The sequence below is a fragment of the Phalacrocorax aristotelis genome, chromosome 23, assembly GCF_949628215.1.
Source record: "Phalacrocorax aristotelis chromosome 23, bGulAri2.1, whole genome shotgun sequence".
NCBI lineage: Eukaryota > Metazoa > Chordata > Aves > Suliformes > Phalacrocoracidae > Phalacrocorax > Phalacrocorax aristotelis.
Window position 1 is genome coordinate 3,624,021 of NC_134298.1, and position 55,825 is coordinate 3,679,845.

A 55,825-nucleotide genomic window follows, 5' to 3' on the forward strand; every position below is an offset into this window, starting at 1 on the left:
CTTGACGGGGTGTGTGCTTGGCACCCATCTTTTTGTACAGTGTCCATCAGGTTCTGATTCTAACAGTGATGTCATATATGTTTTCAGGGCAAGATAGAAATCACTAGAAAAGTGAGGAGGGAGGAATGTTTTTGGAGGACTCTTCTGCGAAGGAAGGTGCTCTAGAGGGAAAGGAATTGTCAGCTCTGTGCTTAATCAGCAAAGCTCTGGAGTTTGTGCTTAGCTCTTGCTGAAGGCAGGAAGTTCCCATGTGTAAACGCCTTGCTGAGCGGGAGCTTGTATTGCCGAGAAAGTGGGGCACAGGGCAGGAAACTACCCATGCAGGCAACAGCGAGTACTAATCTGAACAAAGTAGGATACAGTTACCTTTGGGATGGAGAGAGCAAGCCAGACCTGGCAACTTGGCTGGAACACAGGCAGGGAGAAGGAAAAGAATCTTAGCCGTGTGTGCCTCTGCTTTTACCTCCTGCCAAAAGGCTGTACGGTATGGCAGGTGAAGGCTTTTGACTCTTGAAAACATAGTCTTTGACCCACAGTTGGATGAGTGGGAACCAGCTGTGGTTGGAAAGCATTGATGGCAAAGATCACTGGCAAGTCTAATGTGTCAGGACCTGCCTGGAGATCCCAGCCTGTTGGTCCATGGCTGTTTCCAGGAAGGAGGAACATCCTGGTGAGGTTTGCACCCCGCTGCTCTAAACTGTGCTCCCTGGTATTGAATAACCCCGAAGAGTTCACTGCAAGCGCCAACACCGCGTGGGAACGGCAACTGGGTTTTGCAGTGAAGTGGGAGCATGACTGCTGTATCAGCTTGTTTTAATGTTTTGTAGTCTAAAGGGCCCTTGTAGCTCTTGCATTTTCATGTTATCTGGGGGCTGGGGAGTTCTGGGGATTGTGGCCAATCCTTTGGCCTATGAAACTTCCAGCTCATGTGAAGTGGGAAGTTGCTGTTTGCAGTCCTGGGTCGCAGAGGCCAGGCTCACACCTCTGTGGTGTGTGTGGGGAACACCAGGGGACCTGCTCTACAGCTGTAAGTGGAGAGGTACCCTGCCACCCTTCTCTGGGGGCTCTGGGTGTGTCTTTCCCCATTTAGAGAGAAAATCAGCTGGTCTCCCCTTGGACTATTTCTTCATCCATGGGGCCAAGCACGAGGCACGGTGCTGGGTCCCCCTCCTTTGGGGAGCACCACCTAGGCAGGTATGCTACACTACAGCCTTTAATTACACAGCCACCTGGTTTTCCACATACAGTGCCAAGGGTGGATGTGAAAAGGTCGATCAAAGTTGCACGGAAAACTAAATGTGGCTTTTCCTCAACTTCAAGTGACTTCTTCCCCACTGAGACAAGCCTTGTTACGAAGGTTGGTGTGTATTTACAGACATTCACACAGAGGCTGAATATACTTACAGAAATATGCATGCAGTAACTCTAGCTCTACAATAGGATGTTGATTTAATTTTCCTCTTACACAAATCTCAGAGCAGTTTGTTTAATTGAAGCTTTCAAAAGCCCTGTAAGGTAGGGTGTTATTATGCCCGTTTTATGCAGGAGGAAGAGAAGCAGGGAGCAAATCCTGCTGAGAATAATACCCTCCTGTATTCTAGGAAGCTGGTAGCGAGTGAGGACAGGGAAGGATTTGCTGGCTCATGAAGGAGAATCGCATCATTTCAGGTGCGTGCAGAAGGAAAAACAGTGGGTTTTGGTTCCCCTCGGCAGGGCCGTGGCGGTCGCACAGGTCCGCATTCCCACGCGCGGCAGGCTTCCTCCTGCGGCAGGCAGGACACGCGCTCCCCGGGTCAAGGCGCCGCTCTGCGGTTGCACCTGGCTCGCTGCGTGTGTGGAGGTTGAGCGACCTGGATGCTTTCCTACTGGGTTCAGGTATCAAAGCCTCCCTGCTGGGATACCCAAAGGTGTAGACGGAGGGAGAGGCAGGAGAAACCTCCAAGATAAACTCCATTGTGTGGGAGGGAGGAGGCTCTCCGAATGGCCTGGGGAAGGAGTCAGGTGATGGCATGTTATCTTTGAGAGGCTGAGATACCAACTTTCTTCCAGCCTAATGAAAATGAGGAGAGACCTTTTTAATGTTCCCGGTGAGGGAAAGGCTGTGCCGGGAGCCCTACCCTGATTAAATTCTCAATCCACACAAGGGCGAGGTGTTTTGAACGCTCCTTCGCTTGCGACTCATCCCTCCTTAGGTACAACAGCATCTGCTCTGCAGACAAGGATTGGCTGCTTCTGGATGTGGTGCCTAGAGGTGAGATCATCCCCCAGTGCTAAAGCCTTAGGAAAGCTGTTGAGTGCCAAAGGCTTTTGTGGGGGTTTGTTTTTTTCCCAATGGCTGTAAAATCTTCGGATTTGAGATCGCTGATGCTAGCTTTTACATTTTAGAGACTCAGACTATTTGATGCTGTTCTCAAGCCCCCAGCTCCTGGCATCCTGCTATCACTGAGGAATCTCAGCTCTCTTTTTTCGTGCATGTGTTACGTTATGTCGATACATTTCTAGACCTCATGGCAGTACAGAAGTGCTAGGAAAAATGTAGTCAGAGGTTTTCACAAGCCTGGAAAGCAGAGGCAAAGGAAAGTCACCAAAATCACCTCAAAAAGGTCAGGAGCTTGACTTCTGGTATTTTATCTTTTCAAAATCCAAGACGAAGAACTTGCTACATGCCATGTTAAAATATCTATAAAATCTTATCAAATTTTGTTCAAATCTAGCATGGATTAACAGCAAAGCTGCGATGCAAAGGTAGGGGCTGGCCCTTGTTCTGCTAAGCACGCCATGCTGGCTGGAGGGGAGCTCTCGGAGACCGCTCAAGTCGAAATCCGTGACAAAGAAAATGGCTGCGGCAGCCGAGGAGTTCTTCAAGACACGATACAAGCGCAGTGTGCCAAGGATATTGCTGACATCCAAGGAGACCAATGCAAGAAGATGAGAGCTGCCACAGGGTATGTGGTAGGAAGCATTAACGCTGGCTGATGGCAGACCTGATGGCAGGATGCTGTACGGGAGGAATCTGGCAGAGGCGGTGGTGTAGGAGGGCTGGCTTGCCCCCATGAATGAGAGAATATTTGGTCAGCCGTGTACGTACCGCGTGGCTCATAACCACCCCGCCGCTGGCTCTCAAACCAGCTCCGCTAAGAGGACCAGAGCTGAGGGGCTGTTAGGAAGTCAACAAAAAAGGGGGGAAATAACAGTTTGTATGTGTCACTCAGGTGTGGGCTGGAAGGAGGAGTTTTCCTGCATGAGAATTCTTGGAGATCCAAGTAGTCTCTTCTCTTGCTGGGCCAGAAAGTCGATCATACTGAAACTGTGCACAAACTGAAATACTATCGGGAAAATCAAGTTGAGATCAACAGAATTTTGGTTTCCTAACCTTAAGCATTGTTTTAGTTTTGATGCTTTATAGGCTTTTGGAAGTAGTATCTTAAAAGTTGACATTAGAATTTTTAATTTAATGCAAAATTTTCCGATATGAAATGATGAGATATTTACATATTCCAGCCACTTCGAATTAGAAAACCTTCCCCTGTAAAAACTGGTCACAAACTGACCTTTCCTTGCCAGGAGCACATTCTAATAACTTGGCTTTTCTTGTTTAGGAAACAGGATTAAAACAAAACAGTCCCAACACTTCTCTGCTGAGTCCAAACCTGGGGGGATTTGCTCCCGCAGGAGATAACACCATAACAAAGAGTCCAAGTGTCTTCTCACCAATAAATATATTTTTACCTTAGAGATCATTGCTGCTCCAGGGAGGCCAGTCTCGGATGCACTGGCGCAGCACGATAAGAAGTGAAGTACCAGGCTGGGGTGGATGGTGCATCCCTGCTCAAAGCGGGGTCCTGATGGAGTTTGGGAGGAAAACCTCTGCGATCACCAACCTACAGGCTCTGTCTGCACTGGGAAATCTATCCCATAACTTACTCCCTACTGAGGCTGTCGGATGAACTTGTCTAAAATCCCCTTGTACCTACCTGGCACTGGGCAGGCGGCAAGCAGTACCCTTAAAGGCTACTCCAAAACTTCTGCCTACGGCCAGAAATACAGTTGCGACTTGTTGATTCCTTTCCCCACACCCCACGCCACAGAAATACGAGGTGCCGCGTCCTGCGTGAGCTGCTATTTTGGCATCTTGGAAAGGAAACTGCAGCTGAAGGTGTTGCTCTGAGCTGCTCTTCGGAGGGCGAATGTCGAGAGGACGGTATTTGCGTTTGCAGCAGCGGAGTGGGGAAGGATGCGATTGTATGGCTAACCAAGGGAAGGGGTTTGTGAGAGAGCGCTCACAGCTTGCTGAAAATCCAGGAGCAGAGCTGAGCCAGCAGAGCCCTTGGACAGCAAGCCACAAGGGCTGCGTCTTCCCAAAGCTCCCCCAAAACATACTGAAGGCGGCGTGCTTGAAGGGGACGTGCTCCATCCCTGAAATCGCAAGTGAGAAGAGAGAAACCCCAACCATTTTGCGGGGCGTGGAGGAGCACGGGGCAGGGAGAGGGGCAGGTCACAAGTGCAGGATGGTGCAATCCCGGCTTCGATAGCAGAAGTCACCACCCGCTGCTGCAGGAGGCTCTTACCTCCCTGGGCATCTGGTTCTGCTGGAGGGAAGAAGAGCAGGGTCGTGGATCTGCCTGACTTCAGTGAAAACCAATTCAAGCAAAACGCCAATAGGAAATGGTAATGGGGTAGCCCCGTGGGCTTTTTGGTAGCCTGCGTGAAAAGCTTGATGGCGGTGTGGTCCCTGGCGATGCAGTCGCCGGCAGTGCGATCCCCAGCAGCGCGTGGGGGAGGCGGAAGAGCCTCAGCAAGCTCCCTCCGAAAAGCAGGAGAAAAATGAGGTCAAAGTGACCCCCATCACCCCTAAACCATGAAGACGGGGGGACGGTGCCATAGATTTGGTGTTATTGGTGTCCGATTCCTGGCTGGTTCCCTGAGAGGGTGAACTGCTCCCATTAAAGTTGGAGGTGTTTCTAGAGGTCCGGGGTCCAGAAGAGCCGGGGGCGGGGGGGTGGGACGGGAAGTCGGTCCCTTTATTGGGTGTAATGGCTCCCTGGTTTTCTCCTCCCTCCACCCAAAATCAAACAGAAACACACAAATAAAAGGTACCCCTCCCCGAACAGCAACTGTGCAAACGGTACTAATTGGCGCTCCCCTAAATGGCAGTGATTAGTTTAGCATCTGATGGAATATTTACTCCAGAATTATTTAAAAAAAAAACTAAAAACCACAACACACACAAAAAATGCTATTTATTTATTTATTTTACAAATTCCTGCCGCTGGTCGTGCTGAAAATGTGACTCACACAGCAGGAGCTGAAACTGGAGTGGCTCTTCTACCAAAAAAAACAGATTAAAGCACAGGAAACACAGCTTGCGAGAACAGGCAGGCGCTTCGAAAGCCATTTGCAACACCAAGTTAACAAATAACGCCGGGCTCGAAGTACGATAAATTAACAATTTTAAAATAATCCAACTTCCCCCCGTCGCCTTGCGAGAGCGGATTTTCCGTGATGCTCCGCCAGCTCTTCTCCACATCATCGCTTTTGCCAAACTGGTAGGTTCCAGTTCGGTCATAAATTGCTCCGTGTCAGACACGGCGGTGGCGGCGTCCCTCGGCTTCCCCGGCCCCGGTGTCCTGGGAGGCGAATCCTTTATGGAGCTCGGGGAACCTCCGCTCCCATCGCTAATCCACGCCTGCCTCCCCTTGGACAGGCCTGGCCACTTCCTTTCCCCAACAAACCTCTTTCTTCCCCCCCCCTTCCCAGCTTGTTTGCTTTTCAGAAAGCTGATTCAGCCTTAAAGCCGAGAGGGTTGCGACGCCCGGCAGCTTTGCGTTCTGCCCCCGCCGCCCCGGAGAAGGGCGAATCAACTGCGATGCAATTGCTCATTTGCAGCCAGGGCGAGCCCTTATTTTTATTATTTTAATATTTTTTTTGTCATCTTTTTTCCTTGCGCGGCCTGGCCTTGGAAAGGCGAGGGGGAACAACGGTGAACGGGGAGCTGCCGGGGTTGTGTTTCACCGGCGATATCCATATTTGATCAGCCCCCCCAAGGAGGGGGCTTGCGGTGCCGGGCCCGTTCCTGGGGGGTTTTGCAGGGGTCTGCACCGTGAGGGGGTGGGCAGGGATGGGGTGCTGGGGTGCCCTTGCACCCTCCCTTGGGGGGGGGGGGGGATGAGGGTGGCTGTGGGAGCGAGGTCGCTCCCGGCTGGGGAAGATGGAGACCGGAGAGGGGGTGAGGAGGCGGGGGGGGCTGCATGGATGCCCTGACTGCACGCCCTCTCCGGGGTCACCCTGCTGGGGGTGGGGGGCAGGTCAACCTCTGCTCCCCTGAAGGGGGGGAAAATGCCCCCAGGGCTGCCCTGACCCCCTCCTTCTGCTTGCAGCCTCCCCACACCCGCCCTGACCCCCAGACCTGCCCGCACCCCAAGGCTGCATCTGACCCTGCCCTGTGCCTGCTGCCCCCCCCAGACCCCCATAGGCATCCCGACCCTCTGCTGCCCCCCAGGCCTGTGTGCCCCCCCCAAGGGCCGACTGACCCACCCTTGTACCTGATGTCCCCCCGAGACCCCCCAAGTCTGTGTGCTCCCCCCAGGGCTGAGTGACCCCCCCTTTTACCTCCTGCCCCGCCACTGCCCCCCAGACATCCTGACCCCCTCCCATTCCATCCCGACCCTGTGCAGCCCCCCAGGCCTATGTGCCCCCCCCAGGGCCGACTGACCCCCCCCTTGTACCTGCTGACCCCCCCACCTCGGCCCCTCCCCCTGCCCCTCCGAGCAGGCCCCGCCCCTCCCCAGGCCCCGCCCCCCCGCTGACCTGCCTCCACCCCCACCCCCCCCGCGCTGACCTGCCCTCCCCGCCCCTCCCCCGCCCTCTCGCCGCCGTGCAAATCTCGCGAGACGCCGCGCGCTTTCACTAGTGTGTGTGCACCAATCGATCCGGGCCGGGCCGGGCCCAGCGCCGCGGGGCGGGGAGGGACGGGACGGGAGGGGGCGAGCACCGGCCCCGGCACCTGCCCGCGCCCCGCCGCCCCCCCGGGAGCCTAAGGGGTCCCCGTGCCCTCCCCCCGCCCCCAACGGCTCTCCCCCACCTGCCCGGGCCCCGCCGCCGCCCGCCGAGCCCTCCCTCGGGCCTTTGTCCTGCCGCGAGGCCTTGCGCCCGCCGCCGGCCTTGCCCGCACCCCGGCCGCGCCAGGTTTCATACGCGAGGCCGGGGATCCGCGGCCTATCCGTCCCTTCTCGCTTCCCCCACACCCGCCCCGTCTCCCTTCCCCCCGCCCCGGAGCCGGCGAGGGGCGAGCCCCCACCTTCCCCCCCCCCCCCGCCGTCCTTCAACTGCCGCCGCCCCCCTCCCCTCCGCCCTTCTCCCCCGCGTGGAGCCCGGGTGCCCGCAGCGGCGGCGGCGGCTGGCTCACCAGAGGCCGCGGAGCCGCCCCTGGCCTCCCCCCTCCCGCCCGTGCCGCCGCCGCTGCCGCCGCCGCAGCAGGTTCCCTCCCTCCCTCCTCCTCCTCTTCCTCCTGCTCCTGCCCCCGGCGGCGGCGGGATCCGAGCGGTGCCCGGGGAGCGCTGGGCCCGGGCGGGAAGGGAGAGGAGCGGCGGGGCGGCGGCAGGAGCAGCAGCGGCGGCAGCGCCAGGTGAGAGAGCCCGGGGGCGGCGGGGGAAGCGCGGGGACCCCCCCTCGCCTCCCTTCCACGGCGCCGGGCCCGAGGCCGCCCTCGGGGGCGGCCTCGGGCCCGGCGCCGTGGAAGGGAGGCGGGTGGTGGTGGTAGAAGCCGAGCAGCGACCCCCGGGCCGCGGTGGAGGCGAGGGGCGGAGGCTGCGGCCGGGCCGGGGTCACGGTGGAAGGGCCGGAGGCCTGTGCCCCGAGGCGGCGGGAGCGAGGCCTTGGGCCGCGGGTACCCGCCTCGCCGGGGCACGGCGCAGCGCAGGCCCCGCGGGCTCGCAGCGCGGCCCGGCCCGGCCCGGCCCGGCGGGCGGGGGGTAAGAGCGGGGCGAGGGGGACCCCGGGCCCGCGGGGGAGGCGAAGGGGGTGGGCACGGCCTGCGGATCCCCGGCCTGGGAGTTGAGGTGGTGCTGCCTGGGGTGCCGGGGAGGAGGAGGAGGAGGAGGAGGAGGAGGCAGGCCGAGGCGGTGCAGCAGCTGGCAGCGGGGCAAGGCTGCTCACTCACCGGCTTATTTTCAAACGCGTGCCTCTGTTTCCCGAGTGGGGAGGGAGAATGGGAGAGAGGTGCTGAAAATCACCCCGCAAAGGAGTCGAGGAGGGCAGGGAGAGAATGCCATCCCCTGCCGGGATGGATGGAGGGGGTCCAGGGCAGGCCCCGGGAGGGAGCTCGGCCCCGCGGAGGTGGCGGGGTAGGGGGGGAAAGGCTCGGGAACTCGGGGCAGTCCCTTCCCCAGACCAGCATCCCGGCGGGGGGACGCGATTCCCTCCCGGATGGTCGCCCCGTAATGGGGGAGAGACCCGGGAGTACTTTAACATCTTTGCGTTCATGGCTTGTCTGTCATTTTCCTCGGTGCACAGATTTCCTGTTTTGAAAACTAGGCTGATAGCTTCGTCGGGGGTTTTAAAGCCCATAGTAGAAATAGGGTTCTCTAATAACCACATTTAGTATCCCATTAGTTTTTGAGGCCTGTTACTGATTTGGGAGAGTGGTTGCAAATGCCCCCGGATGGATTCACTTTGCCCCCTGGAACTTGGATCTGCAGCGTTTGGAGGAAATGGCAGGGACAAAATGGACAGTTAATAAAAGGAACAATTGTATACTGCCTATTCTAGAGGGCACTTGCTGCCCTTCAAGAACTTTCCTCATCGCATATGCTCTTTATACAGCAAATCTTTATCTTCTGTCTCTATTTTTTTTCCTACCTTAGTCCAGAAAATGAAACTGGAACAGACATTTCTGGAAATGAACTTGATTGGTGCAGTTGGGAAGATGTGATTCACAGTTATAATGAACACTGAAATTTGTCCCATTTTTTTTGCAGTTCAGTATTCAAATTGTGTATTTCCTGGTTTTTAACCTGTTTACACAGCTATGCTGGGTTTTTGGAGGGTTTTTTAACCCTTCAAATAGTGGCATCTGCTGTGTCAGGTTGCCAAGAGGTACCCCAGGTTCATCCAGTATATAGAAGCAGCTGTTATGTTAGAGGTATCTGATGCTTTAAGCTATAAAGTAAACGGTTTAAACGAGCGTTATTTTCTTCTTATAATCCTTTTTTGCGCTTGGAAGAGCCAAAGCTGTTGTCAGTGAAATCTGGAGTTCGGGGAGATCTAGTATTTCCAGGATTAGCCAAAAATAAATTATGGGGTAAAGAGTGTTGCCTTTTTTTTTTCCCCTCCTAGTCATGCAGCACAGATGAAAAGCTCTGAAGCTTTTAGTCATAACACTCTGGTCCCATGTTTTCCTTTTAATAAAGCATCCAGTGGGAGAATGTGACATAATTGGTTTCTTGGATTTAGAGATCTTGAAATGGCTGGTACAACAGATAGAAGAGGAAACTCTCCAGCAGGGTTATGGTTTAAATACAGTAATATGGTGGCAAAGTCATGTCTTTATTGCATGGTAATCTTGAACTTCTCTTGCAAGAAAATGCTTTCTGCATGGTTATGCTGCAGAACAGGCACTCTGAGTCTCGTCAGTGGCACGGAATATTAAATCTCTCTCCTTTCCTTGCATTGCATAATCTGGGTGTTGTTCTCCCATAGCAGCAGAAATGATGGAAGAATTGCATAGCCTGGACCCACGAAGGCAGGAACTACTGGAGGCCAGGTTCACTGGAGTTGGGGTTGCTAAGGTGAGTAGCAGTACCTTTGGCAGCAGGCATGACTGTTTATCCATCCTGCACTGCATTTCGGTTTTTTAATTTCTAAATTGATAATTTTGCTTTGCGAGTAGAACGTTTTGTATCAGTAGTTGCGTTTTGACAGCTAATTTGCTTGAAGTGTGTTTAAGAGGAATGAAAATGGGATCTCTATGAGCAGATGTTTTGCTGTACAGAAGATTTGGGGTTCTAATTAAGTTCTCAGGAGTTGCTCCTCCATCTTAAGGCAGCTTGTACGCCCCAAAGAAACCCATGACAGCTTTGTCTTTGGAAGTGGGAATCTCGTCTGTCTTTTCCTTTCTCCAAGAATGCATTTGAGAACTGAATTTGGCCACTTGTTAGATACAGTTTCACGTTTACTATGTTTGATGCAACATGTAAGCAGACTTAATATATTTGGGAATTTATTCAGTTATTTGTGGGTGCAGCGTGCTAAAATTGTGTACTTGGTCACATAGGACACACACAAAAAGTATTTGAAGGTAAGCTCTCCTATATCCGTGATCCACAACCTGCTAGTAAAATCCCATCTTTGTCCTCATGTACAGCTTCATAACTTCTCAGTAGCTGCCTTTCTTGAGTAAGGCACGTAAATAACAACATTGTGTGGTTGCTTGATATACTAGCATTAAGCTGTTAGTTCTCCAGATGTTGTTGGCAGTGTTAATTGATAGTCTGTCTGAGCAATGAAATGGTGGCAGAACTCATCTTAAACTAGGTCAGTGATAAGGAGTTTATTTTTGAGGAAGATACGAGTTTTGGACAAGGTCAAGGCAGATGGTAAACCAGCATATCATTGCTAGATAATTTTCAGAAACGTCATAGAATTATTTAGGGAAGAAACTTTGTATAGATGCTGTATGTGTTTGAAAAATTCAAAACAGATCAGAACTTGAAAAAGGGTTTCATTTGAGTTCATACTTTTCTTTCTGATCTGTACTTCAGTCGGGACTCAAACAAGGTTAAGTCTTGGGAGCATGAGTAAGTAAAATGTTCAGCTGTAAGGCAGCGTAGTAAGGAAGATTAACACTAGAAGCTGTTAAGGGGTAACAGTTTCAGTTACTGAAGTAAGACTGGGGTTATTTTGGTCTTTTCCCTCACTCTTAAGACTTTTTTTAATCTTAAGGCTTTTACTAGCATAAAAGTTTATGCTACATAATGTATTCATGATCTTGAAAGACTTTTTTTATACAACACTACAACTTTTTATGTCCTTTTTCATCTGTTTCTTATCTCTTCCCCCCACATATGTCACTTTAACATCTTTCACCATAGCAGTATAGGTAAAGCCAAACAACTTTCTAGAACAGCTCAGACTTAGAAGCACAGGCACTATCAGTGCTTTAAAACGGTGCCAGCATAGTCAATGCTCACAAAGAATGTTAGGAACTATTCCTTTTAAAGGAATAACCTTTGAAAGATACCAGAAGGCAAGTCTTAATTATGTTTTCAATATGTTTGGGGCAGAAGGTACATGCCCTTTCTCTAAGGTGAATATTGAAAACTCATTTTTGTTTCTAAAGCATATCCAAGTAACAAAGACTCATTTCTTGGGGCTTCACTTTGAGCAAAGCTCTTCTGTTACCAAGTTTTATTTTTACCTGTTATACGCTATAGTGTTCTACTTTGTATTAGTAAACTGTTAAAGTGCACTACACTTATTTCAAACAATATCTATTTATTTACCTGCATACTTGCTAATTTGCAATAGATCAGCCAACCATTGATATGAATTAGCATGACTCTACTATGTTGCAGCAAATCTCGGTTGCAATATTAATCTCAGATACTACATTCCCTCCCAGGTTGGTGCTTCAAATTCCCTCCCTACCCCCCCAAGTCTCCGTCCGTCATGCTCCGCACTGGCATTGGTAGGTCATTGTCTTAAAGGGAATATATTGGGAAAGCTGTGATACGATTTGTATGATTCAACTAAGATTTTTAGTTCTCTCCAATTAAATGTGGAAGGAAGGCTACGTAGGGTAAGTTAGTGCCATCTAGTGGGACTGGGACTGGCACATCCTCCTGGGATGGAAGGTATTCTGTTGCTATTTATTGCATAAAAGGAAGAAATGTCATCTTAGATGCTCTCCTATTGGGCGAGGGCAGCAGGCAGTTGTAACTGAGCTTCCTGCCTTCCACTGACTTGGAGTGTCCCTTAGAGTGTTTGGTTAGGTTTCTTTAATGTTTAAAAATACAGGGTATATTTTGGACCTGTGTAAAACTAATGTACTAGTTTACATCCTGCAGCTTTAAAGCCCTCTTTCCCTGCATGTTTGCAAGTAAAGAACAACTACACGTATTTCTGAGAATGAATAAGACTACACTCATCTAGAATAAATTTTTAGGCTTGAAACTAGAAAAAAACTTCCGGCCATCAGAATCATGGGCTTCTGGAAGAGCTTTCCAGTAACAGTAGTAGAGGACAGAAATCCTAAACTGTTTTGGAAACAGCTGTGTGCCGTCACCTCCTGTGGTAGCTGAAGGCACAACCCAATGACCAAGGTCATCTGCAGTCCCAAATGTGTCAAAATTCTGTTGCAAGTCTGCGATTAATTACCTCACTTAGTAGCTGGAGAATATTTCTTTAGGAGCTTGGAGTTAATACATGGAATCAAATCTATGAGCAAGGAATGTTTCTAGGCAACTGTTATACTCATGTGGCTCATCCAGGTCACTAGATAGCTTCAAAAAGCCAGTGATGATTTAGATGTCTATTCTTGCCATATGGTAAAGTGCCGTTCTTCCCCAAATTCACAAAGCAAGTCCTTGAATTAACACATGACTATCTGACACCTACCGCTATTCTTGCTTATTTAGCTCCCATCTATGTTTACTTACTAGGGGGAATCTAAGCGTATTCACTTGAGGCATTATTCTGACCAGACATCTCTGACATCTTCCTTGGGTCAGTAGGCACAGAAAACAAAATGTAGTTTGTTTCTCTAGATAACATTGTTTAATTTGGTCTGTTCTCATCTTCTGCCTCCCTTCCCCCTGTCTGGATGCTGCCTTTAAGATATCAGGCGGGTTAACTCCAAAGGATGTGTATCATTTCCACAGACTTTCCTGGATAAGAATGGGAATAGGTAATTGTGATGGGTGAATCTGTGTTTGCACACAGCTTGTCTCAGGTCGTCACAGCAGCACGCATGTCTTCTACAAGTCTGGTCTTTAAAAGATCTTCGGAGTTGTGTGTGCCACTTCATTATAGACAAACTATAAAGGCCAGAGTATTTCTAGAGAGAGTAACCTTCTCTGTCGTGCTGTAGGAATCTTGTAGATCCAGATGACTGCCAGAATTGAAGAAGTATTGGTCTTGGTGGTAGCTGCTGCTCCCTTTTCTCCATCCTTGAGGTATTTTAAAGAGGGAAGTGAAAATAACCTGAAGACTGTCACTTACGTTGCAGAACATCTGCTTCCAAAAAGAGAATTGCTCATAAAAAAGAACAGCATTTACTTGTCTTATTTTGGCTTTTACCCTTTCTTTCTCACTCCAGCAGTCTCGATCAGCTCAGTAACTACCAGTTGTGTGGTCTACTATAGCAACATTTTTAGCAGCAAAGATAGGAAGTTGAGGATTAATGTATGAGAATAATCATGTCTTCCTTGGAGGAAAGCAGTGCTGCCCAGTGATGGTCCTTAATAGGTGTCGCATCCTACCAAATCTAGTTAATAAGAGTTTTGAAACTTAGAATTTAATTTATCAGCAACCACAGGCAGTGTCAGGACTTTATGCCAGATACTTGAAAATTGCTTGGATACTTCTCTGTGCAACGTTACTTATGTCAAATGTGTTGTCTGGCTACTAGGGCCCAGAAATAGTTGTCAGATTTCAGTTCTGTTTCTGCTTCTGAACTGAGGGTTAGGGTGAGTTGTGTGACCCTTCTGTCCAGTTTGTCATCAGTAAAATAAAAATACCATTTTTTCACCCCGAGGGAACTGTCAAGGGGGTGTAATGGAAACCAAAACATCCTATGGCAAATCTGCTTACTCATCAGATACAGCAGAGGTTACCTGTGAACATCTAATGGTAAATTAAGTTCTCATGGCAAAAAGACACAGGTGATTTGGGGATTTCATTATTGGCTATAATACCGAGCTTTTCTAAATGCATAATTCAGAAGCAGGCTGTAATTCTCATATTTATATGATTCTAGAAATAAGATAAGAGTATGTTAATTAAACCTGGCTTATACAGTAGCAGCAGACCAAAGTAACTGGAAAACCATTCAACCATTTCACTTTGGAGTAAGCCTGCGCAGAGTCAGCACTAACTTCTAGCAGAACTAAGGATTGACTTTTTGCTTCTGAAATCTCTTGATTTGCTACAGAACTCAGAAGAATTCGGGTACCTTGGCTTGAGACAGTGAAGTACGTCTCCACCACTGAGTTAGCAAGAGAGTTTTGCAATGCATGTTGCTGTTAAGTCCACATTGGAGACTCTGGTTAGGCAGCTTGAATTCCTAGAGCTCTCTTTCAATACTAGGAGTTGGAGAGCACAAAATGGAGACTGCCCAACAGAAGAGTTGTGGACAGGCCTGAAGGATCATTTTTGGGAGCTTGGAGGGGCTGAGAAAAACATACGAGTCACGGGAGGCGGTTGATAGGCTTGAAGAGGCAATAGGTAGGGGCCCCTGAGTCAGGCTAGCTTTGTTATGGAAGATCCGATGGGAGCTATTATCAGGCTGTTATTTCTATAGAAACTTCAGCCATTGTGCCTCATTTGTGGCCTTTTCAGGGCTCTTGCAAAGGGAGAAATGACTAACCAGCTCGTGTGAGTGGACAGATTTTAAATTCTTGCCTTTGAGTAGGAGTCTTGAAAGCGCCTGCTACTGTTGCATCCACCTCTCAACATGGAGGTTTTGTTGTTCATAGGTAGGTCACGGACTTAGAAGCAGCAGTTGATAGGTGAATCACACGGGAAAAGAGCATGCCAGCTTATCTCAGAAAGAAATTCCGTGTGGAGGAGGAAGTGTGTGCTGTTCTTGTGCTTGTCATTTAGGTAAACACTATAGAAACTATTAGCTTATTTCAGATGACCCACGTATTTTAAATTTTTGCTGAGCCCCATCACCGATTCTCTTGACAGGGTACAGTGGATGAGTGGGCTGTAAGTGATATCAGATAAGTGCAGTATTATCCCAAAGTAGCCTATGCTGGAAAAGCCAGATGCCAGTGCAGATGAATTCTTCAGGAACAACATTTATAAGTCCTTCCTGTGTAAAATATTGCATGTTTGTTATTCCCTGCTACTGCTTCTCCAGCAATATTCTGATGTTAGTATTCTTTGCCATTTCTCCCTTGTTTGTTTTTTTTTTTCCAAAATTCAGGTTTGTTCCTTTAATTCCTTTTGTGTCATGACCACTTATAATGGTATGCTAAATTAAGTACTGAACATTTATCCAATGTCAGTTGCCAAGTTAAATATAAACAGTCGGGAATGATAAAACATAAATTTGAAGGGTTTTTTTATACACACGCTCACTGACTGATAGTTGAGGGGGAGATGCTCAGATGTATAGTTTCTCATATCCACTGTCTAAACCTGTTGCTACAAGCACTTGATAACGTGAGGTTATGTATGGAACTAGATATCTAGCAGGTTGATCAGGGAAACTTGCTTTTTCTTTCTCTTGCATAAGTACATGAGAAGAGGTGCAGCTGAGGACTAGGCCACATTCCTTAAACATCCTAGGTATTGCATCTTCATTGCCTCAAGTACAGCACGTTCTAATGAACAATTTGTGTTTCCATAGCTGGAATACCTCAAAACAATACTTTTTTGCCAACTTTGACATGAACAAGATGCTTCAGCTCCTTGCCTGTAAGATAGGCCTAGTCCTTTACTGTAAGGCAAGTGTCAGTGGAAGGCCCTCTGGAAGGTCATCAAGGGAGAGGAAAGCTCATGCAGTGGAAGTGGTCAGAACTTGCCTACAAAGATTTAATTCTGCATTTGTTCACAGTATCGATACACTTGACAGTGGACTTGCTGGATGCTCATAGACATCGGACAAGTTATCCTTTCTGGTTCCATAAGCAAGCAGCTAGGTCCTTTTCGACCTTTCTACTACTGTGTTGCGTTCAGTTTTACAATTTTGTCAGTGTAGTTTCTAGAGGAAGTTTTAAAGTAAAGGGAAAATGGGGTTTTTTTGCTCTTCAAGAATATGTGATCAGAACTGAACTGCTCTTTCGCTGATGAAAAAAAAGGGTTTGTTTCCAACTGCTAGAGCTGTAAATTCCCACACAGAATAGTCAGTGCAGGTAGTTGTGGTACTGGAAGTAAGAAAAATATTGTGGATTTTGCATTAGGCGTTTTTCCAGCTGCTTGCATTCCAGAACTTTACATTCAAGTGCAAACTGAGTGGATTTTCTTGTACTAGAGAGGATGAACTTCTGTTTCTGGAAAAATGTTAGGATCATTTCTAACTATAGACTGCCTCATCAGTTTATTTCTCCAGGTTACCCTGGAATACAGGTCACTGCCGAAACATTGGCCCTTCGTAAGCCACTGACGCACCCGTTCAACCACAGTGTTCCTGAAAAGCTCAAATGTGGCATTTTGGGAGCAGCTGTTCCTGTCATTTGCTATCTGTGTGCCAAAATGGAGGCAGCAAGATTCAAGCAAATATGGGAACAACTTTCACTTTCATCTCCCCCATGTCAGAACCCCAGCCTGTCCCCCGAGACCAAATGCAAATTAGCAAACACTAATTCGTTGAGATGCTCCTGCACCTAATAAAGCTTTGACGCTTGCACAGAAGGTTGATGTCTTGGACGTGCTGCTGGGGTTTGAGTTTGTGAGAGGAAGTGAAGGATTTTAGAGGACAGCATTTGCGCATTTTATAAACGTGCTTTTCACAAGGGTGAAAAGATTAACTTTCTGTTGCCACTTGCCGTAAGATATTACATTTTATTTATCAGTGAGGCCTTCATGTGGATAACTGTGGATAGTGTTGGTGCTTCTGTTAGGTCTTGTTGGTCAAGGAATAAATCCCTGCGATACCCAAGAGTTGTACCTGTAGGATCTGTAAGCCATCGTGTTGGATGGTGGGGAGCTTGCTTCTTTGATCTAAAAACAACTATTGCTGAAGAGTTGAGGTAAAATGTCTTTCTAGCCCTGAACTATTTGTGTGAGTTGAAGGGGTAATGATATGGCTTAAAGAGTATAAATCTGCAATTTTTCTTCAAGTAATTTGCTTTTAAAGGGGAATCCTAAATGTGTAGTTTCTTGAGCTATTCAAGTGTTGGGTTTTTTGTTGTTGAAGCAACTAAGCACGTCCTTCTAGGAGAAACAAATGTGGTTAACATTCACAGTGTTATACAGAAGGTAAATGGAACTTTTACTTTCTGTGGATGCCCATTTGGAAATTGGGGTTAGTAATCACTAAGTTGTGTCACAAGTTTATTTGATGGTGGTATTTGTCTTATAAATGGAGAAGGGAGAACTGCTCTCCTCAAAAATAACCTACTGTGGGATTTCTCTGTGGCGTTAAGGCTTGTTCCCCACCCCTCCCATAAGTCTTCTGCTCAAGTGTGTAACGAGAAGTGGCTTTGCCTTGAGGAAAGATTGGTTGGTGGGAAGTGGTTACTGCAAAAATAAGCATGCTAAAATAGAATGAACCTTTGGGAAAAGGTGCTCACAAGTTCATTAATGGAGGGGTGGTTTATCATGTCATTCTTCCTGTTAATACATTCCATCAGTAATTGTGATCTTGTTTTTATATCTTTGTCAAATTCGTCTAGATTTCTTAACTTAGATCTGTGGGAGGACACTTTTGTGTCAGAGCACTAGGCTAAAACACAGTGACTTTGCATGATTCACTTTTCTTTCCTTTTAAAATCAGTTTTGCTACAGATTTTAGAAAGTAATTTTCAAAAATGCTTGGATACGTAAAAATGCAGATGTGTATCCAGTAAGGCCTGTGAAGATGCAGGCAGACTCTCGTAGGTACCTGGATACTATTTTGGTAAATCTATTCCAGTCTCTTGAATTTGTTCTTTAGCCTGGTAGGAGCAACTGCTCTGTTGGCAGGTCAGCCATGGGTCCATAGGCTAGTGGGAGGGAATGCCTTATGGGTGCCAGTTGTACTGCAATTAACACAACTTTCACTTGTTCGCTTCCTTAGTGTTAAAAAAAGCATTAAAAATATGCATTTAAAGAAAAATCAGTGGTACTGCCAGCATCTGATAACAGTAATAGCTGCCTTGCCAGATGCAAGATTTCTCTAAATTCTTAGCCTAGGGTCAAGCAGATGCTTGTCTGAAGAGCTGAGCTTGGAACTACTGCTACTTAACAAATCAGAAGTTTTGTTTTTCAGGCCAGTTGTCTTAGACTTTTATGAATACTGCCTTAGCTGTTTTGTGGATGTGGTTAAATAGGGCTGTTAGGATATAAATTGATACAGAAATATCATTGCAAAGGCTGGATCACTGCGCTGAGAAGAGGCTGTCCAACTGGCAGTCCAGCTTCCGTCTTGCTCCAAATGACTCTGAAGCTCTTTAGTGTCCCATGATGTGTCTAGGTATTTGACCCATCTTGCTGCTGTATCCAAGTGGCTTAGAGCAGCCTAGTTAGCCTAGAGATGCAATGTTTGATAGGATGTATCTGCTTGTATGGAAATTGTTTCTAACAGTCTCTGCTTGTTTTTCACTAGGGTCCATTAAATAGTGAGTCTTCCAACCAGAGCTTGTGCAGCGTGGGTTCTCTGAGTGATAAAGAATTGGAGGTAAGCAGGCACAAATCCTCATGGTAATCGGGCTTAAGGTGGACACGACTGAACTCAAAACATAAAAGGAATTGTGTGAGAATGAGTGACAGTGTTCTTTGTCTGGGGTGTCCAAACCCTACAGCCTTTGGACCATGCTGTGAAACAGTCCTCCTTGCAGCTTGCTACTGTAGCAGGCAGATTTTACCCAACCCCAAACCCACAGCATTCATAAAGCTCAGCTTATGACATTGTTTTCAGCTGCACTGTGATATTTTATTTTTGCTGGTTTTGGAAACAGTTTTGGCCAAATAAAAAGCCAGAGATCATTAATGGAAGAGTTTACCTTACCTATCAAATATGTGACTTTGTAGAAGTCTGTAGGGAGCAGAGCATTTTTGTGAATTGCTCTGTGGAAGTGCGGGGAGGTGAAAATCGATGCTTTGTCCCTGTTCAATCTCACTGCTTTAGGATTAACTATTTCAAAACACTTACTAAAGCAGCAAAATTAATTGTAGAGTTGTATTTTTACTTTAAAATTCCATGTTAATAAAGCAAAATCTCAAATTTAAATTCATTTTCTTATGCATTTAAAGTACTTCCAACACAGTTATGAGGAAAGTTTTGGATCATATTTCCCTCTATTATATGGCAGTACTGATATGAGGTGTTTGGTGAAGCTAAGTCTTTTGAGAACACAGTATCTTAAACTCCATACAAGTAAGTGTAGTTAATAATAGTGGAAAACTGAGTATTCATTCTTGTTTTATTTGGGGTTTTTTATGAACTTCTGTGGAGTGATGTAAATTGACCAAGCTGACATAATCACATCTACCATTCCTTGCTTTTTTAGTCTGTAACAGATAATGTGTAATTTTTGTTATGTAAGTACTTGAATGGAAAAACAACTTAAACTGAATCTCATTAATATGCTTACAGTTCCACAGAGGCTTTAATGGAGCCTGTGGTGTTACAGTCATGCCAACGCTGTTCATGAGTTGCTCTTCACTCTGCAGTGAGGAGGCCAAGTCATTGACTTTTACACATACAGGGGCTGGTCTCTAGATAGTTATGGAGTTTTCAGTCCCCCCCATTCTAAAAAGTACTTTGCAGACACAATAGCCACGTTTGTCTTAACATCCCTTCCATCCTCTTACCAAAACAATAACACATCAGTGATTGCCCAGCTGGTAACATGGGACGGTAGGTGTCCAGCATCCAGTGGGGGCACAGCAAGGTTTAGATTCTGGCTGCGTCAGCTTTATCCTTTTTATCCTATTGAGGGAGGTAGATTGATTTCTATGCTTACTGCGTGCAAGTCTTTTGGCAGAGATCTTTAGACAGGGTACTTTGGACTTTGGTTTCCAAAGAGCATGAAACTTAGGTTTACCACAAGCTTTCTGGCCACGGCTTTTCTTGCCCCAGAACTGTGTTTTGCACACTGTGGTTTTCTTCCTGCCCCCAGGCTATAGTTTAGTGGTGGCTGCAGTGATTGTAAAGCATATAGCTCAGAAATTATTTGGGACCCTTTGGGATAAGAGATGTTTTCAGAATGACGTTGGTGATGGCAATGACAAGATGTCTGTCTTTCCAGTAACCTCAGTAAGCCGCTTCTAGTGCGGTGCTTCCTAATGTTTTCAGCAGGTTTGGCCACATAAATGACCCTGACGATGGGGAAGGCACCATGCCAGGGGCTGCTCCACTCTCGCACATCTAGGCTTGCTAGCCTTGTGCAGACAGATAGGCATGACACTGTGGGAGCCTGCAGGTCTCCCACCTGTGCATAAATATATTGCTGTCAGCTGGTAAGCTGCCCCTCAGGCCTCTGGTTGCTCACAGAAATGGCTGATGCAGCTGACCCTTGACTTAAGTTTAATGAGAGAGAAGTCTGGCTGAATATCCGCATCTGTGGCAGCTTTCTCCTGGCTGCCACCTTGGGGAGCTCTGCCTTGTTTTGTGTAAGGTTGTAGCTGTGCACCAGTAGACAGGATAGTTCTTGCAGCAACCTGCAAAGGGCTTTGGGAAGAAGCGTGAGCTGCAGGCAAGGTGTGAGTAGCCACTGGACTGCAGATTTGGATGTTTGTACTCAAACCTCTTGTCATTACTCCTCTTGTACCAGTATAGTGATCACTGCGAAATGGTTTATACAGGGTTTTTATAAGTGTATGAACTTGTTCTTCTAACAACATGAGGTAACTGGGCAGTAGAGGCTGGCTTGCTGCAGCTGAAATGAAAAAAAAAAAAAAGAAATTAACCTCATTCCTAACCATGTTCTCTCCCTCCCGCAGCACGTATATCAGAAGGTAGTAGCTATTTGAGAGCAGTTGTTTCTTTAAGTACCAGCAGTAGAAACAAATGCACCAGAGGCGTGAAATGGCCACTGGGGATATGGAGCAGATTATTGTGTTTAGGTGTTTTCTTTAAATCTTGGAATAACTGCAGAAATGTTAATTTTGAAGTATTCTTTAACAGACTCCTGAGAAAAAACAGAATGACCAGCGGAACAGAAAAAGGAAAGCAGAAGCATATGAGACCAGTCAAGGTAATTCATTCTCCTGACCCTGCTACAGGATTTCTGAACGGTTGGTAATTTGTGCACGTTTTGCACAGTCAGTGTCCTAGGAAACTAATGGCCCTTCTCAAGGGTGTGTCAGGCAGCTTGTTATAAACTACTCCATGATGGTGTAGTGCTCTTCGGAGAGCCTTGTTATCCTCATTGGCAGGAAAATACTCATCTTCGGCTTATTCACGCAAGCTATTGCATTCTTATGGGACAGACCGCCCAAAAGCTTAGTATGGCTTCTCTGAAGTGTTGTTTTGGTCCCACATCACTACTTACAAATACAGGCTGTACTCTGTTCCTTGCTTTTTGAGACGTACGCTTGCCTTGTTAGAGTAAGTTCTCACCACAACAAACAGAGAACAAACTGTGCTCAAGTATAAAGCAGGCAGTGCTCTCTCGGAGTACTAAGAAAAACGCAGTGTGTTCAAGTCCAAGTTCAGATGTTCTAGCAAATGGGCACGGGGGCAGATTTCTATTTCTTTTATTCTTCAACAAGAAAGTAACGAGGATTGTGTTGACAACTGCTTTGATAATATTATAATAAGAGAAAAGGGCTAAGTTTTAATGAGCTGGTATTAAGCCATCGCTAATTATCTCTCTAACTCTTATAGGAATGCTTTTGAGAGATCTAATATGCAGTAATTTACCTGAAGGTGGAGGAGCAAAAGTACCCTTTGCTCTGTCCTTATCTTGAAGGAAATTATGGAGAACCTATGCCACTTTCAGTGACCAGTGATGTTTAGTGTTCTCTGAGTAGTTTAGCAAGTGCAAATGCTGTTTGATTGGATTGGACATGTTTGGAATTAAGAGTTAATTGAATTGTCAGCTGTAAACCCTCCCAACAACAGCACAAGAGCTGTGACCCTGGGGCAGTCTTTTGTTGTGCAGAAGCTTTTGTTGTGATAGGTGTTGCACCTTTCTACAGGGAAAGGAGGGTCAAAATACAGGAGTAGTTTTTTAGAATGGCGTTGTGACTTCTGTTCTAAAAAATATCAACTCTTATTTTCATCCTTTATTTTCCTTTTTAGGAAAAGGCACTCCTAGAGGACATAAAATTAGTGATTATTTTGAGGTAAGCGTTTTTACGTTGTTTGAGAAATCTTGAACTCGCAATATGCAGAATCTGTAGGTGGAAGTCTGTAAAGTGACTTCTGTTGCTCCATCATTGGAGTCATGGATTGACGACATCAACTTGGTTTACTCAAATCTGATTAGGTAGAGGATATGAGATTTTTTGGAAGCTGTTTTTTAAATAAACATTTCTTTGAACAGTTGATAAAGCAGTTTTTTTAAAAGAGCAGCCATATAAGTATAGGTTCGAGGTTGATTTCCATTGGAACCTGGATCTCAGATGAGTATGCAAACCTTTTTTGATACAGGTCCAGTGCTGCAAAGCCCTGCTGATTTGAGTAGGAAGTTGTTTACAGGGTTCCCTCTTTAGGAAAGCTTGCCATGGGAGGCTGGCGCCACATGGGAGATGGAGTCCCCTCCCCAAAACAGCGATGGGCATTCTGAAAATCAATATTCTATTTTATTGCATAGTTTCTGAAGTTATTCTAGGTCTGCACAATCCAGAGCTCTAGATTTTCTCTTAAGTTTGTTCTTTATTTTACTGAGTAACTTGGAGTCAGAAATTAAGTGCTTGTTAGTGCTTACTCCACTCCTGGCTAACGTTTTTTAGAAGTGTGGTACACTGTGCGGTGCAGGAACATAGGAATTTCTGCACCAATTAGACCAGTTGCCCAGCTGCTTACGTATGCTGTCATTAACGGCGACTGCACAGGTGCTTCAGTGGCGGTGTGCAGTTCTTAGGCTCTGTGGCGCACAGTTAGACACGTCTCCTCACAGGGAATGGGCTTCCTAATTCTATCTATACAGTAAATAAATGATCTATATCCAAGTGTGCAGGCTTATATTTTTCTGCGTTAAGAAAAATATACGCAGTGAAAATGTGAATGTTTGTCTGAAGTACTTACTTTTGCTGTTACTTTTGAAAACAGTGTATGAAATTTTAAGGTTTTCCTCTCAGCTTATATTCTGTTTGCTTAAATGTGTCCCTAGAGCCTATAAGGCTTCATTTTTAAGATTGTGTTTCTTCTGTCTGTTAGACTTGCTTAATTATAGTATCTCTGTGCATTTATTGATGAATCAAATCTGTTATTTTGGCCAGTTTGCTGGGGGAAGTGGCCCAGGAACCAGTCCTGGTAGAAGTGTGCCGCCTGTCGCCAGATCATCACCGCAGCATTCCTTATCCAACCCCTTGCCGGTAAGTGTTCTCCCTGGCGGCAGAGCTGGTGGCGTGGCATTGATTAGGTTGGTGGTCGTGCTTCAGACAGGTAATAAGAGGTTCTGAACAGGAAAGAAGGGTCTCTTGGTGAGTGATTTGGCTTATTCTCTATTCTCTTTTTTTTTAAAAAAAATCTGAAACTGAGCTCTGGCAGCGAAGCCAGATATCTAGGACTCTGTGACAGTGGCTAGTGCAGTTGTAACTGCTATGAATATCTGAACTTAAAGCGTGCAAGGTGAATGTTTTTGGCATGCTGTGTGGTTACAGATGGATCACTGTCCTTAATAAAAGGTGGAACTGCCATATTAGTTATCTTGTATTCCATTGTAGCTCATTGAGCTCTCCATTGAGTTGGGAGGATGCATTACGTTTGTATAGCACGAGTACAATGACATTCCGATCTCGCTTGGATCCTTTGAGTATACTGAAGGATGTGCATACCATCATGATATTGGGAAGGTCTTTTACTTCTCTTTATGTCCATGTGACTTGTAAGGAGCATTAGCAAACGCAAAGAAACGTGTATACGTGCACATCTGCTGCTATTTTTTGTTACGTAATTCTCCTTTGCAGTCGCAGTGTTTCTGCAAGATCTGAATGTAAGGAAATAACCAGTATTTTTAAGCCATTTTAGCACAGAGCAGCTAAAGAAATATCTTTCAACTAGCAAAGCAGTATTCAGAGGCTCTGGTGTCTGATCTCTATTCTTGAGCATTGCCTGGACCCCTACATAAAAATTGTCAGCATTTGTTGAGTGTCACAAAAGTACGGAGCATTGTGGGAAAGGTTAGTATTCCAAAAACCAAATGCAAAGTCTTTACTGGTTACGTTATTCTGCAGAGACCTTTGCACAGTTTACGAATGTGTGCTGAACTAAATCCCAACATGAACGCTCTGCTCAGAATTCAGTATATGTTGCTAGATTTCAGAAGCTTTATAACGCTGCTTTAAGGAAGAGCTTCAGGTATGCTTCTAGCTATTTTTTATGTTTATACAAATTAAAATATATCAGTTAATTGAATGGCCCTTCCTCCTGTCTTACACTAATTCACTAATACACCTCTTTAAAGTGAAGTTAATGAAATACCATCTCTGAATGTTGCTGATGTGATGTATTGGGGACAGTTCTTTATTCCAGCAGATGACACCCTACAGGTATTTATAATGGGACAAGTTGATCCTCCCTTTGGTTTTTCTTCTACACTTGTATGTATTGAATAAGTAAAAGTTTGAACAGAGTATTCATCCTGTGGTGAAGACTGATATTACAGTCGGTTTCAGCTAGGCCAGTTTGTGTCTCTCCTTACGCAGGTGCTCTTTGTGCTTCTTATCTTCTGTTCCTTACTCTTGCAGCTAAACCTGTAATGTTTGCTTATTCGTAACAAACGACTGTGTGCATTTTGCAAGATCTGTCCTCTTCTTACATACTGAGTATCAATGGTTTGAGCTAAGCCCAAAAAATGGGGGGATGAGTGAAAATTGGAGAAGATGGAGTATCTCACCATTACGGATGTCAGCGTGGTCTAGGAAGAGAGCAGAGCATTAAAATGTCTTTCACAATGAGACAAACCTCTGAGTTAATCTATATTGTGCTGGAAATTTTCTGGAATCAGAAATTGTGGCGGAATTGTAATGGCTTCAGGATGTTGCTTCTTGTCTTCAAATCTCTTGACTGCTTTGAATTGCCTTGCTTCTCCTTTGATCAGAAGAATGATCTGCAGGTCTTCAGACTCTTGCAAGGTCGCTCCCATGTACAAGTATTCTTTTGGGGCAGAAAGCAGACTCTTGGTATTTGTAGTGTTAGCCAGAAAATATGCTTCAGGTAGCAGTTTAGGTTTTGAAGAAAAACCGAAGGCTGACCTGAGTGTTTACTTTCTGTGTGGTACACGCTTGGCCCGGAGTTACAGCTTGGAAGGACTTTAGATGATTATTACCCAGACTGCCAAGTTTTAGCACTGATGGGCTGGCTTTTAAAGTGAGGGTAATGAGATGCTGAGTGCTGTAATCAATGTAGCTCAGATGATTATTCTTATTGAACCCAATTCCTGTATCGCAGCTGGAAAATGAGGCTACTGCAAGGGAAAGGAGCTGGCCTTTAAGAGACGCAATGTGTCTCTTAAAGATTTTGGAAACACATTAGTACTTTGTTTATCTTGCAGGAGATTGGTCCCAACTATAATGACAGAAATGAGGTTACTGTGAAGTCTGGGTCCTAGGCACGCTTAGGTTGCTGACATTTAGCAGTTCTGACTCAGTTTAATTCTCCAGAATAACAAATGTATCATGACATTGGCCTGTTAAAATGAGTCCTTAAAAAAAAAAATCAAAAACATCAAGTAGTGCATTTTGAGTGCATTGACCAAAGTCAAAATGCACTGAATTTTGCATCTACAACCCATTTTGCCCCACTGGCTCTGAAACACATGTAATTGCAAAGGAAGGAGGTGTGTTAACTGACAAGAAATTCTGTCCTGTGTGTTCATTTGCTACTTTTTTTTTCAATTGTTAACTTTACCTACTTTTTGGTGTCTGCCATTGGAACAATCACTCCAGGAGTCTTGTTTGAGTTATCAGATCCTCAACACGCTGCCTGCCCATTCCTGAGCTGCTGCTTCGCTGACAACAGTTTTGGCAGAGTCAGAGTATCGCTTTTTTTTAAAAAAAAAAAGCTCATTGTATTTTTTTTGACTGTGTTACAGCGGCGAGTGGAGCAGCCGCTGTATGGGGTAGACGGCAGCACAGCAAAGGAACCGCAGGAGGAACACTCTGCTCTGCCAACGCTGATGTCGGTGATGCTGGCGAAGCAGCGGCTAGAGAATGAGCAGCTGGCACAGAGGGGAGGTGGCCTCTGTTTTACTTTTGTCTCGGTGAGCAGCTCTGAAAAGATTTGAATCCCAAGGGGTGTTTCTAGTTAAGGGATGGGGAATTTGAACCTTTTCTGCTCAAAGGCAGTGGTTCAAGTGCAGCCTGGTTTGTTGATGACCAAGTCTACCACCTTCTGGTAAGTTCATCTTCCTTGCGAAGAGTTCTAGGTCCCAGGCTTTGCTTGTTTAATAAAATGTCATGAGTTTTAAGTTAATGACACAATCTTACGTAGATCAAAATAATAGCATCTGAGAGGCTAGTCTGATAGATGCAAAAAAGCAAAAGAATGAAGTATAGTCTTGCTGTGAGACGTGTTTGTTTTGGCCTCGCTTAATCTCAGCTGACATGAATTATGTTAGGCTTTTAAAAGCTTTGCCTTTTAGCAGGTTGGGCCAGGCTTCCTGAAAGAAACTGACTCTCTTGTTTTAATTAAATAACTCTTTAGAGCATTCTTCACCCTTAACATGCAAGTATGGTACCCAGGCCAGGCTGCACCTCCCATGTAAAGATAAGTGTATCTGCATGGGCGCTAGCGATCGTGCTGAGGAGCATATAACAATACACTAACTTTCTTTTGCAGGCCCAGCAAGGCAGCCCATCTTCTACCGGATCAGGGAACACTGAGCATTCCTGCACTTCCCAAAAACAGATTTCCATCCAGCACAAACAGTCACAGGTATAGCTCACTAGATGATACATCTCTTGGGTATGAGATTGAAACTTGATGCAGCTTGTCTTCCACACCGAGAGGATGCCACTTGTAGCAGACATAATGTTTCCAGTGAAAAAAGCCAGTAGTCCCAACTCAGTTTGTAACTGCTGATTGAAGTGAATCACCCTGAGCTTTGTTCCTTATCCTGTAAAGGATGCTTTTCAGTTGCTGCTACTGGAGTTTGCCTAATCTGTTACCGAGGCTTTTCTGTGTCAATGCTGAGGGCAGTTCTCTGGCTGTGTGCAAATGTGGTCAGGGGAGGAACACCTTAGCTCTGTCTGTTTCAGTTCTGTTGTATCCTGAATGTTGTTTCTCTCTTTGTAAGTGAAGACGTGAAGGAAACCTGAGTGATAGTTATGAATGCCTCTATTCAAGCGCTGGCTCGTGGGTGTGTCCACACTACTTACAGTACAAATATCCACAGTCTAGCTGGAAGTTCTTTGGCCTCTGCAGAGTACACCTATGGCATAGTTTGTCCTGTCAAGGTGGAATGTGATGTGTTCCTGACGGTGCTCCTCAGCAACTTCACTGACCTGGACTCAAGAAGAGGAGTAGCTCTTTGGACTGTGCTGCTGTCTTTTTGGTGCCTTTTAAATTGTTACAGTTCTTCTTGTGGCTTTGTGGCAAGATTTACTTTTAGCTGTGTCATCTTCCTCTGTTGCTTATAAGGATGTTCAGCTTTATCTGCAAGGCACCTTGCTTATTCTACTCCAAGCCTGATTTTAATCTTCTTTTGATTTTCGTCTCTGATTTCTCTGTGACTGACCCTTCCCTTGAGTGATTTTTAAACAGTCAGTTCTGTGTCAATCATTTTTGCACATCAGTTTTGTGTCAGAGATGATTTTATTGCTGGGGGAAGTTCGTTCTCCATTTCCCCAGCAGGTGGTACAAGTTCTTTGTGCATGAACGGCAGTTCTGCCTCTGGGAATACTTAGGTAGCTTAAGTCTCTGAGCTCTGTTGTGTCACTAGGGTCACATTTGTTGTCTGTATTGTTAAAATGCTGGTCTGTGAAGATCTCTGTTTCTTACTAGTACACAGATAATTCATGTGTGAAAATGATGCCATAACTCGAGAACCTGCCAGAGATAACTTCCAGGTTTCAGTCTTTGCTGTCCCAACACCAATGCTTAAAATAGTGGTCCCTCCTGGAGCAAGCAAGACGTTTTTATCCTCTCCTGTGCTTAGCATGCCCACAGGGTTCCATCTTCCTTGGAAAGGGTGACGTGTTACCTGAGCGTGCTTTCTGCCCATGCTCAGCTTCATGGTATTCTCCAGAGGTCTAGATGAAGCATACACTTAAGGCAAAGAATCCAGGAAGACACTTGACTGCGTGATGAGGACATGTATGCATTCTCGGTTTTCCTTCCAAACCTGTTTGGAGTTGATAGGGTTAAAAAAAAATAAACCCTCTTCAGTGACTTCCAGTTTGAACCACTTCTGGCAATGACAGAAGCATGATTTTTGTAGCATTTTCAGGCAGTGCTAGGGCCCTCCAAGTGCTCTGAGGCAAGGTGAGTTGTGATGAAGTCACATGTAAGAGCATGCATCCTGAAGCATGACTTCATCTGACACAGTGCAAGCATGTCTGTGCATTTGGCAAAATGACATAACAGTCACTGACTAAAGAAACTCGCTGCTTGGCTGAGTGGATGCAGCCTAGGTTTTCAACAGACAGCCTTCTCGTTGCCTTCAGTGGCAAAAGCTTTTGTCGCATGTGCTTCCTGCACGCTGTCAGGAAGTATAAACCATGTTAAGGCAGAAGTGGGGTGACCTGCCCAGGCCTCCTCTCTGTCTTTTGGGATTTAGGCTCATCTTGCTTCATGCACAGTGCTGGCAGGTGGTCTTTTTGATCTTTCCCATACTGGGCATATGTAGACAAGCGACAGTCTGCCAAGTTTGTCTCTCACTTCATGGTGTTAGCTTCCAGGCAAGCCTGAAATCTGGAGAACAGTTATATAACAACTCCACAGGTAAGTCCCTGCTAACTCTTCTCAGAACCAGGATAGCTGCTTGCTAGCCATAAACGTGAAATCCGTGTATGCAGTCAGGGAGCAAGATTCCCTTACGTGGACTTGGGTTTTTTTAAGATGTTGTGTTCATGTACATACTGACTTCTTCCCCTTTTCTTCCCCCTCCATTAGAGTACTGTGTTTGAAATATGTGATGTTCTCTAGCAATAAGAATGTGTCTTTGGTCTTCTGTTCCTGGGTGTAACTCTCAGTTCACTGGTGGAGGTATTTGAGATGTGCTGCACCCCATAAAACTTTCCAGATAGGTTTCACTCAAGAACTGGAAAGCACCTGTCTGTAGTGGGCACTAATACTTCTGTTTGTCAGAAATAAAGACTTGTGCCTAATATTCCTGCCGTCAGTATGTTATAGGATTTTAAAATTAAGACCTGTGTTTTCTGTCTATACCAACTTAGAACCCACAGGTATTGTCTTCTGTCTAGCAGGTCGTTGTCTGCCCATAAAATATCTCATAATTTGATATTCCAGCCGATGGGTTGGGATTTGGTGGATATATTTTTTTTTTCTTGAGCCTTTTTCCCTTACAAGCTATATTGCACTGCAGGAAAGGACAGTGAGTGTCAGAGACCACCAAGGAGTGGGCAAAACTCAACTATAAAAACAAAATTTGTAGGACATGGAGGATGATGTAGCTTGTTATGTATTATCAGTTTGCATTCTCCAGAGCAGCTTTGTGCTAGCTGACTGAACCTCCTATGCCGGAGGAGCCCACCATGTAATATGAAAATGCAGAATGGAGAAACCTCTTTCCCAGACCACTAGGATGTAGCGGTTCCTTCTTGACCTGACTGTTCAGATTAGAGAAGGTTACATAGTGATGTTACGTGCTGACTATCTGAAACATCTGTTTTTCTTATGTAGTTTATGGTGATTTTTCCCTACAGTCTGACCTCACAATGGAAAAAATATCTGCACTAGAAAACAGTAAGAACTCTGACTTGGAGAAGAAGGAGGGGAGGATAGATGACTTATTAAGAGTAAGTATTTAAAGTGGGACAACTCTTCTAAAAGTTGCTATTTAAAGACACCTAGAATGCATGTGCCAGCTAGGCTGCAGAGCAGGGTCTTGTGTACCATTTGTAGAACCAGCACTCGCAAGGTAAAACAAATCCAGTCATCCCTTACGTGCAAGGTAATTGTCTGACTTGTACTTTGTTTGGGCCTGCCTGAATCCCCAAGCAGCATAGCAGTGACTGTGGCTGTAGTGCAGTTACTGTCGGTAAGCACTAGCTCAGGTGTTTGTGCCCTCAGCAGTGTTGTTCGCCTTTCTCTGGTCAGTTGCACGCTTTTTGTGTATTTTGCGAGCTAACCTAACATGTTTCTTTTCAGAATTATTCCCCTCTTGTAAGGAACCGACTGCTTTTTGTTCAGTAGCCTCTCAGTAGGCTGTGAAGTTGTATTCTGAAATGCTCACTCATCAGGGTCAGTAACATGTATAGAGATGTTGACGCCTTTTGGTCAAATGAAAATACTAAAGCTTATCTTTTACTGAAGAACACTATGGGTTAAGACAAATAGCTTTAAATCAAGGATCTTGGCTTCATGGAGGAGTTCTAATTGATTTAGCTTTCGTCAGCTGGAGAGGCATCTCTTGTGAAATGTTGAAAAGGATTAGAAAACACATTAAAGGGAGAAGAGGGAAGGCTCTCTGTGTGTGTCTGGCCTCAGCACCTAAAACAGCAAAGACAAGCTGGTGGAGACATACACAGAGGCACATGTGGGTTTGTGGAAAATAATCCATGAAGCAGGAAATAAGTTTATTTTTTTTTAACCATCACTGTTTCATCAGAAGGCAGACTATTGGCTGGGAGGGGATCGTTACATTTAACTTTTTATCAGTGTAAATGGTTGCACATAAAATCCTGCTGTACTCTTTGGTGGTGTTAAAAACAACAGCTGTTACTGGGAGCAGTGTGTATAGCAGTGCGTAACTTGAACAAGAATTTAACTGAAAGTGCAAAGGGAGTTACCCCATCCTTTTCCTCTGCCAGTATTGTGGCTAAAGAGCGAGGATAGTCCAGGGATGACTAAGCTACTTTGAGACTTGGTAGCTGTGGCAAGGTCTTAAATATTTAAAAAAATAAAAAGAAAAAAAATTCCTTGTGCTTGTGTTCAGCCTCTTTATACCTTAGTCCCTTATGTGTAAACCAGGATGATAGCACTTCCCTGTTCTAGAGCGGTATTCAGATTTGAGTGGGTTAAAAAAAGAAGAGCTTGGCTTGGATGTTTTGTTAAGAGGAACCTAGTTTTTTTTCTTATCCTGCTGGTTTGCTTACTTTAATCTGATGCCTAGAGCTAGCTGGAGAAACTTCTTCCTAGGTGATGCTTAGTTTGGCTCGTTGGTTTGAAGTCGAATGCTTTTCTTCTCTGTTCACTTTTAGGCCAACTGCGATTTGAGACGGCAGATAGATGAACAGCAAAAGATGCTGGAGAAGTACAAGGAGCGGTTGAATAGATGTGTAACGATGAGCAAGAAGCTTCTTATAGAAAAGGTGAGCAGGGGACTTTCCACACCTGTGCAAGTCACAGTTTGCATCCTTGGGAACTTCTCAATCTTTTGAGCAGTGAAAACCTGCTCCTGCTGCTATAGTGATAAAAGACAACTGGAATTCTGTCTTGAAATCTTTCTCTGCAAATAGGAATGTAATCATAAGACTGAAATAGTTCAGAATGTTTTGGTTTGGTTACTCTTCAGTTTCAAAGCGTGATCTCCCTTGCTTAAGTGAAATAGTCTGAGCTCTAAGTGCAGCAGGTATTACTTGATCTGGAAACTCATACACCTGAGAATCAACATTGTCCAGCTCTGGCAATACAAGAGCAGTATCAGATTGTGCAGTGAAATTGCTAGATATGCTCTGTGACATGGGCAAGTGATTTAGACCTTTCCTTCTTTCAAATGGCAAAGTTGGAGGTCGTTGCTTTTGTATAACACTCAAAACAACACACTAAAGACACTGGGGAAAGTGCCAGGCTGTTGTTTACCAGCGTCCAACCTGCTTCAGTGTTGAAAGATTTCCAGATTTCCTGTTGATTAAACAATGTGGGGGTTTGATTGCTCTTTCACCTGTTGGCCAATTACATCTATTGTTTGTGGGCACTGGATGGGCAGAACTACCAGGGTGCTGGCCAGTACGTGCAGTCTGTTTGAGGTGATTTTGTCGCAGAGCTGATTGTTCTTGGCCGAATGTGACACCCCTTTCTGGGAGGATTTGTAACTCTGGGCTAGGTGTTATGTAGACCTGGCGTTCAGATAGGTGGTGTATAGCTCCAGTGAGCAGCTCTGCTGGTTCACCTTTAATCCTAACTGACCGAAACTTTGCTGCTCTCATCTCAGGCATTGGAAGTTTCCTCTCACTTACCGGAAACACTCTGTGACAGACACCACCAGCAGTATTTATGCATGTTGGTGACCTAACTGGGATTGTGTCAACTCTGGGAGTGGTGCGAGTCTAGGGCTGAGCTGGCAGATCGCTGTATCTTAGTCTTAACAGTGATTCAAGGTGTATTTGCTTCATCTCCTGTTTGAGCGAATAAGGGCCTGATCAGAGCCACGTCTGGAGTCTAGCTAAGCTACTGAAGTGAAGGAGTAGTTCTAATCCTACTGCTAGGCTGATTTCAACTGATGATAGAATGGGTGAGCTGCCCAAGCAGTAATGGGGAAGGGAAGGTGAGGCTGAAATATCAGGAGGCAGGCAAACAAGTACCTGTTAGACCAGTGTGAAGCACCAGCAATGGTTTGGTCAATAATTTTCAGCTGGGTTTCAGATGAACAGTACTGAAACAATGAAAAGCTGTAAGAATTGGTAGTGATTTAAAACACAGCATAGCTCTTCGTTGATTATTTATGGCTTATATTTTAACATGTGTGTTATTTTGTTTTCAGTCAAAACAGGAGAAGATGGCGTGCAGAGATAAGAGCATGCAGGATCGGTTGAGGCTAGGTCACTTCACTACGGTGCGGCACGGGGCGTCTTTCACCGAGCAGTGGACAGATGGTTATGCCTTCCAGAACCTCATCAAGTGAGGACAAACAGAGTTGCTTTAACTTCAGAGGCAGAGATGGAAAAACTAAGCAGTTTTGTGTGATGTCTTGCATGTCAAAATGTGAGAATGGTGGGGCTGCTGCATGAAAGGATCAGGTAGCAACTCGGCTACTGACAATGGGGACCGTTTTTGCATTGAAATGAGAAATAAGTTTCCATTTAAACCTCCAGAGACTTGAAACTGCAATCAGATCATCTGAGTTGGCTGCTGGGTTGGAAGGTGGTAGGCTGCCCTCTTGGGTATTCTCAGTGCACCTACCTGGCTGTGCAGTGCTTCGGGTGGAGAGGTGGACCTAATTCCCACGCCTATCTTGAGTCAATCAATTTGATTTGCAGAGTTGCAAATCCTTAGTCAAGGAAGGCTAATTAGCTCCTTTTCTTTTTAAAGTAGAAAGTAGAGAAGCTTAAAAGAGAAAATCCATACTATTTAACTTTTTTTGCCTCCTGGTAACAGTGATCAAAGGGGCTGCAGAAACCTGGAAATGAAGATCAGAGACCCTTTTATGCAGGATGTTAATGGAAATATCCAGTAAATTCCCACCTGGCCTAGACCTTTAAGTAGGACTTGGCAAATTAATTGCATTAGAGCGGTTATGTGTGATCCTTTAAAATCATATCACTTCGCTGTAGTCTGATAGGGAGGTGCTGCTCTTGTTAGGCGCAGATTAAGGACTTCATAATTCTTCCTTGGTTTGTGCTGTAAGGCATGGAAGAAATACTTCTGGAATATTTACCTGCAGTCTTGGCTCTCTTAAAAAGTGAATTAAGTATGGAAATGCTCGAGTCGTTTAGACTTGAAATTTCAAGAGTGCTTTTATTACTGTAAAAGGTTTTGAGATAGTCTTTTTATCTTGGAGGAGAGACTGTTTTCTTAGTGAAATTAGGAATGGTATTGGTTATATTTCAGAGAACTAAGGATCGTTTAACTGTACCCTTGAAATATAAGGGTGCTTTCTCAGACAGTGCCAGACTTCAGGAATAGTTTTAACAGGAAAGTCTGAGACTTAGAACACAGTCTTCTAGGAAAAAGTGTGTGGAAAGTTAGTGACTTACCATGGATCCCTGGGTTTTCCGTGAGGTTAGCAACTCCTTGTTTTTGGATATCCTCTGCATGAATAAAACCTTTCACTTACTGAAAGGTTTCCGTGGGCCAGGAAAAGAATCCCCTTTTATGTAAAATACCTTTAAAAAATCTGAGTCATAATGTTTGGCACATCCTCCTTTTCTGTACAAAAATATTTTGTTACAAGTACAACTGATTTGAAATTCATTGCTCCAATCTGTTGAGAGCAGATGCTGAAGACAACCAAGTACATACCATTAGTTATCTGCTTCATGTTTTTTCTACTCTTTTATTTCCAGGCAACAGGAAAGGATAAATTCCCAGCGGGAAGAAATAGAAAGGCAACGAAAAATGTTAGCAAAACGGAAGCCACCTGCAATGGGACAGACCCCTCCAGCAAGCAACGAGCAGAAGCAGCGCAAGAACAAGACCAACGGAGCAGAAAACGAAACGTAGGTTACGTGGCCTTCTCGGTGCATTGCAAAGCTGAATGCTTTGATAAGAGCACAAAATATCTACTGGGAAATGGAACCTTGCCCTTGCCTCTAGGCTTCACTCCGTGCACAAATGCATATTGTGGAATTAGCCTGGCATTCGGCAACATCTGGCTGCGGTTCTAAATAGCTCTCATTGGAGTAAAACAAGGACTCAGCAATAATCCAGACTTTGTATGAGCTGAGGTTTTTTGAATGCAGTAACTTTTTCAGTATTACTGTTGTGTCAAGTTTGAAAAGTGGTGTCTGTCTTAAGTGTTGCAACTTCAGAATTTTTTTTGGTATCGCTGTATGATACGTGGTGCTTTTTTTAAGGGAAAAAAAGTTGTGCACTTTTAGAAGCCTTTATTCCCATGTACTTTCTGGTGAGGCTTTTCAAACAATTAATTTGGTACACTGAAGAAAAAAGATGCTCTCTATAAAGCCAGTGCATTAAGCATTGAGCTGTCTCTCCAAAGCAGGCCTTTGCAGATAGTCAGGGAATGGAAAGGTGGTTGAAGTGCTACTCATCTTACAGAAGATTCACCACCACCACCTCATTTGAAGTTACTGATGCTCTAAGTGTCCTGATATTCTGAGAGAAGAAAGCTGTCTCTCACATGAAATTTAGAACATAAATTTTTGGGAAGTTTTTGTGAGTTGGAAGTACATTAACTCAGAGACTTTCTGCCACCTTCTACCAGTTTCCTTTACAGTCTTCGTTTTATTGCTGTTGGCTAATACCATAACTCTCAATGACACTTTTCTTTTTGCGCTATTAAATCTGCTGGGCATGGCTTGACCTCAGAGGTCCTGGAGCCCTTTGAATTCTTGGTCTTGATCTTTTAAAAGTACACATGAACCAAAAGCTCCCGCTGCCTCTTGCAGTCACAGCAGAGATGGCACAAGACTGGGTGAATTGTGGTGTTCAGGGTGCTCTGGGCAACCAGGGCGGTGCCCCCAGATAGGATGCTGGTGCCTGCTGATCACGTGTGTTGTATTGGAGGACACTGTGTGCTTTCTGCAAATAAGTAGCATGAATGCATACATTTACGCCTTGTTCTGGCCAAGTGAGCTTAAAAACAACTAAATAAAGTTTTAAAGATGTCCTTTTGCATTGCAGCCTTTGAGTTTGGAGAATTAAACCGAATGGGTGGATATTTTGAAGTATTGCTGTTCATTGTGGTAACCTTTGACTTCTAAGGACAGGATGAGGCTTTCCCCATTTCTGTAGGGATCCTTTTCCCCAGCAGACTGGCGCAGCTGTAGCGTGGCTTATTGTGCAGACATGGCAGCACAGGTCTTGATGTGCCTGGAGATCATGATAATCTCTGTGATACCTAGTGAGCTTCTGCCTACGTTGTGAACGTGCCTTGACGTACTCTAGCTTTACCTGGGTTTGCTAGTAAGCCCGTTTGTGCTACCCAGTCTTTTTTTCTCTTTCTTGCTGGTTTATTGTTTTTTGCTGATATATTTCAGAGTTTTATCTCTGTGGTTTACAGAGCTTCTTGTGGCATTCTTGATAAAAAAGTGCTTGCCGGTGTATGGATGTGGTTCATGTGGAGTGTTTTAGCTTTTGAAAACACTGTTTTTGAAAGTCTGCTGAAACAACTGAACTGACTGACTGCTTGCTTAATCATTACTTATCCTGTAAATGCATTTGTTGGACCAATGTGCATCAGGTACAAAATTTTCTGAGTTTTGGAGGGAGGATTTTTTTGGTGGAATTCTTACAGAGGCTGTCTTTTAGGCAAGTCGGATATAAATGTTTCTGAAAGTTGAATGAGAAGCAGACAGCCAAATTCCTTCATTTGATTTTTTGGTTCCTCTTTGGTTCATGGTTGTTGCTGTGTTGTCTTAAAAAGGAGAGGAAGGTCCCATGATGCAAAATTAAACATGTGCTCTCCTGAAACTAGTTTCTAGCCTGTGAATGGGAAAAAGATTTTCATTCAGGAATATTAATCTGCTGGGGCGCTTTGAGGTTTGTTAGGGCAGCTTGGACAACCTTAAGAGTCTTCAGCTGCACTGGAAGTAGTGTATTTCAAGCATGCTTACGTGAACCAGGGCAGCGTCTGTCTTAGAGCCCCCTTGATTTTTGTAATGCTTGCTGCTGACAGGCAGCCGTTTTGGGCAACGTTAGCCTGGTGGTACTCATTACATCTGCTGCTTAATGAGTAGACTGTTGGTGTTTAGCCCTGTATTTCATTTGTGAACAAGAATATGTGGAAAGCTTGTTGCTGGTTTATTCAATTGTCTTTTTATTCCTTATACAGCAACACCAATTAAAGACCTAAACTTTTGGGACGGTCTTTTAGATTAGCTGAATGTGATTAAAATTCAGGCTGTTGGGGGCGTGTGAATTAGCATGCTTTTATATGAAATGAGGCAACGTGTAAACATTTATGGTACCAGCATTTTGTATGGATGTTTATAATTAGCAGTTCCTTACAGTCAAGATTCTTTCAAAGGGAACTTGGCTTGTGAGTTTTAACAGCTAACAACTGCTTTAGCACATATTTTAACTATGCAGACCCTCAGCATTATCAGCGGTGGAGAGAAGTTTGGGTCGTTTCAAGATGAGCACTTAACCAGCTGAATACTACCTCCTCTCAGTTTACCGTGTAGTGAGCCACAGTCCCACAGCCCTGCACAGACACAGGACTCGGTCCCCTCTTGCAACTAGTTGTCGTATGGATGCTGTGGAAACCTCATACACTAACCGCTGTGCTAAGTACTGTGCAGAACGTAACTGCTGCAACAGGAGTCCTCCTGGGACATGCTTTGAAGTAAATTTATGTTCAAAAAAGATATTTATATGCAGTCACGTGTGCATCTTGTTTACAAAGTAAGCAGATGCAGTTGATATGGGCTTCATAGCTTTACGTACACATACATGATGCTTTTGTAAAACTCCTTGTCGGTAGTAGTGAGAAAATTAATGTAACGATTCATTTTTCTAACCTTAAAGAACTCAGCACATCATTACATTTCACGAGTGGTAGGATCTGTCATTATTTAGTGTAAGGCTGTGCTTCGCCTCTGTCCTACATGGCACACTTTGGCTGTAAAGACATGAAAAGCATTATGAAACCTTTTTTTGACCAGCTACCTGGAATGGAAACTTTGCACATCATTTACCATCAACAAAACGGAGATTATTCCCCATATCCCGTTGCTGCTCCTAACTACACATGAGGTCAAAGATATGGACAGGTGAAGTACATTTCCCAAGGTTTCCCTGGAAGCCAGTTCGCAGAGCCTGAAACAGGAAGAACTTCTGAATGCCAGGTCATTGCTCTGTGCGCAGTGGCTCTGTGGCCAGGTGTGCTCGTAGTCCCAGACCGAATAGCTGGGTTGAATTATCCGGCTTGTCTTCAAATTTTTCTTTGTAATAAGAGTCCGTAAAGCAAATTTGAAATGAAAAAATAAGATGTGGGACACTTGTGCTTCACTGTTCCATATTTAGATTGTGGTTTAGCTTTCTTTGTTAAAAGTCAGTCCCTAGCCTAAATAGGTGTTATTAGGGGCTTGGATTTGAAATCAGTATGTGCTTTATCAAGGCTTAAGCTTGTGGTCTCCTTTAGATTGATTATTTAAAAAAAATAGATTGCAGAGTTTACCTAAACTTTCCCACTGGCTGGTGACATACTCTGCGTAGTTGTCACTTCCACTGGAGACGTGTGTTCTGCAGACCGTTCACGTTATCACGTGCGTTGAAACCTAATGCATTGGGTCTGTCTCTCCTGTGCAGGTTAACGTTAGCAGAGTACCATGAACAGGAAGAAATCTTCAAACTCCGACTAGGTCATCTTAAAAAGGTAAGAACTAAATGCAGAAAAGGCCTTTAGGTAGGTTTTTGATTACGTGTTCTATGAGCAATAGCATTTCTCTGTAGAGGTCACCACTGTTTGTTTGATAACTGAGAGGTTTTTATTGCTTGAAAGGGATGGCCAGGATTTTGTAATAATTTTTTTCCAAGGCAGTGGTATTCAGGAAAGATGTTCTTTGCTTCAGTAAATATATTTCCTTCTCTTTTCAGTTATGATTTCATGCAGGGAGTTCCACTGTTTTGATGCATCTCATTCTGTCACTATGACCTGTGTAGTGTTGGGCTCTGTACATGTCTAATGTGGGGGAACATGAAGGAATGGACCCAGGGAAGAAAATTATAACACAACAAAAACTGCAACCATCATTGACTTTCCCATTTCTTTGCAATATTGAGTAACTGGCATTATCAGTAACAGTCCAATAAAATCTCTTGGGCTTTTGGAAACTGGTACTGTTCAGGTAGTTGCAATGCACATTTGTTTTCAGATACATTGGCTTTGGTAGGAACTGTTCCTGCAAGTGAGGTTATAATTAGATAAGCTGTTAGTTACCTTTAAAGTGGTTGCAGTAACCCATAAATAAGTTTTCTGGGACACTTCAACAGATGAAGTACTGAAAAAAAAAAATACATGTCTTCTGCTATTTCCCAGCTAGCTGCGATCTCTGCTAAGGCCGAAGAGTTTTCTGTCAAAGAGGAAGTGTGCAAATGCATTGCTGGAGTGTCCCTCCTTTTCTCAGGTGGTACCTGAGCTCTACGCTTAGTTTTTCCTGCAACCTTGAAACACAAGTTGAACGCAAGGCCTTGATAATGCTACTCTACTCCTTGTTATTTTCAGTGGCAAGGGAAAGTTAATGCACACATGGAATCTGCTGGCACTCGGCCCGTTGTGTTTTATTGACCTGTGAGCAAAGCGAAGCGAGACGGGCAGGAGTATGCTAAAGGCATGCTTGCTCTACAGCTTCCGCGTTGCTGGAGTGGATTAATTGCAGGTCCATCTATGCCGGCATGTACTGTGCCACCCTGCAACAGAGGAACCCGTTTGGAAATGGACCTTAATGGAAAATGAAGTAATGTTCTCGGATCGTGGAATTGTCTGAAGCTGTTCTTATCCTTCTCCACTTTTGGAAACTAGCTCGTTCTTTGTGCCTAAAAATAGAACCAGTTGAGAAGGGAAGGAACAGAGTCACAAGACAAATGGGGAGCTGTGTCCCTTGAGTCACATATACCAAATAATGCTGCTCAAGGCGCGCTTTTAATTGAGGTTTGCAAACCTGGCCGCAGCAATGTGAATTCTAGTGTTGTGTTTGAGGGCACAAGAACTTCCAACTCTATAAACAGTGTATCGAAACTTCCACATGGCACTAAGTTACACCATGAGTTGTTCTACTGCTTCCCACTAAATGGACCGCATGTTGTCCTTCCACACCCTCCATCCTCTCCAGATGCTGCCCCATCCCCATGTGGCATCATGACATCCCCGTTCCTTACTTGTGCGGGCTGTCCTCTTTCTCTTGTCCCAGCACAGGCTGAGTTCCTACGAAAACAGCTGCATAGCACTTAATGAGGAAAGCAGGACAAGAGCTACAATGCTTCTTAATTAAAGAAAGTGTTAAAAACAAGAAGTCATAAAGATATGTCTGCTCCTGTCTGTGTGTAGGTGTAAACAAAACCGCCCAGTCAGTTTTCATTCTTTTTAACTTCTGCCTGACTCTTAGTTGGCTATGACCATCTCTCTAATCTCCAAACCAGTTATTTACCCACAACTTCTGCAAGTGGAGTTACATTTGTGTTTCTGTAAATGAGGCGGAAATGCTAACTGTGCTACCTTACACCATGTTGTTTTTTCCTTCTGCAGGAAGAAGCAGAGATCCAGGCGGAGCTGGAACGGCTAGAGAGGGTTAGAAATCTACATATCAGGGAATTGAAAAGGATACACAATGAAGATAACTCACAGTAAGCACATGGGATTCAGGGACAAGAATGTATAACAATTTTTTGTGTCCCTTTCATAATGGGAAACAATCTTTTTTTAATTGGTACAGTGGTATAACTTAAAGTTCGTGTAAGATAAAGGCTTCCAAGTGCATCAAGGTATCATATAGTCTTTCATTAGTGCAAAGTGATCAAATAGTATTAAAATTGTGTTAACGACTGCCAGATTTAAAATTTTTCTGTCAATATAAAGATGTTGTTTCTAAGATGTGTGGTAGCTGTAACTTACTGTGCAGTAGATTGCATTACTTCTGTGTTCTTAAACTGCGTCTTTCTTGCCAGATTTAAAGACCATCCAACGCTAAATGATAGATACTTGTTGCTACATCTTCTGGGTAGAGGTGGCTTCAGTGAAGTATATAAGGTAAATTTGAAGCGGCAATCTGTGGTGTAATCTGAATCTGCAATTAAATATTGCAGTAACCAGAGTTTTTACACATTTTCTCGATGGCGTGTGTGGTTGTGGAGGGAAGACAGGAGGACAAAGCACACGCTGCATCTGGCTTGGGATTTTTAGGTTCTGCCCTTGTCCTTGGAAGTCAGATTTCCTGCAAACGTAGGTTTCAAGAAAATGGTGCACCAAGTCTGCCAGTTTTGTCAGGACAGAGAAGCAAACTGCTTGTTTCTTCAAGTGCTACACACAAATACCTTAAGTAGCAAAGTTTTTATTGAGTACGGCACAGCAAGTCTGAGCGTCACTTTAAATAAGAGAAAATAGCTTCAATAATAAGAGCAAAGCTTTCATTTCCTGGGGGTAGAAGGCTTTTTCCTTGTGCCTTCATTCTACGCTGTGAAGTTGCAGGCTCTGTGTGTGTAGTCTTGTGACTTCCTTGGAACTGAGGCTGGTTTGTGGGTCAGCACTCTTGCATGGCCAAGACCTGCGATGCTTTGGCACTTGCTATTTCACTATTATGCCTAGAGCCTTTTCAGTTCTGAATATTCCCCGTCTGCACCCAGTAGTTCTTAATTCATGTTGAATTTGGCTAGAATGAAAACAACTGTGCCAATGCAAATATTGGAAACTTCACGGTGATTTACTAGTTTGATGCAGTGCAACAATAGATACCTAAACCGGGGGGGCTAGGCTGCTCAGGTGGTGAAAAGTGTGATCTGCATGTACGTACTGTGAATTGCTCTTTGGAGGTTTTGCTGACTAAGTAGAAAGCCTTGGCTCCGCAGATGAAAGCAAGAGGGTAGGAACGCTTCATACCTGACCACGCTGAAGAGTTGTAACTATGTTATTGAAACACAGCAACGCTTAGCCCCTTTTCTCCAGGGTCTTGGCCAATCTGTTAAGCATTAGAGGTTAAGTGTGCACCTTTTGAGATGGACACAGTTTATCCCTGCTTACAATGAGATTTTGTCCCGTCCTATAAATTATTAGCTGTTGCTGCTCTCAGACAAGGTAAAAGATTTCTGCATTTCTCAAAGAGCACAATTCCAGTGGTCTGTTTTTTAAAGACTGCCAAAATAGCGAGAAACTGGAGGGAAAAAACACAGCGCAAGATTTACACAGTTCAGCCATTGAATTCTCCAGCTTTTAAATAAGCTCAAACATTTTGTTCTAAGATGGAGAGCTGAGCTACCCGTGTGAAACAAAGTATTAAAAATCCTCTGTATGATCTGGGTTGGGTTTTTTTTTAACTGAGTGTAGAAAATGGATTAGGTGGCTTGGGGGAATAATGGCAGGGTCTTTCCCAGTGTGATTAACTGACTATATTTTGGGAATTCAGCTTTTCTGATCCCATTGTAGCTCTGTTGGTAAAATGCAGCATTAGTTAGATCCCGTAGGGAAGGTCAGATCAAAGCACAAAATATTCAATTGTTTTCCGAGTTGCTTGGTTTCATTAGTGAAACTAATTACATCAAAATGTGGGTTTGCTCTTCACTCAGTATGTTGTAATGCTGATTTCCTGGGTGGGGATATTGGTTTGTTAAAGCTTGTCTGCTTTTGCAGTATTAACTTGAAGTTGTGATTCCTACTGATTTTCAGCTCTTCTCTCTGCAGGCATTTGATTTAACAGAACAGAGATATGTAGCTGTGAAAATACACCAGTTGAATAAAAACTGGAGAGATGAGAAGAAAGAAAACTATCACAAGTAAGTAAGGCTGTAAAGCAGACGGCTGTGTTTCCAGACTCCTCCTGTGTTTGGTTACCCAGTGCCTGTGAACCAGCTGTGAATCCAGTGCCCTTTTTTTTGTGCGTTTTGCCAGATTTCGAAAGCCACTCTCTGTCCCAGTAGCTACTTGCAAAAGTTACGGTCAGATTAGAAATGCTTTAAACATGTGCATGCACACAGTCTTGTATAAGCGCTACAGCACGAGGTTTTAAAGCACCAGGAGCGCTTTATGAAGAAAGCGTTAAAGTGGCTGCTTCTCTCTGAAGGAGAAGCTCTTGTGGGAAGCAGTTGTTCATGCCTGTCTTCTTGGTACACACCTGCCTTGTGCTTCCTGAAAGCTTCCCCTTTCCTTTGTCTCCTAAAAGACTTAATCCTTTCACAGATGATTAGGACTATATTTATGTCATGGCCTAAAGGGTGGTACAGGAAGCCTTCTGGTGTTGGTAACACTTGCTCCCTAGTGCCATGGATTAGATAAACTCAGCAGAATGGCAGCCAAGCCTTCTCAACAGAGCTTCAAAGATAAAGCTGTGATCTTAATTCCCCAACATGTTACTGGGACAAACTAAGCTGAATCTGAAGCCTGGAAGTTGAGCTTTTGAGCATCACGGAATTTTTCTAGAACTTGTTGATTTTTGTGTTCAGCTGTCTTGGATCCCTTAACAATTTATTACGACGTTATTCTATTTTGGCAAGCAGTACCATTAATCAAGATTAGGTTTTTTGTAGTATTGCCAGCGTTTGACATGCACTCGGATTCTGCGGTTCTCAAGAACTGTTCGGTGCAGTTCCTTGTTTGCTTGCCTTTTCCTAGGCTGTCTGAATAACGTGCATGGGTTTGAAGTTGGACTGCTGTGTGGTATGTCTGGGTTCGCTATCAGCAGAATTTAGAATTCAGTCACTTGTGTGACTAATGCTCAGACTTTCCTATTTTCAGACATGCGTGTAGAGAGTACAGAATTCACAAAGAACTGGATCATCCTCGAATAGTTAAGCTATATGACTACTTTTCGCTGGATACTGACTCGTAAGTTATATTGCTGTGTCCTTTGACTTGGTTTGACCCATTCGCTACAGCCAAAGCATTTAGCCTCTCAAAGCTTTCCAGGAGAGTCCAGAGAACGTCCACACCAATGTTACAGACTGTACTGCAGAGAGATCTGAGGCAGTCTCAACCTACATTGGTTTTCCAGAGATGTTAGCTGACAAACCAGTATGCCAGCTATGTCAGATGTGGTGCTTTACTAGTAAACCCTACTCTTTGGCCTGGGCAAATGCCCCAGCTGATACAGCTTTCCGCTTCTGGATCTAGCATTTAATGGGGGAATCTCTGACCTTTGTACTGTTGAGCACCGAGTACTGTGCTCCTGGTAGGTTATTTTTAGAAAGGGATTAACAGGCTGGAGGACTCTTAATTTAATATATTGACCAAATAGGCCAGTCTTACAGACAAGCAATAACAAAGTGTTCTGGTTTCTATCAGGTGCCTTAATTACAACTGCTGTTTTGCCTTCAGGTTTTGTACAGTGTTAGAATACTGTGAGGGAAATGATCTGGACTTCTACCTGAAACAGCACAAGTTAATGTCGGAGAAAGAGGCGCGATCCATTATCATGCAGATTGTGAATGCTTTAAAATACTTAAATGAAATCAAACCTCCCATCATACACTATGACCTTAAACCAGGTATGCTGTGCTGCTAGCTGACGTGCTTAAGGATGCTAACTAAAGGTAATGGGTTATAAGTAACATGGGGAAGTTTTCTTTGGTCAGACAGCAGAAAGGAGACAGGGCTGTCTGGGAAAACTGACTTCAACAAGAAAAAAAAACCTAAAATGCCTAGAACATGCTGTGAAAAGGGCATTGGCTCCCAGAATTTCAAAATAAAACAAGGAAGTAACATTCCAGAAGGAGTAGCCTCCTTGTTCAGAACGAGCCCTTGAACCACCAAGTGTCTGTTTGGTTTCTTAATGTCCTGCTTGTATACTGCTGTTGAGGGCTTCTGTTATTGCTTCATAAAGGTCCCCATAATTACTAGTGTGTTTCATGTTCTCATTCTTCTGGTCTATTCTTTAATCGTCTGCCTGAAAATTTGGTAGCAGAAGCTAACTTGGAAGTGTGTTTTCATACCGCACGGCAGCTGGCGAAGCTGAGGGCATACAGTCAAACTGTGTTCGCTCAGGTCTGCCTTTACGCTCGGTAACATCTGCCTTGTAGAAGGTCCTCTCCAAATGATGTTGCAGGTTTCCCTTTACCATTGGGCACAGTCATGAGAGGGAGAATGGAAGCGCTCTTTTTTTGGGGTGATGCCTGTTGGCTACATAGCTTTTTTTCCTAGTCCAGTAAAACTCAGCCACCTCTCTGGGCCGTTACCCCTGGCTTGTTGCCCTGTACTGGTGGCACTTCATCAGCATTGTGTAACTGGTATGTGATGTGGTTTATTGCATCAGCGTGAGGAATCTGTACAGGAGGTGGTGCTGTTGCACTGGTTCTAGGGATCCTGTTTCTTCCCCCAGCTGCCGACTATTCCTGTGTTGCCTGAGCATGCTGCAGAGCTCTGCCTACAGTTGTCTAAAGCTGTGATTCATCCGCTGCCATCATGCACGATTCTGCTGCTTTATTGTAGGCTTTGAGAAAAAACAGTGATGATCTGACTTCTTGATCCTTGATGGATTTGTAATAAGACTCTTGCCTAAGGAGTAATTGTCCTTTTTGAGCTTAGAAAGCCTCTGGGGAGCACTGCCAGGAAGGAGAGAGTTTCGGGCTTGTTGAGAGGCCAGGGCAAGTCAGGACTTTTGGGCAGAATGAGTCATAACTGTGTATGTGTACTTGTCTCCTTGATCCTCCTTTTTGACCTGCCCTTCCAATGGGACCTTTGGGAGGGGTCAAAACAGCACAGGCATCAAGCTCGTTTCGCTAATAGGGCTCAGAATCTGGAGGCTCCAAGTAATGTCAGGCCACTGGGTCATTCAAGGATGGGCGTATCAGTTGTAGCACTTGGTGGGAGCTGAGTGGTCTGTGGAGCTCGGGGTCACTGAGTGTTAAAACAACTACCCCAGGCTGCTGCAGCTGACTGTGTAGGTTCCTTGTCCTCTCGTGCAGAGTGCCAGAGTTCAGTGCAATTTTATTCTTGGTTTTTTTCCTGCTAGATGTGTATCATAAGGGGCTGTTTCCTTCCTTTGTCTAGGTAACATTCTTCTAGTCAATGGTACTGCATGTGGAGAGATAAAAATCACAGATTTTGGGCTTTCCAAAATCATGGATGATGACAGCTACAACTCTGTTGATGGCATGGAACTGACGTCGCAGGGGGCTGGTACTTACTGGTAAGCGTCGCCTGGGGCACTTACAAGTTACAGATCAAGAACAGTTTATAAACAGCTTTGGATCGATGTCAGCTGTGTATGTGCTGCCATTGACAGCTTGAGGCACTGGAGGTTTGGGACACTGGAAACCGCTCTTGTTGTCACACAGCTCCTTCTGAGGCTGGCAGCTTTCTACTTTTCAGTGGGTTAGTGTTTGTACATCTGAAAACCATTTCTTATCCAAAGGGCCTGGTGAAAAAAGGCATATGCTGCTGAGATAGCGAGCTCTGGAGTGGAGCTTGGCTGCTATTTCACAGTCCATAAAGGTAATGGCTAATAGTTTAAGCAGGGAAGAGGAGAATACCATGCCTATGTGGAAATTCAAGTAGATCGGGGAGACAGAAAGAGTATTCCACTGAAATGAGGAGGTGAAAATCCGTAGTTAGCTCTTACAAAAAGATGTAAATCTCACAGTGCTGTCTATAGCCAGAGCTTCACTTTTGAGTGTGATGTGAAAGGTGTTTTCAACAATACTTTATCCTCAGTGCTAAGTGTTGTCACTGCATCACCCCTGGCTGAGAGCGAGACCTACGGTGAGTGCCACTGGATGTGGTTCTTAGCTATTACCCAAACTGCAGACTGTCACTATGGGCAACAGTTGCAAAGGAGCATTTTTTAAGGCACTCTGTATTGCACAGTTTTGTTCTGATCCTAAAAATGAAACTAGCTGTAGTTTGAGCAAGGCTGTGTCTCTCTAACTAGGACGTGGCATCTGGGGTTGTATTTCTAGAAATATGTATTTTGGCTGTGTGTTTCTATTGTGGAATTGTTGCTCAAGCCCTTTTAACAACAAATACCAGTTCTGAAGATAAAAGAAAAAGGGATTTTATGTGCTCTGGCAAAAAGAAACTGACTGACTAGCTCAGACCATGAGTGTCTGGAGAGTCCTTAGCATCACTGTTCCCAGCAGGGGTATGCATTGGTGATCTTGGCCGAAAGATGCACAGGAATGAAATTGGGTCCCTCGAGTCCCCAGCCAGTATCTGATCACAGAAGCTTTGTTCCTTCCTTTCTAAAGAAAACGACTGAAAGTATTTGGAGATGCTGCTCATAACCTGTTGTCGCTTCCTTCTAATCAGGTATTTGCCACCAGAATGTTTTGTGGTTGGGAAAGAACCGCCAAAGATTTCAAATAAAGTTGATGTCTGGTCAGTGGGAGTCATCTTCTATCAGTGTCTCTATGGCAGAAAGGTAAGAAGGCATTTTACTCATTTGTCAGTGGTGATTCCCAAACCTTTTGGGAGACAGGTTGCCTGATGGTTGCAACTGGTTTGGGGGGAGGGGGAAGGGGGGGCTACAAAGACCCGCTCCAGCAGTTTTTAGGATGCCTTTCAGAAGGGAAGAGTCTGGATCACGAAAAGATGGTTTGTCCTGAGAAAAGGTGATTTGTTTTACGATGACAGAAGAGATAAGTTGGAGCAGGAAAAGGATTCTGCCAGCTCTTGTTTTCACAAGTCCCTGGTAACCAAGCGCTGTGAAAGCCTGGGCTGAGAAACACGCTGCATTGCTTAGTGTTGTCAGTCAGATCGAAGTGGGTGAATCTCCTGTCAGCCTAGATAGGTGAAGGCCCTCTTGCACGTGCTGAAGCTGACCTACAAGGTCTGGAAGCAGGTGGAGATCCCTCCTGAGATGGAGACACCCCAGACATGTTCCAGCTTGGTCCCTTTCGTTCAGTTCAAGCGCAGGAGCAATGTGTCCTGCTCATCTGGCTGGAATCTGCAGCACCTTCACAGCATTTGTGGGCTTCTTGCCTAGAAAAATGCCAACATCAAGTGACGATACAAGGTAGTGTTTTGGGTTGTTTAAGGCCTGTCAGCGATATTTAACGACCGTCTTCCATGTCTTTGGTAGCCCTTCGGTCACAACCAGTCACAACAAGACATCCTGCAGGAGAACACAATTCTGAAAGCTACCGAGGTGCAGTTCCCTCCGAAGCCAGTAGTCACGCCAGAAGCAAAGGTAAATCTTGATCGTACGGCGTACGTCAGTCAGCGATAGGCACTGGCCGTTCTGTCCTCTTGGTTTCCCTGAGACCGGCAGGAGTTCTGTGCTCAATGCTTGCCTCCTGCAGAGCGCTCGGTGGCTTTGTCGTTGTAGTTGCCAGGCTGAGGATTGAACAGAGTGTGGCGTGGGCCTCTACCCGTGCTTTTTCCTGATAAAAGATAAGCTGCTGGTGTAGGACCTGGGCCGTCTCTGTGGTCACTGGGGAAGGACTTTCTGTGCCGGGGTTGTCAGATTGGCCCCGCTCCCACAGACTTATCTGTCAAAGAAAGCTTCCTGTTTCTGTCTGTCTACTAATTCTTGTTCTGCCTTTGGGGTATCTGCAGGCATTTATCAGACGTTGTTTGGCCTACCGAAAGGAGGATCGGATAGATGTCCAGCAGCTGGCCTGTGACCCATACTTGCTGCCTCACATCCGCAAGTCTGTATCCACAAGCAGCCCAGCGGGAGCTGCAATTGCATCAACCTCTGGATCATCCAATAACAGCTCTTCAAACTGAGACAGAGTAATAGGCCAAAAACTGCTTGAGAAACCGGCAAAAAGACTTTCAGAAACAGCTTTGGAATAGAGGAATCCGCAAGGGTCTCAAGAAGCCTGTACCAGGTGCTTTTTTTCTCTTGCTTTTTTCCATCCATAGAGCATGACAACATCAACTCTCATCAAGAAAACCTTCGGCATCTAGGCCAAGCCATGTGGATAGGAGATGGCTTGAGGTTTATCCAGTAAATGACCACAAAAGGGTGGCTGCTCTGAGCAAGGAGGGGAAACTCAAGAAAATACAGAGAGACATGGTTCCATGTACTGTGAACTTCTGAACATGCAGCCTTGGGGAATCCAGGACGCCGTGTGTGCTTCATATGAAGAATGTGGACTTTGGAAAAAGACTGGGCTAGTCCAGTGTTGATATTTAAACATTGTTCTTTTTCTTTTAATAAAGTTTAGGTAACATCTCCTGAAAAGCTCGAAGCACCAAGGTTCAGCTGGGGATGGTATATGACTCTTTGCCCTTTGGAGGGGAAAAAAGTTGATCCTGCCTGTTCATGGCACTAGAGTTAGTGTTTTACCCCTAATTAATTTCAGTTTTTTAAAAATAACAATTTTTTGGAAGTAAACAGTTTTCTGGTCTCAAAGTGAAACCCGTATTAGCAGGTTCCTGGCAGTGTCCGTTCTGCGGATAGTGCAGCTTACTGCTCCCTTGGGGTGGCCTCTTACCCGTAATTCTCCTTCTCAGTGAAGCCCAAAGGAGAACAGGCCTGCGTAGAGTCCTGTGATCAGAGTGGGTCACAGCTCAGACTGCCACAAGGTTTTCAGCTGCCGCTTCATAGCTCTCAACGGTTGCACCTTTTTAATTTATTTGAAGCGCTGGTCTTCTTAAAACCACACCCTGACATGTTCACGACATGCTCTCTGCTCTCCTGAGCATGATAGCTGTTGACTATTGAAAAGGCAGACAGCGAACAGGGAAGAATTTTGGAGCACAGCTCAGTTGATCACAGGTGCAATCTGTGCTCACGCAGTACTGTACATATCTTGTTCATGTTCTAAAAATCCGAAGCTGAAGACTTGTCTGCTCTTCTCAGTTAGGTGACTTGGCAGCAAAGCTTCCTCTCTCCCTTAACACTTTCCTTTTAAAACTTGCTGACTTTCTTAACTTGCTGCCATCGCTGCATCTGATTTCAAACAAGAGGGAGTGAGATAATGTTCCTGAAGGGAGCAAACACCCTAATTATTATTTTTGTCTCCCTTCTGTAATCTGCCTGGAGGGGTCTTACACCTTCCGCTGGAGCCTGCCTGCTGGGAAACGCAAGCCTCTCTTGTCCCCACTCTGCCCCCTTTTCCCCCCACATTGAAGGAAAACTGAAAACATGCAAAAAAGCACAGCACTGGAACATGTGGCAGCCAGGTTGGAGTGCTCCTAACATGTGGCAGGAGTTCATAGCCAGAAATATTTAAAGATGCAGTGTTCGAGAGCAGAGCTTGTCTTGGGCGGGAGCTGAGCGGTGCACCGCTGCGATTTGGGGTGGTGTTTGAAAAACATTACCCTGTGCGCACTTCCTAACCCAGTGCCCAGACCACCGTGGTGTGGACTGTCCCCTGTGCGGCACCTCCGCGATCGTACCCGCAGCTCCGGCAGCGCCTGGGCTGTTTGGAGCGCTCGGTACCCAAATGGCGTTTTCGGGGCAAACGATGTTCTCCATCATGTGCTTTCGGAGAGAACTACCGCTTGTCTGCCTTATTGTAAGCCATCCTCTGCAGATGTAACGCTAAAACCTGATCAGGAACTTAACTGAAAAATAGAGGAGTGTTGAAATTAAGGCATGGACCTGGGAAGTGGAGAACTCTGCCGCTTTGATTTTTTTTATTACTATTTTTGTAGTGACTCTTGGGCTTTTAATTGGAAGTATTCACTTGCAGCTGCATCGAGGTGGTCTCTAAACTGTAGTGTTTCAAACAAAGAAAAGAAATACTGCATCTTTAAATCCTCAACCATAGTTTCTTAGCCCTTTCCATCTCCGCTGCTCTATTCTAGAAGTTAACTGTTTAGCAAGCAGCACTTTGACGTGTCTATTCAGCCTCTGTCAGGCGAAATCAGGGTTGATGCTTCATCCCGTTAGCTGAAAGTGATGATTTGGTGTCTGTCCACATTGGGGAGAATTCTAAGAGGGTTTTTTCTATCCCGGTCCCGTTGTTTCTTGGACATACAGTGTGTGCTATCTCTGTGGGTGTGATTAGTTTTGTGTCAGATGCATTTATTCCTGCTGTGCGACACCCATCCAGGGGCCTGGGGGCAGCGTTGGCCTTTCCCGGGGCTGACAGCAGTGAAGAACCCTGGTAGAATTCTGGCTGCGACACCTTCCTTGTTAATATGGGTTTCACTTCCAATAACAGACCCTGTTGCCACACTGTTCATTTACTTAAAAGTGTATGAAGAATTTGTAACTTAAACCAGGCCAGACTGTTTTGGCTCTACCCAACAGATGAGACACGGATATTAAAATAAGTTTTAAGAAACTGATTTGCTTGGCTCTTACTGTTTTGCTCCTTGTAGCATTGGCACGAGCTCTCTTACAGTGGCTGCACGGAGGTGACAAGACGAAGAATGGAGGAAGGTTGCATTCAACAGCTCGGAGCTGTGAGATCTCTGCATCGGAGGGGGGTGTCGCTCCCTGCGCAGGCTGTTGCTGAAAATGACCGCGCCTTGTGGCATCAATCTTGCGCTGGAATATCGAGGGAGACATCCGAGGTGGGTTCATCCCTCATTTCCAATAGAGCAGCAGCTGCCTTAAGAAGCTACACATGTTCAGGACACAAAAAACACCTTTTTTTTATGTCTGTTGATGAAAATTTGCATTGAACGCTCTCACCCTGGCTGGTTGTGCCGCTGCCCACCGGCCGCTGCCCAGCCCGTGGGCGACCCAGGCGCTGGTCTCGGTCACCCGGAACAACTGTTGAGCAGCGAGGAGAAACTCGGCTCCTTTATTTTCTTATGGCTGAGTCTTGTCAGCCTTAAAAAAAAAAAAAAAAGCAGACAATAGGAAATTTAAAAGGACGTTGGCAGCTGAAGACGTCGAGGCTGCTTATATCTGGACTAATAATGGGAGCGCCAGTTCGCACGCCCAGCTCCTCTGCCAGCGTCTCCCAACCTCAGTGCCGGGACATCCCCGCCATGAAGCGGGGCGGTACCTGCCCGCCGCAGCCCAGTTGCTCCGGAGGAAGAGTTGCTGGGGATCAGGGTTTCTCTGCAAACCTGACGTCACCCTCTCTGCGCTTGAAGTTAAAGTCAGCTTTCGGCTGAGCGCGAGTGAAACCAAACACCGAGAGCAGCTCAGCTCCCTCCCTGCTGCTGCAGTTGATTATTTTTCGGCCCCCTGTGCCAGTTCTGATGATGCGACGCAGATTTGGGCAAGGGGAGGCGGCGGCAGCGTTTCAGCAGCGAACGCACAAGTGTCCTGCGGCGGCGGTCAGGCCTCCGGGCCAGGTACCCACCACGCATGCATGGCGTGCCACGGAGCAGGGACGGACGCGGGATTACGCACTCCAGTTTGATGCCAGCAGGAATGAGACTGAGGGGCTGCCTTGCTGGATGCTTCGCCTCCTACGTTAGCGGTTAGGAGTCACGCTATGAAATGAGCTTCCTTCTGCCAAATGGGCCAATCCCAGTTTATTTTGTGACCTGGCAAACCACTGACACAAGGTTTGCTACCACTGCCAGCGTCTCCCTGGGGTTTGCTGCCGGAGGATGTTGTTTTCTGGGTGCTACGCGAGGCTGGCTCAAGCAGCCTTGACTTCCTGCTCCCAGCGCAGAGGAGGAGAGAAGATTTGCAGCACATGGAAGCAGGACCTGGCCGAGCCTTGACTCCCACCCAGCCTGGAGACGCCTTTTCTACCAAATGCTGATGAATCTTTGCACCGAGACCCCGAATTTCCACCACCATGTGTGGCTGTGCCCATGGCCTCTGCTTCATCCTGGCTCCGGCTGCCCTCGGGGGCAGCGGGGTGCCCCATTGCCATCGCCCTGGGTGGGGGCGAGAGGCCAAGCAAACACAGAGCTGCCCTCGCCACGTTCACACCCAGGAACAGGCATCTTGGCCACAAGGATGCTATTGTCTGTGCGGGGTGGGGGAGTAGGAGCCAGGACCGGGGCTAAGACACACTCATTTCATGCATTAACTGCGTGGGGGTGCGAAGGACGGGAAAAGCCGCTGGCGAGCGCTGTCTGGTGAGGAGCCGCGCGCCGCCGCCAGTGCCGTGCGCTCCTCCGTGCTCCTCTTCGCTCCCGGCCCTGCATCGTGCCATGGGACGGGTTGCTGCAGCCTTTCTTCTCCCTCCATCCTTCAGCTGCCCCTGGGTGTTTCTATTGCTTGGTTGCTTCATGTTTCTAAATGCTGGTCAGCGCAGGGGAGGCTCGGTGCTTCGAGCAGATCCACTAAAAATAGAGGTTAGCACCAGTGCGGGATGAGCCTCAGCAGCCTGCAGCAGCCCTGGCCTGGAGCTGCTCTCCCATCTGCTGTTACTTGGGCTGCAGGGACAGGGCAGAGGGGTGCAATGGTCCAGTGGGAGCTCAAAAGGTGTGGGATGGATGGAGCTAAAACAGGGATGCTGGGGGGAGCAGCAGGGTGAAGACAGGAAGACTCGGCCTTGCAAGCAGGCCCATCTCCCATCCCTGCTCAAGCAGCCATGGGGAATGCAGGTGGTGGGTTTATAAGGTGCTTGGCTCTGGCTTGTATTCATGGGTAGAAAAAAAAAAGAGTCCTGCTCAGCCCTGTCCTCTCTTGACTGAAGCCTCTGGCTGCACCGGAGCCACGAGCACAGACCGGCTGGGGTCTGCGGGACATGGGCTGCCATGTCTGCAACCTCCTCGCTCTTGGCTTGGCTCAACTTTGAATCGAGATCAGGGCTCAAAAGCTGCTTTGTTCAGCATTGGCTCATCCCAGCTCCAGCTAATCCTGAAAATCCACCCGCTCGCACCCAAACCCAGGAGACCAGCCCAGACTGATGCCAAAACCCCTCCAGGGTAAAGGGACCGAAAGGAGATGGCAAGGGATGGAGGTGTCTGTGGCTGCAAGGTAAAGCTGTGGCAGAGGTGGAAATGAAGCATCTAGGGCCGACTACGTGGCCGCTGGACCACGCTGTTCCTGCTGGAAAGGGCCGCAGGACAGGGTGGGAGCTCCGCTCCCCAGTCCCGTCCCCGCTTCCGGCAGGAGGAAGATGCCGTTCGGGATGTGCTGTCCTCCGCCACTCTCCAGCTGCCTTCCCTCCCCGCTCTGCGGCCTGGGTCTGCTAATTTGCTCTTGAGTCATGCGGAGAAAGTGTTTTTCTAAAAGGCGAATTTCTTGCAAACGGCTGGAATTCCTCTCTGCCCCTTTCCAGGAGCCCTGGGGAGGCCAGGGAGGAAGGAGAGGCAGCGGGCTCGGCTCGGAGGGCAGCGCTGCTCCCCGGGCAGCCCCCGGCCTCGTCTCGCCCCCGCGGCGGAAGGGCAGGGATCTCGGCGCTGGCCCTCCCAGGGCTGGAGCGCCCTGAAATTCCTCGTGGCAGCTTTGAGCAAGCACATCTGGTTTTAATAAATTATTTGCAGCTTGAACTTGCCTGACTTTTCAGGGCTGCAGAAGAGAGCAGTAAAGAGCCCCGAGAGCCTCAGCACAGGGCACCCACAAAGGGATCCCCCTTTGCAGTGGTGGGAGCCCGTGGGGCTGGGGAGGGGGGCTGGGTCTGACCAAGCCCCTGGCAGGACCCCAGCAGCTGGCAAAGCTCTGTCTGCTCCTTGCAAGAGCCAAGGGGACAGTCGGTTTGGAGGCAGGGAAATGGCCCTTCTTTTTGGCCGGGATCCTTCTACCCGCAGCTGGGTATCGAGCAAAGCCGGGGCTGTATTAAAATATTGTGTTTCTGTGCTCAGGCGAAGAGCACGAGGAGCAAACTGCAGTGCAGGTGAGGATGCCACACCAGCACCCCCCTGCTCGATGGAGCCCAACCCCCCCAGCACTGAGTCCCCTCGTCCGAGCGCTGAACCCAGCACTTGGGGAAACTGAACCTCCGGGAGCGTCAGCATCGCCCAGGCACCCGATGGCCACCAGCGCGCCTGGGGCTGCAGAGGAGGTGAGCCCCGCACCATCTGCCCAGGCTCAATCTTAGAGCAAATGCAAATGTGCTTTGGGGACGAGTCCCCTGCCGTACCCCGCTGCGGGCTCCCGGCCATGCTGGGGAAGCGTCAAGCCCCAGCACCCCTCGCTGCCTGCGATGCAGAGGCTGGCAGCAGGCTTCAGGGGGAGACCCTCTCCATCGCTGGGACTGGGGCTGCCTGGCCATCCCCCGCCTGTCTCCCGACGGGCAGAGCGCAACGTGGCCTTCCCCTGCTGCCGCTGCCGGCGCGGGGGAGAGAGGAGCCAGCAGACGCCGAGACGGCCTCTTCCCTAAGCAGTGACCTCAGCGCGGTGGCGCCTGCCAGGTGGGTGTTGATCTTGGCCCGGCCGGTGCCGTTTGGAGGCCAGGATGAGGCCGAGGCGGCGCGGACAGAGGGCTGAGCTCGCAGCAGAGCCTGGCAGGTGCTGCCGGCCCCCGGTGTGCGGGCGGTCCCTGGCTGCGATTGCCGCAGCGAAGCAAAGTCCGTCACAGCAGCAGCCCCTCAACAGCCGCTGCCTGCAGGCAGGGCTTTGCTCTCCACCACTGCTCTCCAGGAGCCCTCGGTCCTGCAGAGAGCCACGGGAAGGTGGGGACACCCTTGGAAGAGCACGACCGAGCAGGACTTGCAGCCTCCCTGGTCACATACAGTAGCCCCGTGTCCTGCCTGGGCTCTAAAGTAGACCCTTTGGACCTGCCAGTCCACGGAGGTGGCTGATGGGTTGGTGTTGATCCTTCCTGCAGAGCGCCCGCCCTCAAGCCTGGTGCTATGGACGCTGCTCTTGTGGGCCGCAGGTCCCCACATCCTGTCCTCTAACGCCTCTGGCATGAGCAAACACCAAATGTGCCCCGTATCAGCCCCAAACTCAATAACTCACAGGGCGCCTTGCTGCCACTGAGCACCCCACTTCCAAGCTGGGTTTTTTCCTTCCCACCCCGAATGGCTGGGTCCCACAGCTCGTTGGCAACATTTATTTTCCAACCTGTAGGAAGGTAGGCATCCCCGATTGACCTGTTTTCTGCCAGTGCTTCCCGCCACGGCAGACCTGCAGCCAACAGTGGGCGAGTGGCAGGGATCCGTCTCTGGAAATGTTTTCTAAATCCTTCCGCAGGGTGACTTTCACTTGGGCTGATGCAGTTTCACCCCATCCCACTGCAGCCCCTCCACTGCGACCATCCCTGTACTGTATGTTGCTTTGGCCAAAAAAAGGCATTTATTTTTCCAACTCGGGGACGGATACAGATGCTCTGACGGCGGGAATCAGCCGCAGACGCTGAATGTCCCAAGTGCTGAGTAAGCCCAGGATGAGCCCGTCACTCCCATCCCTCGCCCGGTGCAAG

At 46.2% G+C, this 55,825-nt stretch overlaps 1 protein-coding gene across 10 annotated transcripts; it reads left to right on the forward strand.

Annotated features, from left to right (window-relative positions):
* Nucleotides 1–6,925: 6,925 nt before the first annotated feature.
* On the forward strand, nt 6,926–50,885 carry TLK2 (tousled like kinase 2). 10 transcript variants are annotated; one of them, XM_075117005.1, is made up of 23 exons: nt 6,926–7,624; nt 9,697–9,785; nt 11,618–11,683; nt 18,470–18,541; nt 20,993–21,062; nt 22,112–22,155; nt 23,254–23,349; nt 26,070–26,237; nt 26,816–26,911; nt 29,863–29,955; nt 31,360–31,470; nt 32,862–32,998; nt 34,384–34,536; nt 38,309–38,375; nt 40,245–40,342; nt 40,664–40,745; nt 42,390–42,481; nt 43,440–43,529; nt 44,019–44,188; nt 45,690–45,828; nt 46,947–47,058; nt 47,719–47,826; nt 48,195–50,885. In XM_075117005.1, the coding sequence occupies exons 2-23, from the start codon at nt 9,705–9,707 to the stop codon at nt 48,366–48,368; spliced, it is 2,319 nt and encodes a 772-aa protein (XP_074973106.1). In that variant the 5' UTR covers nt 6,926–7,624; nt 9,697–9,704; the 3' UTR covers nt 48,369–50,885. The 10 variants fall into 10 exon arrangements, with proteins under 10 accessions (XP_074973106.1, XP_074973107.1, XP_074973111.1 ...); XM_075117006.1 differs by having other exon boundaries at nt 9,700–9,785; XM_075117015.1 differs by lacking the exon at nt 6,926–7,624 and adding an exon at nt 7,784–7,970.
* Nucleotides 50,886–55,825: the final 4,940 nt, after the last annotated feature.

What these genes read in the sequence shown, in the direction of transcription:
- TLK2 (XM_075117005.1), top strand. Translation starts at nt 9,705, where the DNA reads ATGATGGAAGAATTGCATAGCCTGGACCCACGAAGGCAGGAACTACTG. An exon ending in CACAATGAAGATAACTCACA is followed by an intron (nt 40,343 to 40,663) that starts GTAAGCACATGG and finishes CTTTCTTGCCAG; the next exon opens with ATTTAAAGACCATCCAACGC. An exon ending in CAGGGGGCTGGTACTTACTG is followed by an intron (nt 45,829 to 46,946) that starts GTAAGCGTCGCC and finishes CCTTCTAATCAG; the next exon opens with GTATTTGCCACCAGAATGTT.